The sequence below is a fragment of the Agelaius tricolor genome, unplaced genomic scaffold (assembly GCF_023055355.1).
Source record: "Agelaius tricolor isolate 1412-34295 unplaced genomic scaffold, bAgeTri1.0.p SCAF_8, whole genome shotgun sequence".
In the NCBI taxonomy this organism is placed as follows: Eukaryota; Metazoa; Chordata; class Aves; order Passeriformes; family Icteridae; genus Agelaius; species Agelaius tricolor.
The window spans coordinates 18891066-18958021 of record NW_027269268.1 but is presented as its reverse complement, the minus strand read 5'-3'; the positions used below and the strand labels follow the sequence as shown (position 1 = coordinate 18958021).

At 37.8% G+C, this 66956-nt stretch overlaps 1 protein-coding gene across 1 annotated transcript; it reads right to left on the bottom strand.

The window, feature by feature from the left end:
• Nucleotides 1–11872: 11872 nt before the first annotated feature.
• On the bottom strand, nt 11873–50244 carry TACR3 (tachykinin receptor 3). The gene is made up of 5 exons (XM_071431818.1): nt 49450–50244; nt 36515–36703; nt 34654–34804; nt 17155–17351; nt 11873–14258 (listed from the first exon to the last, which is right to left on the bottom strand). The coding sequence occupies exons 1-5, from the start codon at nt 49923–49925 to the stop codon at nt 13943–13945; spliced, it is 1329 nt and encodes a 442-aa protein (XP_071287919.1). The 5' UTR covers nt 49926–50244; the 3' UTR covers nt 11873–13942.
• Between the last annotated feature and the right edge of the window lie 16712 nt (nt 50245–66956).

Here is a 66956-nt window from a genome sequence, read left to right as displayed (position 1 = left end):
AGTGGAGGGTTTTTTAAAGTAGGTTCACACCATTGAGGAGAACCATATGAGAGACCTGCTGAGATCATCTGAATCAGCCTTTGGGCACCAAATGTCTTATTTTACTGTCTAGCTTATAGGGAGGATAAATTCAGTCTCTTTTTAATCTACTGGGTCTCTGAAGAGGCGCTCTACTGGCTAGGTGAAAAGCAAATACTGCTAGTAAAAATGAGAATACAGTGATGAGAAAGAACTCTAGCTGAACTGTCCTTAGTCTCAAGGGTGTTCCCATTTTCTTTTAGAATCTTCATGATGTGTATTCTTTTGCTTCATGCTCTGCTTGATACAGTTGTGCCTCTGCATTGCTCAGTGTGGTCCAACAGTTTGCTTAGTCTAAATTTCTTTATCACAATAGGATGACTGTCCTGGACACTGCTGGTTTTGTTACTGCTTTTGACAATGGTGGTGTTTGCTGTAGCATTAGCCAATGAATGAATGAGATCAGGGATTCAAGACAAGCTTTCTGTTGCTACAAGTTGTGTTGATCTGATGTTAAGGTAAATACCTAAAGATGGGAAGTTTTCCAGTGGCAGTAACTGAGCAGCAGAACACATTTCTAAGTTCAGTGCTGACTTCTGAATGATACTTTAGCAACAATCAATGAAAGCTTGAAATCTATCACATTAAAAATAAAAGACATCTCAGTGAGTAAACCTAACTACTGTCTGTTTCACCTGTTGCAAAATAATGAGAATAGCTTAATGGCAAATCTAATAATCTGTGACGTGTTTGACTATAAAACTCCCTCATCAGTGTACATAGTTTATTTCTGAATTTGCAGAAGCATCATTCTTTACTTTTAGAAAACCACCAGTTACATGTGTGTGCATTTTATATAGAAATTGAAATGAAACCTAGGGTTTTTCTAGAAATAAAATTAAATAATTGGTATAATATTTGCAGGACATTCTGACTTGTGTTATATTCCACAAAAGTTATGAAACATTTAAGGGTAATAGTTAGCTTCATTTCCCCCAAAAGATTCTGTACAACAACAGATTTGTCTATGAGACTTTGTACTGAAAGCACTGCAAAACTGAATGCATCACAAAGTGTAAATGCATGAGGATGAGGAGGGCATCAGTGTTTGGTTCACTGTTTAGGGAGCACTGCTCTGTGTTACTGCAGTGGTATTTGTCACCCATTCCTGTGCGTTTTAGAGACTCTGCTATGATTTGTGCCCTAGCAGAAAGTCAAGCCCCAGATCAGTGCACAAAATACTTCCTGCTCCATTATTTTCTACCTTTCTTTTACTTGGTACAGACAAGCAAACATAAGCACAGTAATTTAGTATTGGACAAAGAAACTAGAGAGTGCAAGGATCTTTACAAACATATGAGGAGAAAAGTGGAATTAAAAAACAAAGAAGAAAAAAAGAAGAAAACTAAAAGTTGTTCATGAATGAAGGAGAAAATAATACATTACTGAAAACTGAATTTCATTCTTTTAATAAAGGGCTAATGCTAAAAACCCCTGTGAACGTCTCTATAAATATGAGGTGTAATGAAATAGACCAACTGCAAAAGCCAAGGAAGATCTGTGCTTTTCTGAGAAATGTCATGACAGAAAAAAGTCTTTTCTGTTAATTCTAATTCTTTAAAGGATGGTAGGAAAAATATTGTAAAACAGGTTGTAAGAAGTAACTTTTTTTTTTCTAGAAAAGCTATTAGATGAAAAATTTAGACACTTTTTAAAATTGTCTAAAGAAAACCCAGCAGTGGTCATCTTTAATGCATTGAACCATAGGAATTGAACCTCTTGTTCCTATGGAGCCTGACAATGTATTCTTTCCCACAGAGTAATAATTTTGCAGGGACTGATGAAGAGCAGAGGGTGAACAAGATGGTAACAAGAGTGGTTTGTAGCACTCCATCTCACTTACAAGAGTTGTGGTGTCAGATTTTTTGGTCTGTCATCTTGCATGCTTAAACTTACAGATGTCTGTAAAAGTAATGCAGGCCTATGAGGCCTGATGTTCCCTGTGCTACTTTAATCAAATATTATGAGAAACTACTTTACTTGCTAAAATGAAAGTTTTGGTAAAACTTTCAATGGGTGCTACTGAAGTTTCTGGTTGGAAGCCTATGCAACTTCTGCATATGCCTGAGGTGGGTCATTTTAATTAAAGGTTCATTAAGTTTTACCAGTTCCTAAGGGGAAAGGGATTGGCTTTTACCATTTGTTATTAAATTCTGTCCCAAATTTACCAAGCTGAAAACATTTTGGTTGCAAGGGGAAGAAGGACAATGATACTCTAGTTGAGATATCAAGCTGCATGATTTTCTCAGGGAACCCAGCTATGTGCCCAAATACCTACATAGCCACAACCATTTAACTAGTAGTTGAATTGAAGCTCTCTTAAAAACATGACAAAATCTAAGTTTCTGATTCTTTGGAGATATTTTCTTCTCTAAGCTGGTTTGTGATTTGATCCCTGTGGTTTTCTCCCATTCTTTCAGTTGCATTGCAATTGTAAGGTTTTCTGCTACATAAGATTCTCTAATGATAACTTCTTTGGCTTTTGTTTAGTTGTGAGATGATGCCCAGCCCCAGTGGTGACCACTAGCCATAGCAAGGGATAGCTAAGTCTGAATATGTGCTTTCTGTGATGCTTGTTAGAGTAGTATATCCCAGACATATAAGGTGTCAACTAATAACTTTTGGTACATAAGGGAAGTGAGCGATTCCTGTACTTCTTGTTCTTGTAATAACAGGGTGCATGCATTTTGTAAGATGCCCAGGAATAATTTTCAGTGATACTTTTGTTAGCTTTTTTCCTTTGTACCTGTGATTCATCAACTTCAGTCCCTGAGTTGCTCCGAGAATGCGCATCAAACTGTTCTGCTTACAAGTTTCATATTTCTATTAAGAGAACTTTCTGCCTTGTCTTGAATGATTTACTGGTTTCCAGAATTTGTACCTACACACTGGTATGTTATCAACACCTTCCTAGCCATGAATTCAAATCATAGCACTGTGAGGGCAGCTGTGGGGAAAAGTAGCTCCGTTATATTCAGGCGCAATACAATCTCCACCCTTTATTCCCTATGGTTTGCACCAAGCTTATGTTCCACATAATTTAATACACACATATATATACATCAGTTTGTAGTGTTAAATTAGTTGTTTCACTTTGCTTCTTACTGTGTTGTTGTATCGCTTTTATCACATGTTGTGGAGGTTCATTGTGGAAGCTCATTTCTTCCCCTGGAACAAGATGTTCCACTTATGACAGTCATTCAGGCAAGCTATTCCTTAGACTTTAATGCATATTTATAAAAACCTCTCAGTAAGGCCCATTTCTATTTAGATACTTCTGCAGAGTAACAATTGTGTGGATTAGAATAAAGGACAACCAGTTCCCTGAATTCCATTTTCTGACACATGCACCTGAAACTTGTTTCACAGAGGCTAAAGCAACTAAGTTGTGACTTTTGAGTCTCTAGGGGTCATTGAGGTAAAAGCTTGTTTTCTGTGCATTTGCCTCATATTTGCAAAAAAGACATTGGTCTGAAATGTGCTATTTTTCATCTCCATAATGTCACAACTTACAGCATTATAAGATTTAGTATGTGCAGTATGTCTTTGGCAAGATGCTGATCTACTTTAAAAGAATCTCCCTTGATTTTGTCAGGAATCAGAATTTCTCAGTACTTCAGGGAAAGATGCTTTTCTGTAGTATGAAAAGATCTTGCTTGGTGTGAACTAATTGACTTAAATGCAGAACAGAAACTGTGTGATGGTTTAGACCCTTTCTTTCAGGCTTTGGTTTCTCAGTTGAGGAGGAGCTAATGAGTTCCATCCAGTGGTGGGAAATTCTGTTCAGCTGTATTAAGTCCACATCACTCAACTCACTGAGTGCCCTCCCATGTTAGGTGTGGTACCACAGGTACTTTGAGAAGCTCTGTATGTTCTTAATAATACAGAATACTGTAGACAAATTGTAGAATAACCCCTATTAATAGCTTTTAGAATACGTAGAAAAGCAGCTCTTGCTTTTTAATACATTCAATTTTTAAAATTTTGTCTTTTTAAGTGATTTTGCCTATTACAAGTTCTTGCTTTTGTGCAGTTAGGAAGAAGTATTTGCGCTTTTGGAAGATTAGGACTATGGTTGTGTTGCTGTGCAGTCAAGATTTCCATGCATGATGGATTAGTTAAGAACAGAAGGATAAATATTAGGTAGTTTGGAGGAAAAGTCACTTGAGGCAGATCATAAACCCTGTGCCAATAAGGTAAACAAGATCATTAAAAGCTAGTAGTTTCGAGGGACTTAGGATGAAAATAAGACAAAATTCTTCTAGCAGAAGCCAAAGACTGCTGTGCAACCTGTTGCCTCTGTTGGATGTGATCCATGTCCACAGGTAAGGATTTTATTTCACCATCACGGTGCACCTTGCTTTCAAAAGTCATGAGGTTCTGGGAACAGACCCTGCTGTTACATTTCTTATAATGTACTTCTTTACAAACACCCACTGTTGTACAGCAGGAAAGGCTTTTCATCTTACATTCAGGAAATTAAATAATTTTAATAGATTGGTGGAAATACCTAAGGTCTCTTTAATGTTTGGATACTATCAGTGCTTTTTTCCTTTCACTTCCATGAGGGTGAGTCCTGCCTGATGAGCACAGTGGCCCTCTATGACTGAGTGACTATGTCAGTGTACAAGGAGAGGCTACAGATCTCATTTATCTAGACTTTCATAAACATGACATTGTTCCCCACCACATCCTTCTCTCTAAGTTGGAGAGGTGGATTTTATGAGTTGACTGTCAGATGAATCTGAAAGTGGTTGGATGGTCACATCCAGAGGGTAGGGGTCAATGGCTCTGAGTTCCAATGGACATCAGTGACAAGCAATGTCCCTCAGGGGTCTGTATTGTGACCAGAGTTATTTCACATCTTCATTGCTGAAATAGATGAAGGGTTTGAGTGCAGCTTTAGCAAATTTGCAGATGACACCGGCTGAGTGGTGCTGTTGCCACACCTGAAGGATGGGATGCCATCCAGAGGGACCTTGGCAAGCTTAAGAAGTGGGTCAATGGGAATCTCATGTGATTTTAGCAACACCAAGTGTGAGGTGCTGCAGCTGGGTTTGTACAATCCTGGTACCAGCACAGGCTGGGGTGAACAGATCAGAGCAGCCCTGCTGAGAAGGACTTGGGGGTGCTGGTGGGAGACAGGATGGACCAGCAGTGTGAACTTGCAGCCCAGAAAGCCAAACTATTAGATATTAGGAAAAGGTTTTTCACCAGATGGTGACTGGGCACTGGGCTCCCCAGGGAAGTGGTTCCAGCATCAAGCTTAACAGAGTTCAAGAAGTGTTTGGATAATGCTCTCAGGCACCCGGTGTGATTCTTGGGGCTGTCCCGTGCAGGACTAGGAGTGGACTTTGATAAACCTAGCAGGTCTCTTGCAACTCAGTGTATTCTATGATTTCAACAAATCTTGTCATTTATAGGTCTATAATTTTACACTAGTTCTCAGTTTCTGTGTAAATGGATGTGTTAGGTGCAAAGCTAAGAAAAATAATGGTTTTTTTTTTTTCTTTCTACCTGAATGAATACAAATGAAATGTTATAATGAAAATATCTGAGTCAATTTTTCTCAGTTATATCAGAGTGAACCTTGTGTGATTTAATTAACTTTGTTGCATGCAGTTGAAAAGAAGACTGTATTTGGTCCCAAATACTCTCTCTCAGACCATCTTGTGAATTCAATGTTAACCTTGCCAAGAAAGTGAGGTATTGTCCTTTGCTATTGAGAGAACCAGGAGACATTTGAGAGTCTTTCCTAATCAAGTTGACTATTATCATTAGCAAACCTTTTTTCATTTGCCAGTCGTTGTGTTACATGTTCTTTGTGTTACATTTTAATTCTAAGCACATTGAAGCAGTGGTTTTGTTTTCTGCTGAGATACACAGCACAGTGGGTTTTACTCCATAAGAACTTAGTATTATATTACTAATGTAAGAGAAGTAAGTACAGTGCTTATATATTAGGATTATAAAATAAGAATTAATTTTATTGTACTGATATCATGAGACATATACATGCCCTGTCACGGTTTGCAGTGCCACGTTTACCCAGTGCCTTCCTCAGGTACACAGTTTGAGATATATATATATATATACACACAGAACTATTGCTTTTTCATGTTAGAATGGTACAGACATGTTTGTACTTTGTTAGTAAAAGGCCACAGATTATCTGGTGGTGGGAAACTCCAAGTTCCTTTGTCACCTCCTTAGAAGCCTCAAAAGACTTAAAGCCCTTATGCAATTATTAGTTCTCAGGCAAAATTTTTCAGTAGAACAGAAACATGTATTTCAGTCTGAATATCATATTAAATTGACTGGGCAAATGGTCATCCAGATCCCCTCAAAGCTGTATATCAAAATGATACAATTAGCACACTTTATCATATCAACCTCTGACACATCCACATGGATTTATGTTGAAATACTCACCTACCAATAGAAGAAAGTGGAAGATTATTAGCATTTAACTATTTGGTTGTCCCAATGTCTCATTTCTGAATTCCTGTTTAGTATTGGATGTTTATTATAGTACTTAAAAATTATTGCATGGCTCTGAGCTCTGTGAATGGGCCCCAGTACCAGTGCTAAGAGTTCAAGATGTGCTGGGGACTTGCTTAATTCTTTTCTGTAGATGAAACTTGTGGATTTCATTCAGGGCTGTTTTCCTTCCCTGGAGCTTGTGTGTATGTGTGCATTATTTGTTCCAAGACTTTCTGTGAAACACCCACCCTGGTATTTCACCGTGGCAAGCAAGGCAAATTGAATGATTTGGTAGAAAACAATTAGGATTATCACTCCAGGCTCTTTCAGGTATTTAGGTCTATGTTGAGATAAGGTGTGGAGCTCTCTGTGTCAGAACTTGCAGCCATGCTGGGAAATCTGTCAGGTTGCACACAGCCTTAGGGGCTCCATGCACCTCATGGCATTAGGGTCAGGCTTGTCTTGGGTTGAGACAAGGTGAGGCTGCCAGAGATGTTCTTATGGCAATAAGATGGAAGGTGTGTAGAGTGTGTGAGGAGTTCTACCATTTCATTTTTTGAGAGCTTGGCAGATGGTTAGACTGATATATTTTTTTTTTTCCCTTGGTACATGTCAGGATAATAATTGCTTTGGAATGTGGAGGTAGCTATGTGTGCTATGAGTGGGACATGTATGATTAAGGATAGTAGAAATGGTCCAACCAAATGCCAGCATGGGCAAGTTTACCTGTGGTAGTTTGGTCATTTCAAGGTAAATTTTAGCCCCCACAGAGCTCTATGTTCATATATCTGTGCTATTTTTTGTACCTAAGCTCATCTGCTGCTAGCTCTGAAGTATATCTACATCCTATTAGTTTTAGTGTGATTCTATGTCTAACAAGCTATGAAAAGGAGTTTGGGGACCAGGGGCAAGCTGTTTGGCTGCTTTCTCCTTCCTCTGTTAGCAGTGGTCCTGCTACCCCATACACATTAGCCTGACCAGGTGACAGCAATCGCATGACTCAGTAGCCATGAGAGTGCTGTGGTGCAGGGCGTACATAGGATGAGAAGTGAAGATAATGATGCTTCTATGAGAACTTCTTGTCTGCCTTGTTGAAGTTGCCAATCCTCAGGAGAGCTGCTCCAGGTGGGCCACCTAACCTGGCCCATGCCTTCTTGGTGATGCATTTGTTTAAATGTTTTCAAGGTTCCGAACTCAACTGAATGAATGAAGGCTGTGAATATATTAGAACACACTTCTGAATAAAAGGTTACTTTGCCTAGTGTAAGGGTCCTACTGAGTAGAGCTTCAGGTCGAGGCAAAGCTCTACCTTTGATCTTGAAGGTGTTGCTGCCTGTCTTAAGTTCTTCAGTTCTCATACAAGATACAGATTTCAGTATTGCAAACAGTAGAGAGCTGCTGGCTGGACTGCTCAAAGGACTGCTCTGAAGTCCTTTGTTGCTGGAACATATCCCTGTCCTTGGTCAGACCTCCTCTGGCAGAACCTCTGCAAATCTGTAGATGCTGTCCAGGAAGTTTTCCCTTGCATTCAAGAAAGAGCTTGCCTGAAGTTTTTATGCGTGTACTATCTACAGACTTGGTCTGTTACCTTCACTTGCATGTGAATTTGTGGGTAGTGTTGTAGAAGAGCTGCTGAACATTTCAGGTGTTGGCACATTTTTAGGATTTAATTGGTCAATGCCTACTGATTAGATTATTAGTTGGTCGGTTTTGGATTTTTTAAAATCTAAAGCGTGTAAATCCAAGCAAGCTGGGCAACGTGAATTTCCATACTAAGTGTGCTTGGGAAGTACCATTCATGTGAGTGTTCCTGGTGTCCGTTTTTCTGTTTGCATCACAAATATTGCAGTGAAAAACTCCTTGTGAAACTTAGAAATAGTGAATCTAGAGGCTGTTGCAGAGTACTCATAACAAACAGCTTTGGTGTTTTAAAGCTTAACCCTTTGCTTTGGGAAATCTGATGCCAGTTGTAATGCAATATGCATGTTTCAGTTTTATAGATGGGAGAGAAACAATTCAATTAGCCAGTAACTATATCCATGTGATATATGAACTCATCTAAATACAATTTGTATTTTAATACCCACAGCAACTGCTCAGGGACTGATAAAGAATTATCTTTGACTGGTCTCAACAGATCATTTTGATTTATGAATGTAGAACCACTTGAATCTGCTCATGAACAGGAAGACACAAACTGAACTGAATGCATTATTTAATACAGGGAACTCACAAGATATCTGTAAACAGTGGTATGCCCTTAGTAGTATCTCCTGCAACATTTGTAGTACTCTTTGGAGGTATTCTTTAAGAAACAGCTCATAGTATTTAGGACACTAAATTTAAACTCATCTTGAATTGGAGCAAGAAGTTCAGCAGTAAATTTCCACTTGGAATAGGCATTTCAAAAGCCTTGAAATAAATGCGAAAGGAACAAGAGTTTCTCTGAATCCTGTACCCTGGTGGGCACAGCCTGAAATGTTTGGAAATTTATATCAGTGAAATAGGTTCTTCTTCACTGATGTGAAAAAAATTCCCCAGTATTGAAGGACGAACATCCACCTCCAAAATACCTGAATGGTTTTATTTAGATAAGAAAGCACCAACTTCTAAAACATGTTTTGTTCTCCTTTTTATCATCAGTTCCTTCTGTATGTTATTTTTGAAAATACATGTTGGTATTGATCAGAGATCTTCCTCAGTGACACCTTTAGTTACCAGATGTAAAGCAGCTGCAAATAGCTCACTCTGTGCAGGTCTGCCAGTGCCTCCCAACCTTGACAATGTGCTGTAAGTGACCTAGAAGGAAGGCTGTCAAGGGATTCCTGCCAAAGAGATAATCCTAACCCAGTCTGCTGGAAGCATCCTGTCCGAGTACCCTGAGCTTGCTTGGAGATCATTTTTCCTCTCAAGATCATGCTTTTATGTGGAAGACTGCTGCAAATCCTGATTTAGTATTCTGCTGACTATGCCAATTTGTCACAATTGAGTGGTTTAGGTAGTTTAAAGAATCCCTGTCACAGGTATTGAGAAAAGTAAGTTTTAATATAAATGCGTGAAAGTGCAGCCAAGTTCAATGGCAATGTTCACTCTATTATTTACTATGGAAATGAAGCATACAAAGGATTATTGGCTTAAAATCACTAGAATGATTTGCATGGAGACCAGGGATACAAGTGATTAGGGTGCAAAGGGAAGGAAGACCTTCCCATAGAGTCACAAGGTTCAGAGTGGATGCCATTGAAATACTTAACCTTACACCTGATAAATGTTTCATGCTTAAAGGATTTAAGTAGTACGTAATCAATTAACTAATTCAGCATTTATGAAGTAATTCAATAAAATTGACTAAAGTTGCAGTAGTGACTTAATTATCCTTCTGAGATGTCAGTGTTTATGCTATACTTGCTACAGGGTATTTAAATCAATTCACACACATGCATGCACACAGCCACAATGAAGTGTGTACAGAAGTACCTGTGAAAAATTCCCCCTGATTTCAGTCAAATACCCTGTCGAGTGCTTTGGCTTTTCTCAGCGGTTGAGGCTCAAGGAGTGAGACTTTATCTGCCTATGCCCTGTCTTCAGCTTTCTCACAAACATGAAAGTTTGCAAGCTCTGAGAGCCATCCCCCACTCAAGGGGAGATTCTGGTACACTGAAGTCCAGGGAAGCTCAAAGGGCCTCACTTAGGACCTCTGTTTATAGGGTAGTGAGATGTAGTCTGTAAGAGTTCCATCCTCAGATCAGTCATGACTGGAGTTTCCAAAACAATTCCAAATTGTTTCCAATACAATTTCAAGTTGTTTTCAAAACTCCAGCCACAATGGTATTATTCCCCTTGGGTTATGGTTCAGGCAAAGTCCCAAGGCTGTAAGTGGGGGACTAACTGTGCTCTTGTCCTTCATCTCAGGGATGTTCCCAGCTCAACCACTCAAGAGTTGCCATATGATCAAGGGAAGCTTGATCACCCAACTCATCACACAAAGGCCAGTGCCCAGTGGGGATTCCTGAGGTTGTAGAGTGGTTCAAGAAAGAGTGTGGGGGGGAAAATGCACCACCACGAAGACTTGAGACAAGAAATGAGGGGGATTTTTTTATTGTTTAAATAGTCATGTTTAGCTTTTTAAGTTGGTTTGGTTGCGTGGTTTGTTTTTTTGGGGGTTTTTTTTGGGGTTGGTTTTTTTTGTTTGTTTTTTGTTTGTTTTTTGTTTTTTTTTTTTTGTTTGTTTGTTTGGTTTTTTTTTTCAAAGTTTACCCAATGTCAAGGGAATGACAGAGTAAACTGATGCTGATTATTTTGTCTTTGGTGATGTGAAAGTTAAACCTGTTCTCTACCAAGGGAATGTCCTTGCAAAGTGGCTGTTCAGGGAGCAATGATCTCTTCATCACATAAATGTTTGAGGCAGACTCCAGTAGGAGCCTGGGCTGAAGTACTACAACTGTTATACTGAGAAGGACGAATGTGTTTCAGAAGATTTCAGGATCAGAAGACCTTTCCTGATGCTGTTTAATTGTAGCTGTTTTGGAGTGTTATTGTGCCCTTCTTGGTAAGAACCTAGCTCTGTATTGGTCTGTTTTCCTTAACTCACTCCTAGCAAAACTGAAGAGTGTGGGTTGAAGGTTGCAGACATGAGACAGCCACAGTGCTGCACCAGCAATCATGCGTGTGCTCTGTATGCCCACTACTACTTTGAGCAGTCTTATTGACACAAACTGAGGATGATCTGATTTCCTCTGCACTCAGTGAGGGGTGTCAGGAGGCCTGTAAGGAATTTTATAGTGACCAGGCCACTTGCTGAAAATGCTTGTTCAGAAATAGTAATTCGTATGGAAGCTGCTGTCAGTCACAGCTTTTGCTGTGCTAGTTGTTTAACTGTGTAACCCTGCATGTTCTTGGGGGCTGAGACACAGATTGATTTGCACCACATTATCACTGTAATGTTTTGTTAAAGCAATGCTGTGATTACAGGGAGAGATTTCTTAATTTATTATACAGGAATATCCTGTAACTTCAGAAGAACTACAGGAATGGTGAGGGTGTTTTGATACCTCTAGCCCATGAAAATATAGTGATGTTATCAATGGATTAGTTGTCCAGGAGGTCATAGCATAAACACTTAAAGTGAAATTGTTTCACTAGAGGTACAGGTGTGAGGAGGCCACCATTGCTTTCTTGATATTTGTCAATGAAAAATCCTAAATGTTGCATGAAGATGATATTTTATACATGTATGCTGCTGTACTTTTATATAAAACTTTTTAAAATTTATACTCTACATTTAAAAACAACAAATTTATCAACACTGCTCTTGTAATAGCCATTATTAGAAAAGACTGTTTATTTAACAAGTATACATTTTCTCTATGTATGTTTCTCAGAAGTTGTACATGAGCAGACAGAGAACTTCACAGCATGTGTTTGTAGTACATCACCATTAGGTTAATATACTTAGCATAATTTTTTGTTTGTGTGTGACTATCCTGGATCTTTTTTAAAGAGTTGTTAAAAACCTGGGAAGATTTAAAGTTCTTAAAACAGAGTATTTAAAGGGAAAAAATTCACAAGTATTTTATAGGCATTGCATGACACTTGCTGGATTGCTACACACGAAAAAAAGACAAGGAGAAGTGAGAGCATGACAATTACAATGTTGGAAAATACCTGTTTTTTTAGAGAAATAGACTGTTGAAAAGCATGGACCAACATTTAAAAGGGAAGTCATTAATGAATGGATTGTTTCAGTGGATTTTATATCAGGCCATAGATAGAAAAAGTGAGTCTGGAATTGTGATTCATTTTTGTAAGAGTACAATGTTCTGTGATCATATTCTTCAGTTATTCCGTACATGGAGAATTTAATGTATCAGGTTTATGTATCTGAGGATATTTTACCTTAGGATTTTGATTTAGTGATACCACAGTGCACTGCAATCACTATACAAGTACAAGTTAACGCTTAGCAGAACGTAACAATTGACTATGTACATGAATCACAATACACAAATATGATTCTTGTTTTACTGATCTTGTTTGATATGCTCACTGTCACAATGCTGATCATCCCCAGTTGCTGGGAAGGAATGTGGACTAAAGCCAGCTCAAGCCTTTCTCACTTCAAATGTCTCTTTATTAATTGCTCAGCTTTGGTACTGTGTTGGGTTCAGCCAGATACACACTGTCCTGTGCTGGTTTGGCTAACTCAGGAAGACATTCATACTCTTCTTTGTATTTTCATTAACTGACAACAAACATTCATGAAACCAATTTATCCATGCAACTGACACAGTCATTAAACTAAAACTAAGGCTGCTCTCTGGTCCCTTTTTTTGTTACATTCAGCTTCGTCTGCAACAGTGATGGTAAGTGGATTTTGTCTGAATTCAGTGGGAACATGTCTGTGTAAGAATGCCTAGAATGTTTTCAGAGGCAGGCACAGGAGTATTTTTACATGCATCAAGCTATGGAAAATTTGTGAAAAGAGCCCAAATAGGGGTTTTTTTCCCAGTGGAAGTTTGTCGTCATGAGTCTTGTTACTTTATCTTCTGCAGAAAAGAGTCTGTTCCCACAGTGTTATTTTTTTCATATATGAATCTTCAGTTTAAAATCTTTTGGCCTTTCTAAAGTCAATCAGAAAGGTTCTGTTAAGGTCACTGAGACAGACCTTACCCCTAGAACTAAGATACAAAGCTATGAGAGTTTCCTCAAAGCAATATATTCCCCTGGAAATACAATCCCATTAGAATCTAATGTTCACTAATATGCAAACTTTGGTAGAATTAACTTCGTCTCTTAGTCATGTTCTCCGGTTCTTATATATATTTGCAAAATTACTGTTGCAGACAGAGCTGAACTGCACTCACGTGAACTTAATTTTATCTGTTTGTCTGGGAATGGAGCTAAATTGTGAAACAGCTTAATGGACTTGGGGCTCATTAGGTTTTCATTATAAATACATCTTTATAATCAAATATCACGTAATTTTGTTACTGTTGAATTAATACACTTGTAATGGAAAACACAGTACATTTCTGCTTCAATAAGTAAAGGAGCCTGTTACATTTTGGTAAGTCAAACATAAATGCCACTGGTCAGAGACAACTGAAGCAAAGTTTTTAATGCCATTGGTTTATTCTGGATAATCCCTATGAACATTGTTGCGGCTAAGGTGCAACTATGCTTTTGGAGCGAGACATACATATGTCTTCAAATTCCTCTTCCTCTCCAAAGCAAAAAAAAAAGAAGAGATTTCCCAAAAATCTCACAATATTTATAGCTAGGGTTTATTAGTGGAATCTGGTTTGCTTTCCTGTGGTATGGATACTGAGTTCCAAAGTAGGAGAACATTGTCCAGTGTTGCCCTTCTAGCAAAGTGAAATGTTTAGGAATAAACATCTACTGATGTGTGCACTGAACTGATGAGGCTTGAGGCTGTGGAGACAGTCTTGGAATTCCTCTGTGAGCAACCATTGAAGTTCAGGTCCCTTGGAGCTGGTCTTTTCTTGTGGCTGGTGTGCATGCTGTCTCCATCATTGGTGTCCAACACCACGGTCATGCTGGAGTCCATCCTGGACACAGCGTAGAGGCTGCTCTGCCGTGTGGGGTGGAACCTGGCTGCCTTCAGCTCCAGCTCCTCATAGCTGGACACCTCAATGAAGGGGCACCAGCGCAGAGCTCGCTTGAAGCCAGCACGGAACCTAGGAGGAAAGAAGCCTGGTGGAAGCCTGGGCTTGCAAGGCCCCAGGCCTTCATCTGAAAGCACAGAGTGCTGCTAGGGTACTCACTTGGCCAGTTATCCTGCCCCTAGGCCTGGGTGGGCTGAACTCAGTGGGAGTTTCCTTGACTGAAGTCAGAGTAGGACAAAAAAAGATAGTGGTAGCAACTCATTTTGGTTTGATTTTCTATATGCTGTCACTGCATTTTAACAATGGTGTTTTTCTTATAATGAATTTCCTGTCTTTTGCCTCTGCAAAGCAAACAAACACCAACTTTCACAGAACTGTCTTCACAGAAATTGTTTTGATTTGACCTCTAATGAGATCTGCACCTGTATTTTCATCTTCTTTCAGCAAGGAACTTCGTAACTTTTCTGCAAAGTGCCATCCCAATTTCCAAATTTCAATGTCCCTTCCGTGTTTCTCTAACAGGGATGCTTGTATGGGAATGAGTTAATGGCTAATAATTGTTCATGTGAAATATTTGGAAAATAATTTTTAATACGTAAGGGGATCCTAGAAAGTTGAAATCTGAATGTGAGTAATCTATAAACAGGCATTTTGAGGCTTTAGAGCATCAGTGTTTGCAATACTCATACAGAGGCAGGGATTCACCGTAAAGACCATTGTTACATTTTGTGTGTATGCATTTCCAGAATAAAAGCTTAATATATTAATTAGAAAAGCAATTCTCTATGTATCTATGTATAACTGGAAAAAGAACACCTTTTCACCTAGACCTAAAGCTTATATTTCTCCCTTTTCTTGCTCCTCTTGTTTTGTTTAAACAATCAGCTCTCTTGTTTATCCTGTCTGTAAGTTTTTTGGAGCAGTGATTAAACTACCACAGTGATGACTGCAGGTAAAAATTGAGATCAAGTGTTTAGTTAAAGTTAACAGATCTCACAGAAGTGACTTTTCTTTCCTCAAATTTTTAAGTTTGTGATGGAGTTCTCACATGATGACAACTGAGCAGGTAGGTTGCTATTCAGCATTCTCTGTTTACATGCAGTCCATATTTTGGAAAAATACTGAAAGAGCCTCTAATGTAAATGGATTTAGTGACAGGAATTGTAAAACCAAACCATCTTTTAACTGTATTACTTTTCTTGGCATCTTCCATCCTCTTTCTAATTCAGGGCATGTTTTTTCTTCATCTTGAAATAATGCTCTCGTTATCTAGATACGTAATATCCTAATTAGCCTGGAAGATGATGCTGGGGATAGATGTTCTAACTCTGTCTGATACTAGATCCAGCAGAGGCATGAATTGATCTGACTCCCAGCAACAAGCTCTATTTTCCTATTTAATGAAAAGGAAGCAGATATTCTGGTATCTTCATTTCAATATGGAACTTAATTATAAGAGCACGGTCACCAGGACTTCATTCTTGCATCAAATTCTGAATAAGGTGACCTTTAGTATGTCTCAAAATATTAATTTTGCTTTGACTGTATTCTTTAATCCAGACATTTAATTTTGCAGTTTCCAAGTGTCAACATAAGCCACATCAGAGATACTATTTTTTTATAAATACTTTTGTAATTGTGCCATAAAAAGTTTTTGAAGAAAATGGGGTTGGTTTAGAAGTTTTATGGTGGTAACTGAAAAAAATGAGGCCTGATTTTTCCTTGTCTTTGATTTTGCAGACACTGGACACTTAGTGAAATCTGATTTCTGTTGAAATTAATGGAAAATTTGCCATTTGAGTTAGTTTTGTTCTGGCATGCTAAAACTTTACCTTGTCTTTAAACAGTTGTAAATGATGAAAAGCTCATCAAAAGGCAGAAGGTTCTATGAATTTAGTCATTGCCTTGTCTTTTTAAAAGATCATGAATGGAATTGTCGTAAGTTATCCTCATCAAGAAGGATGATGCCAGTGTTTTTGCACCAATAAAAACTTGTTAGGATTTGTTCACTTCATTTTTGATTAGATTCCTTTTGACAAGTACTACATGATCTTTATTTGGGGTTTAGGAATACCGTGCAATATTGCTATAAAGTTTGACAGTAATTAAACTTTGCAGTGGCTGCTAAGTCAAAAGAGATTTAAAATAATATTTAAGATTACTTAATCAATACTGATTTGTACTGACTGACTTTGTGAAGTAATTAATTGTTCCTGGTGTTCTTTATCCAATAACGCTAGAAGAAATACTGGTGAATAGGATGGCCAGGATGTTGTTTGTGTAGATCCTGGTCCTATAAATTGAAATGAAAGATTTGAGTCTATTCTGGAATGCAGCAGTCTCAGGCTAACAGGTGTCTGTAAAATGTCACCAAACTCAATAGGTACAGTGCCTTTGAAATTCAGAGCATAATGTGTTGCTATCAAACACTACTGTAATTTAGTATTAAGTAATGAGAATATAAATATTTGTATAATATTTATCAGCCTATTGCAGATCTTGGAGTGCAGTAGAAATTTAATGCTGAGATCTACAGAACACAGTAAATCACATTTTGTATTGCATTCTTCCAGCAAAATAAAATTGGGTATACAATTGGTGAACATACAGCTTGCACTCTATATCACTAATTACCATCTTTATTTTTATATTTTGCAAACTAAAGCCATTAAAATGCTATAGGTTTTTTTAAAAAAATTTTGGGAGGTCTACATGGAAAGGACTGGTTTCTGAAAACTGCATTTTGCTCTGAAATTTTAAGTAGACCAGAATATTTACTGGAAGTCTGCCTCTGGGTTTGTGGGGCTTCTTTTCAAGTACAAACCTTAAGAAAGGGTTTTTTTTTTCCCATTTTGTTTTTTCCCCACTAACTGGAATCTATTTAAGTGAAAATTCTGTGTCTTTTTTCCATTTAAGCAGTTTATGTTCTTGGTGAAGTTATGCACCTCATTTCATAACCAACTCTTACCTCTTATTAAGACAGCAGTAGATAATGGGATTGTACATTGTAGAGCTCATGGCAAGCCAAAAGCTGGCTAAATAGATTTGCTGAATGTATTTCCACCGGTTTAATTGTTGGTAGATCCCAGTGACTATGAAGTAAATGTGGTAGGGCAGCCAGCAGATGGCAAACGTCAGCACAACCACAATCATCATTTTTACCACCTGAAAGAAGTAATAATGGTATTAAGCCTTTTTAGTTCGGGCTAGCATTTTGACATCCATTAATAATTTTCTTGTAATTAATTTTTAAAGTTAGTCAAAGGAAAGGTGAATATGCTTTTATATAGTTTTTCATTTTAATCTGAGTCTATTATTTTCTTCTTGACTGGAGATCCTCTTTTTCTGAAGAAAAATAGCAAGAAAACCTTTCCTGACGTTATTTGTATTGATTTTTGCAAGTAATGTATTCGGCTATCTAAAATATCACTTCTTTTCTGTACATCTATAAGGTTACAGAATGTTTTATTCAGACACCTCATTTTGGCCTTTATTGACCTTGCTGTCTATTTTTATTGTGCTCTGCAAGTCTATTTCTTGTCCCCAGTTTTTAGATGTGATTTGAATATCTCTAGGTTGTAGGAAATGAGCAACTGCAGCATCCTGTGTAATTTCAGAGCCTAACAATTCCCTTGCCTGGTGATCCTTATTTGTTGTTTTCTGCGGGCATCACAACATCTGTTAGCTGCCATAGTGAGCACAAATTTGTGCTCTGGTGAGCACAGATGAAGAGGGGCTCTGCTTTGTGCTCCAAACACATGAGGAAAACTTGCAACTCATGTAAAATTTTCACTCCCATATTTCTCTTTTCAGCTATGTCAAATACTAGTCCAGCTACCATTTTCAGCACAATGTGTCACATGTTTACACCACAGGTTTTCTTTTTGTAGCTGAAATGGAACTAGACATGGTAGATCCATGCTGGGAAGTCTCTTGTTCATTTGTACTTGTGAATACTGAAGAATAACAGGGATCTCTATGAACAGTTCCTGTATTTTCCTCTGTACAAAGTTCCATTTCATACTGTTTCTAGTTTTACCAAGGGAAAAATACAAAGAGCTGAAATTTGCCATACTTACATGTCTTTGGTTAATGCTTTTATAAAATTCCAACTAACATGATTAAATAATTTTGCATATAAATGTAATGCGAGTTAAGGAGAATACCATAACATCTTCCTATGGGAAGCATAAAGCAATTTTTCATTTAATGCTGGCACCAATTTACAATCTTTCTTGCTGGATGGGACTGTAATGTGCAAGATTTTGCTTATAAGAATGCTTATTGTTATATATATGCACAGATCATCATTTAAAGGCAAAAAAGAGGCATCTGGCTAAATATAAAACATTTATAATAGTTGGTTCTTTTGAAGCACTTTTCATCAGTTAACTATACATCAGCCTGTGAGTAGGAAGATCAGTTTTATGAAGGAAGGCAACACACCAAAACATGGTATCACTTTTACCTTTCACAGGTATGTTTGTGTATCTGCATCTAGGCATATATAGAAGTTTATGGGACTATATATGTGATTTATGGGGTGGGGGGAAAGGGTTATGATTTTATGTGGACAGAAGTTTCGGGACTAAACTATGTATGTGAAGTGATGCATAAAAATGTGTTGTCAAATCAGTCTATCATTAAATGGCATTGCTATTTCATTGCTTTTGACATAACTTCCACTGTTCTGCTGGGGACTTACACCTCTGCCTTGTACACATTGTATAGATAAAAGTCTTAATTCTGTAGTTTTACCATGTTACTTAAACTCCCTGTCATTGATTTACAGGTGCCCTTTGCTTGTTTGTGTTTTTATAGATCTGTCAGGAATGATAAGTGTTACTTCAGCACCTTTCAGGACTTCTGTAATTTCAGAACACTTGAGAGTCTTCTTTATTTTTCTTGATATTTAATTAGCAGGCCTTGCAGTTCCAGCTGTGCATGTGAAATTGTTCCTAGAATTAGTCATCACTGGAATATCATAGGTACTGAATGAAAGGATTTTGTGTCCAAATTTTCAGAGTGTAAATAGGTCAATCTGTATTTACAGTTTACAGTTCATCTGTGCAGTGCTTGAGAGCCAAAACAGTAGGGCATCCCAGCAACAAATGTAGCTTAATCTCGTTGAGCTTAATCTGTGTCACTCATGCCCCAGAGATGCTAGAAATCACAGAATGAGTCCATGTTGCCTGTTTGGCATACTCAATTATGTCAATTTTTTTCCAAAAGAAAGTTGTTTGTCTTTTTTCTGACATCCAAATGCTCATTGTCTAGTTTTCTGTGAGGTATTGAAGGGCAAGGCAAGCAGTGCTTCTAGAGTCTACTTACAGGTCTCCTAAAGCTAATAAACCTTCACAAGCTGTACGAAAACCAGCTTTTAGATTTCAGCTGCTGCACAAATTGACTTTGAAGGAATGAAGTTTCAGTTTAAATTACTATTAAATACAACATTTCAGATTTTCTTCAAGGGACCAGAAATCCCAAACTAACTTTTACCCTGCAAAGAAAATCCAAAATTTTTCTTGTCACAATTTCAGGCAATTCAGTTCTAATTTTGAATGTTTTAAGTTTTGAAATGAAAAATGCCAAATCACCCCCAGAGAACTGCATCTTTCCCTGCAAGGTTACTCTTTGGTTTAAAACAAAATACTCATAGTTTAAAAGAGTGAGATTCGTATAAGGCTTTCTTGCTGCTGTTTCTCTCTGGAAATCCATGATTAAATATTAAGTCATCATCCTTCTGAAAGCAGAAATTTCTGAAGCAAATAGTCAAACTAGATAACAAGCTACAGATGATTTTAGATGGACATTAGTGTTTGATTTAATTTGTGAAGTAACGAGTCACTTGAATGACAGACAGTGAAGCACATTGCATTCTTAATCATTCAGGTTTGCATGTCATTTTAAGTATTTATATAGTACAGTTCACTTATTGACATATTTCCTAGGAGAAGATAAGTGGTATGTTGTAAGTCTGTGTGGGGTAAAATTGTTGGAAACAGAAGGCAATTAAGGTTAAATTTGAAGTCAAATGCAAAAATTGTGAGAGGAATCAAAAAGACCTAGTCTGTTCTCATTTCATCATATAAGAATGACTATGTGTTGGCAAAAATGGAGGGAAAAAAAAGAATCAGGAGAAGGAGGGAGATTATTCCCAATGTCCTTTTCCCTTTCAGAGAGAGGCACACACTGCAAGGCCATACCTTGCATTTTATAGCTGCAGTTCTTGTCTGTAATGTTGGTCTTTCCAGTATAGAGTTTCATTTCTTGATTATATCAATAACTATGAACAGAAAGTGACTTCAAGGTCTTTAAACCCAGGGCACCTTGAGATTACTTGGAATAAATTCTGATGAACAAGTGCCTGTAAACCAACAGAGAAAGTAAATTAAACACGCCCAGTATGAATTTACCACAAAAACTTGATTGTCTTTTCCCAGTACACTGTGGTGTTTCATTAAGAAACCCCAGTGACACTTTACAGGTCCAACTGCAGAATATAAAAGACCTTCAGTTGTTTTTTGACTACTTAAACCTGTGACTGAAAAAAACCCAAAAAACTCTTTTTAATAGGTTTGTTCTGTTTCGCTTTTTGAGATATTAGTGTTTTTCAGTTGCTTTTCCTTCTGTTCTGAGTTGCATTGAATTCATTAGAAAGGTTTTCTCTTGTGCATTAGGAAACATTTCTAAAGCAAGAAAATGACTGAATTCAGTTACTTAGCTTAAAATGTAGCTCTGTTCCTGCCACCATTTCACCATGGAGCTTTCCAAAATGTGAATTGCAGTCAAAATCTTTTATCCCAGTGGCACCATTTTCTTCTGGTGTTCTGTTCAATCTCCCTCTATGTATATTGTGGGCAGCATGACTGGAAGAAAGAGGATTTTTTCCTAGGCAATACTTTTGTTCTAGGCAATACTTTTGTTAAATGAGTTGTACTGAGTCTCCCAGTTGTGCAACCTTCATGCAAGTCTTGAGGCTCGATTTGTAAATGTAAAATCAAAGTATGTATTTTTGTCCATTGGTTTTCATCAACCAGTTCTGCTGATACTGATGCACTGCTGCCTATATCTAAGAAAAACTATGTCTAGAAAAAGTTAATTTATGTGCCTTCTGGTCTTTATCCATTCCCTAAATCCTTTCTGAGTAAGAAGCATTCTTTCATTAATGAATGTAATGAGAAAAAAATGTATATAAAAGAGCTAAACCAATGTAAGTGCATTGGAATTGGAGTTTGCAAGTTTGCCTTTGCTATGAAACATTTGGAACAGTAAAAGTGAAAAGGAACTAATAGAGTCTGCTGCACTTAGAAAAACCAGCAAGTACATTTATTTTTCCATACTGTTTTTATTTTGCATGAAGAATAGCTAGAAGGGTAGTCTGGTTTAAGATGTAGCATTGAGAGCAGCTCTTGAAAGATTGGGAATAACATATACTGTTCTGAGAGACTCAGTTGCTGCTGGAGGAATATAGAAATTCACATTGCAAGGCAATGAATTGCCAGCAATACCTAAGACTTGGACCCTGCAATTGTTTCCTTTTCAATCTTCTCTGCAGCTCCTTATTGCCTTTCTAAGTCATCTTTGATACTGCTGCTTGTACAAGTACAGGAATTTGGCTTTTGATTTCATTTCCACTTATGCCACACAGAACAATTACTTTCAGAACTTTTACTCCTGGGTGTTATGCAGATATGAACAAGAAGCAAATGATTTAAGAACCCATGGAGTGTAAGAATGTCTTTGTTTACCTTCTCCTGGATGTTATTTATTCATGAACACTGCTTAAATGCAGTTCAGAGATAATCCCTGGAATCATAACTTTGGCCCTGTACTCTTGGGAGATGTAAAATACCACACTAACATTTCACAAAGTGTTTCTCCCAGCATGTTAGAATGTAGCCAGTAAATCCACTTCCCAGTCCTGGGGACATACATGGCACTTATGCATGAGGCACCAGAGAGAAAGGAACACCAATATGCCTTTTCTTCTCCATGATGCTTATTTGGTGTAAACTATCTCCCTTCTGCAAGAAATTTAGGATTCAAAAATAATTCTGCTGGCAACAGTACAGAGATGGAGCTGACTTCTGAGGTACCAAGTGCTTTGACTCACTCAGGGATTTTCTGTATTCTTTCAGCCCATAGGAAAGGATGGATTATCAATAATTGAAGGAGATGCACATTTAGGAGGAGAAAGTATGAGAACGCTTGGAAGTCTTTTGGCCAGATAAGGTATTTGCCAATTCCAATGCTCCAGATACTTTTAGTCTTCTGACTTATGTTTTCCATCTGTGTTTCTCAGTTACTTGAAATAAAGAAACTGTTTTTAATTTCAATTTGCATAACCCCTTGTTGCAAACAGAATTCATAACCATTTACTTCTTAGTTAAGCTCAAAAGTTCAAAAATATATTCTTGTCTAGAGTGAAGTAGTTTTTAATTAGTTTGCTTTCTTCCAAATTCCCCAGTGTGGGACTCCCCTCAAACCAAAGCAATTGTGACATTTTTTATGAATGGTCTTAGCTACTGCTGGTTTAAATCATTTTCCCCCAAAGCTTCATAGAACACAGGTTTGACAGTGATTTTGAGTTTCTCTTAGCATGTCAAGAAATATCTGTTCCATTGCAAAGAAGAGGTAAATATTTTGCTCAGAGTTTTATTTTCCTTGAGAATGTGTGATTTTACAAGCATCTGACTGGGGGCAAGGAGGAAAAGTTTCCACAAGTTGTGTTACTTTATCTAAGAAGAGATGTCTCAGTTTCTCACAAGCGATTGTTGGGTGTTAGGCAATATGCTAATGTCTGCTACTCAACCTAAGAGAGATTTCTGTAAGCTAGACAGCAAGTAAAGGTAGGTGGCCTTGTATCGTTGTCTTGGTCTTAAGCATTGAGTGGCATAAGAAGTTTATGTTCTTTAGAAAATGACTCTGAGTGGTTGTTGTGGGATTGGCATTATTGGGTATGATTATCCACCTGAGATCTAGTTCTTGGAAAAAAGTGGAAAAGCTGATTGAATGCTTTTGTGCTTAAGATTCATACCACCACTTATTTTACAATACTTTCCTTCTTTACTGGGAGTGAATGATGGAGCAGAATTCATTTCCATGCCTCCAACCAAATATGCGATTTGATGTGGGGGGAAATAAAATAATCATATCTTCTTTTTTTTTTTTTTGCTAATGGGGTAGTTAATTCTGAAGTCCACTTTGACACAATTCTGAAAGTGTTCTGGAACCTTTAATCCTCATTGTAGGCTCAATGTTTAAATTAATTTTCCATGTAAGACTTCTGAAGGAATGGCACTAGTGAATGTTCTCTTTTGAAAATTATTCTTATGTATTGGACACTGCAATAACCAACTAATGCTATGATGAGTTTTGCCAATGAATTATGCAAAAGTTGCATACCATCCTACTTGTGTTTTACTTTATGTGGGCTCCTTATAATGAAACCTGTCCTCCTGAACCTAAAATGAAATGGGTACCTTTTGTTATCTTCACAATAGGAGCACAGACTCTTGTTTCATATGGAAAGACTACTGTTTGAATTATTTTATTTCCATCTTATTCACCTAGGGTAATTAAATAAGTGATTTATATAATTAGAAGCCATTTGAATGTTTACCATATTTCTCTAGAATTTTGGCACAAGAAAATAATGAGAAGTAATGCAGATTGTTTCCTACATAGTTTGAAAAACCTCTTCTCTTTTCTGTTGATAAGAAAATAACTATGAATTATTCCTGAACTGTACTTATTTAAATTGCCTGGCAAAATTCTGTTACAGAAAAACACAGTTAAAGCTATTTTTCAGTTGCCATCCTAATTATGCATTTGCAATGGTAATAGCATCTTCTCTTTCCAAGTCTGAAGAAAAAACTTTTATTAGCACCTAAGAAAAAAAAGGGCAAAAAATTTTAATATTGTTCCCCAGTCCATTTTCATTTAAATTGACTTCAAATGAAACTGGTAATGTCAGTGATATTGAGGTTTATATTTTGAATTTCATGCACCTAGTTTATTTTTGTCATTCTTCAAATGACTGTACAAGGTTGTGAATTTATTAGAAGTAGACTTGTAACTCCATACAGAATATTTTGGAAATACTTGGTCAATAAAATGTGGTACGTGCTCTGGTCAATTATTGATGAAAAGTATCAGGAGTGTCATTATCTTGACAAGCATTTATTTTGGTATAGACAAGCAGTCTTTCAAGTATTAAAGTATCCACATGCTTGGCCATAGTGGTCAACACATTGGTCATTATTGCACTGGTTTGATACTCCTGTGGTATCCCAATTTGTGGAATAAAGTATAAGCTGACCCATGCCAGGGTGGCTGAAACTGTTTCCTAGGAAACCTGCTTTAAAACCTAGGGAAATAAATTACTTCTATCCACCCCAGAAAATGAGTAATTAAATAAAGATGCTTTGAATAGGTTACAGTACAGAATTGTTAATTCTAAAGAATTATATTCTTGAGTTAAAGGATTAGATTTGTTTGGAGAAGGCATTAATAGACATAACATAGACACCCCTCTGTGTGGAGGTGTGTAGATTTCTGCTTTAACTCAGGAAAAACCTGTGCTGAAGTTACGCTTTGTTTTGACATGAAGAGCATCCTGTAATGAATGCCAAAGTGTGTGGGTGTAGTACTGGAACTGCAGTTATGTTCTGCTGAATATACAGGTCTTGGCTCTGCAGTCCTCCAAAATGAGTGATCTGCATCAGATTTCCTGGGCTTTCCACCACACAGATGCTTGGCAGTGTTCTGGAAAGCTCAGCAGACTGAAAACTCATGCTAAAATTAATTTGTTCATGACTTCCCTACAGGGATTTGATGAGGAAGTGGCTTCTTGTGCACTCTCTGCATATGTGTGTGTATATATATGTGTGTGTGTATATATATATATTCACAAATGTGTTTTTATGCACCCATGTACACACAGGAATATTCATGTGATCATAATTTAGCATATGTAATGGGATAACTTTGACTGCAGATTAGATGATACAACAAAAGACCTTTTGAAGTTTCCAAGGTTTGTTTATATGCTGGTGAAAAAATTTACGTATAACTTGAAGAACACACTTTGTCCTGAATGTGGGATTTTAAGGTTATTGGTATGGAGGGTCAGGTCCCAAACTTGAACTTGGGGAGAACTGCAAAGAAGAAGTTAAGTCTATCTTAAAAAACCCAATTCCATCATTTGAAAGATGAAGATCATAATCTCCATGTTGAAAATCTGAATGTTGAAAAAGAGATACTTGGCTTTCATTTCTCTTTCTTGTAGGTATCTTGGTTTTATTATTAACAAACATGTATAGTTGAATTCAGCAATGCATTTGAAAACACACTGAGCTCACTGACATTGGAGTGAAGCACTCCAATGAATTTTTTTTGTCTGTTAACCCAGTGTTACTTCCATTCTTAAATATATGAGGCACTAGTAAGCAGAAATTTTTGCCCTAGGACTGTGCCTAGACTTTATAGTTCACATAAATTTTCTGCCAATAGTGATGGAAAATATAAAACTAATGAGAAACATCGCAGCAACTGTAAGTGCACAATTCTGAGCCTAATCACTGACCATGCAGAACCAGTCTCTTAAATCTGCCCCTGACCTGGAGATGTTGCCAGCTGTTCTATAAAAAAAGTATTGACTAGAAAACTTTGTCAGTAAATATGTAAACTGGCAAGGCTTATGCACAGTATAAAGCCATTTTTAGTGTTTACTCTGCTTTTACTTCTCTGTGATTGCTGCTTGAAGCATGGACGATGGGTGTGGAAAGATGTGTTTGTTCACAGGTCTTAGCTGAGTTTTAGGACCTTGAGGCAATGAATGGAAGCTGATACTGCTGCTGAGTGTTCTGTAGCTATTTGGAGATAGAGAGCAGAGAAGAGCAATAATTCCAATAATTTTGTTATATTTCACTGTGTCAGTCATGCTCAGAGAATGATCAGGAGGATGTCTGACTTTATTTCTCCCTCAGTAGGAAATCTTGTTCAAAGTTATGGGCAGATCATTAAAAAGAGAACAAATTGCTAGGAAAAAAAAAACTCGAAAAGGAGAACAGGTGAATCCTTTTTTTTCTGAAATTCTAAGACCATAAAACAGCACTGTAAAAAATATTTTGTGTTTAACCTGCAATGACAGTAATTCTCCTCTACCTCATGCCCCAATTTTTCCCTAGGCAATTTCTAAGCATTTGAAGAGTGAGACTGTGAAATAGAAATTATGATTCACAACATTAATAATTACTTTGCTCATTCCCTACATTTTCAGTGGGTTTTCAGTCCATATACTTGGTAATAGAAAGAGTTTACAGAACTTTTTAAAACTTAAAACCAAAGATTATTGATTATTTTCCTCATCCTAATGCAAAAAAGGATGCCTCATTGTGTGTATGTGTTTAGGGAGGGGGTCATACATTGTAATTAATGTGATGACTGTGCAAGAACTTAATTGTAAATGAAGAGCCTAAATCAGGCTTTAATGTTAGTATTCTGTATTCTTGTGGAGATTTTTGATAGCTATGGGAATATATTACTGATCAAAATAGTAACAGCTATCTTACTCTGCAAGTATTTTCACCAGAAAGATATTAATGTGATTTTCTGACCCTCACCCTTTTCAAGTTTTTCTTAAACTTAGAGAAAATAAGCTTTAAAAAAAGTCCTATTCTGCAAACTTTTGACTGCAATAGAATTACTTGCAAATAGAGACTTTGACTTTACTGTTAATAGCAATCTGGTGAGTCTGGCAGGGTATTTATCTTTATGATTATGGAACAACTCCTCGAAATGTTGGTGGAACAATAACATTTGCAGTTGTGTTCAATAACCTTGTTAATGACCAGTGCTGGCTCACACCTGCAGAGCCATGGAGAAGGGCAGCAGGCAGGATAAGCATCTGTGCTCTGTAGGAAGCATGTCACATCTCCTCGTGTAGCTTAGTCCATCTACATGGTTACAAACCCAATTTTAGGCATGTGTAGCACTTTGTGAAGTCAGGCTTAGCTTCTTTAGGATTGGTTTGCATCTACTGTATTAAGAAGGCTATTTCATACTTCCTGTGAATAGTCAGAGTTAAGGATATCATAGTGAGAGGTGCCCTGAAGCAGAATGAGAGGAAACCTGTCTTAATTATTAATGTTTATAAGTAATTTTACACCTGTTACATTTCACTACTGAGCTTGATTTGGGAAACACTTTCCACTGGAAAGGTAGTTGAGAGAAAAAAATAATTATTGAAAGTATTTCATACTAATCTCTCTCTGATCTGGGGTATATTCTCTAAGTATCAATCTTGAGATCTACCTAATTTAATGTATTAGGAGTTTTGTACAGCAAAATAAAGGCATGCCAGATAAATTTGATGACAAGACACTTCTGAGCAACTGTGCTGCTGCAGAAGTGAGAAGGAACTGTGAGGTGGAAGAACTGTGGGAGCAGAAATGAAGTTTCACTGTGCTGTTCATATACTTTGTATGGTACCAGTAGTGATTGTGTCCCTAGGTGGGGTGGTGGCAGTGACAGATATCACAGAGCAGATAGGAACTGCAGGACTGGTACTGTGCTAGTTTTGATGGGTTGTTTTACACTGTACTTTCACAGCTATGATCATACTCAGGAAAATTCTGGGATTTGCTCAATTAAGGACCGATAAAATTATCTGCTGTGAATTTGTTTGCCTGTTGTGAACAAAAGAGGAGGAGACAAATGTTATTGACTCATTATAGCAAGACCAAGTCATCCATTTCATGAAAGGAAAAAAATGAAATATTAGGATGTTCCAGATGAGGCATTCTCAGTAGAGAACAGGGAGTTACCCCTGTGCACGACCGTGGTGACACTACATTGCTGGCATTCATTGTCTGGTTTTGGTCACTTGTTGCATAAAGATGTTGTATAAAAGAAGATCAGATGCACTAGTTTCATTTATGTAACAAATGTAAACAAAGACTGAGAGAAGAAATGGACGTAAAAACATCTGTAAACATGACACCAGTGAGGGATGTTAAGTAATTAATTAAACTAACTGAAAATAACGGCATAGAGCTGTCTATAAAGAAATTTAGCCTGGAAAACTGAACTCTATGGTTCGTGAGATTTTTACAAGATGGAGGTTTAAGATGATATCAAAGGATTTCTCTAAGAGTTGTTTGTGGTGACAGGCCTGAGGGCTGGTTCCTGTTCTGTTTTCATTTAATGTTTTACCATTGAAAGAACACAAACTGATGCTCAGTGAATAAGTGGAGAAAGCTCTGGACAGCACAGTTCGACATCTTCCAGTGTCTGGCAAACAAGGGATGAATTTGTTTCCTAAAGAGCCTTTAAAACCATCTGAGAATTCCTTCTTCCTGTTTTCTTTTTCCTTATGTTAAGTAAGAAATGTGACATTGTCAAACACAAAACTTTCCATGACTCATTGATATGAAAATCTTCAAAAACATTTAATTTTGAGAGTAGCTTCACAAAATCTGATATACATGACTACGTGATTATAACCTCAGAGGAGACTGATTTAAAAGTATGAAATCATAAAGTCAGACTAATCACCTCAGAAACTTTTTGGTCACTTTGTATTTTGCTTAGGGGAAACAATGTATGAGCATAAGCTGCCACTTTGGTATTTTTGTTACACCCTCAGTTGCCTGAGGAATTAATTAGGGACATTTCTATGTAAGGACTGCAGTCTTTAAAAAGCATCTCTGTTTCTATTGACTGTTGGTTGATAACAGAGCAGTGGAGTGCCCAGAAGTGGTGCTAGCTGGGGCGAGTTGTTCTTCAACCTCATATTACTAAGCTTTTTTTCTTTTTGAACGTGCTGAACAATGATTGCTAAATTTGTCAATGTGGCTGCATTCAAGTACACCTGTGGCTTTCAATCACGATAGAGCTTTGGCCAGCAAGGTGATCACAGTGCATCAGCATTTTGGATAAATGATAATTTAACTGTAGCTGTATGAAATTTCAGCTAGTCAAGCCATACAGCCACTCACACATTACAATATAAGCCATAGTGCTATGACTGTTAGATCAGTGAGATCACCTCTTCTTAAAATAGCATTTATTTCTCCAGCTTAATCTTCTATGTTAGCTCTCTTCTAGTATTTATTTAGTCTGTTTTGTACTTTCTGCAAAGTCAAAGAGAAGACACATTTACAGAAGATGTGTATCGATGGACCAAAAAATTATACAGCCCCCTATTTTTGGCAGGAGATGCACAGTATTCCTGGCCAGTTGAGCTTCTGCACCTCATTACCCCACAACAGGATGGGTAGGTTGTTTCACATATCAGTCCCAGAAATGTAAGATCAGCTAAAGGGAAGAGGTGTGTCTGACCACCATGGCCGTCATTCCTGCCTGGGTGCACAAGCACAAATGAATCTTCAAAGTGGAAACACTCGTGTCCCATGAATGAATAAATGATGAGGAAGGCACCATGGCAATGTAAGTTCTCTTCAGCAGACTGCTGTTGCATGGCAGGTTTGGGTGATCTGTAGTCCTAGACTGTATGTAGGGTGAAGATGCCTTCACTGTACATGCAGGGTGTTCTAGGATTTGCTTCTCTTTGCACACCTAAACATCATGTCTAGTGAATATTTTGACATATGTGCAGCCTTGGTAAACCATTACCTGAAAAAAGACCATAAAATTGTGTTTCTTACTGTCTGACTTTTAAAAACTAGTCACAGGTGATGTTTCAGTGTATATAAGGGCATCAGCTGTCAAGATTGGGCTTTCCCTTGGAATCTGTAGTACAAATTTGTGTAGAGTAGTTGTCTGCAGAGGGGGATTTAATTGAATTTAGGATAATCAAGTTATATTTACTTCCTGCTGTATTAAACTTCTATTTCCTATGTCATTTTGAAAATGGCATATAAATATAAGGTAGTGGAGACTACAGTGCTGGTTCCCATGCTGGGATAAGCCAGAAGATGGGTTGCTTAAATAACTGGTTTTAAATAACTGACTGAAGATTTTAAACTTACCATGTCTTTATGCAGTCCCATGAGGAAGCAATTACTTTCCAACCTTGAAGGAGTTTGAACAAATATGTAGGATAAAAGTGAAGTTTCAAGATGGGGTAGGAAGTCACGTGCAAGACAAACCATTGGACCCAGAGTATCAAAACATTTTGTTTCACATGGCTGGATGCAAACTTTCACAAAAGGTTTTATGAATGGAGCAATATCTAACCCTAGTCTGTCTGTCTAGGCTTAGTGGTTGCTTGTTAACTAGAAGGATCTCTGATTTTAGAGTTAATTATTGGCTATCATCTGATCTGTGAGTTCATAGTGTAATATTTCATTACCAATTTATTTTGAATAAGCTTTATATTATGAGTAGAGTCTTGTTTTTTCAAATCTGTCAGCCCATAATTAATTCAGTATTTCAAGAGTTTTGATGCCGTACTGCAATGTTTTAGGCTTTGACTTCTTGTTTTTTTTTTTTTTCCTTTTCTCTTTTTTCCTGCCTCTTCTCCACAATAAATTACTCCATAGAGAAGCAATTAATCTTCTTTTTTTCTGGTCTGACCTGTTTGGCTACCTTTTACTGCCAGCAAAAGTATCATTATTTCTAACTAGGTCTTCTCTTTGTAAAGTGTGGTATAAAATACATATTAATGTGTTTTCATGTAATTTATTCATATGTGATAAGGAAATAAAAAAGGAAAACCTGCATTTTTAGTGGCACTGAAAGCCAGTGAGAAGTCAGGAGTATTTTTATGGCTACACTTCTATGTAAAAACAGGAGCATAAAGACATAGGACAGTTCCTTCTGAATCAGACAGCTGCACATCTATCCTACTGTTCTGTCTCAGAGGCAGTAGAAGGTGCTGTTTACCCCATGAACCTGGCAATTTTCCATCTTCTAGTTTCCCGATACTGTCCCAGCACCCAGGATTGTATTAAAGAGGAGTGCATCTCTGATCCATCCTTTCAGTATCTACTTGGACATTAGGGAGAAATTTTGGACATCAGGAAGGATTTCTTCATTGAGAGGGTTGTCAGCCATTGGAAAAGGCTGCCCAGGGATGTGGTGGAGTCACTATATCTGAGAGTGTTTAAGAAATGAATGGACATGGCACTTAGTGCTGTGGTCTGGTTGACAGTGGAGACCAGTCAGAGGCTGGACTCGTTGATCTTGGAGGTTTTTTCCAGCCTTTTCCAACTCTATGATTTATGAATTTATTGCTTGTAATTTTTCTAAAACCTTTCTGAAATCTGTGAGATCATAAGCATCTGGCAGGAGAACCTCTCAGATGCCCTTTAATGACTTTTAAATTACTCTTTCTTAAAGTGCTCTCTCTTCTACCAGCCTTGTGCTCCTCTCCTATTAGTTCTTGCATTTCAGGATTTGGTGACCAACAGTTCTTCAGTCACTTTATCCACTACGTTTATGTTTCTCTAAACGCTGACATCTTGTCCCTTGGCCTCCTCATCTCCAAACTAAAAAGTGCAGGCCATTTTAATCACTTAATAAGTCCTTTGATAATTTTTAGCTGCCCTTCCTTGGACTTTCTCTAAATCTATGAAAAGGAGGGGAAACAAAAATGAACAAACCAGAGAAATATGTGTGAAGTGTTCATATAGGAGTTCTCTCAGAGGCTGTGAAAAGCAAGCATATGGGACTTTTTTCTCATTTTATATTCAAAGTTGAGAAAAAGAAATACATTGAAACAATGTGTCTTTTAATCAATCTTCATTGCTGAAATAAATTGAGATGACACCTCAAGCTGTGTTAGGAGAAGCAGAAAATGCAGAAGTATAAGTGTGGAGGAATGAAAATTACTGAAAAAGATGCCTGGTGACATAATATCACAAAGTAACAGTCATAAGTAAAAGGAGAACAGTAAAGGAAATACAAAAGTTAAGGAGAGCATTTTCTGCTGCTCTGTATTCTTCCCATTGTGGCCTGACAATAGCATCTTCTGAGATAAGCGTTCTTTTTTCAGCAAACTGTTGTATCAGAATTGTACCTCTTGATAAAAACAATACTAAATGATTTTACTTGCAGTACATAATTATTCCTTCTTATGGTTTAAGTAAAACTGAAAGAATGATTGGAACTTTTAGATAGCAAAAGCAGGGTGTGGAGACGACATCTGAGAGCAAGGATTTGCAGAAAAGAACAGAAAAGAACAATAAAGAACATTTTGGCCTAGCAAATCTTATAGTAATATTATGAGACACTTGTACAAACTTGTTATGTGTGACACCATTGAGACTATAATTCCATATTATGAAAATAGGAATTGCAGGAGAAGAGATGATGTTCAGCTGGACATTAGTCAGTCTCATGCCAGGAGCTTTAAGAAGGGATAATGGCTGCAAAGTCCCCGCATGTAGCAAATGTTCAGAAGTTCAAAAGACTGATACCAGGCAGATTTGAATGGGACAGTCCCTGAGATATTTGAGCTGTGTGTCAAGGGAAAAAAAAAAAAAAAGGGTTTTGTAGTTTCATCCAGTCCTGAATTTCTAAATATTTGGTCTTTGACCTTACAGATACTAAGCACGACTGTGTTGTCCAGCCTACAGTGTGCAGTGTGAAATTCTTTGAATCCTTCATCCCTTAATGATGCTTTCAGGATTGCCCAATCATATATATGAAGTGATGAGACTATCTGCTGAAGTACTAACAACTTTGTCAAGTTGTTCAAATCTTTTGCTGGCAAACATTGTTTCTTTTAAAGGTCTTGCATGAACTGTTCACTACCTTCTTAATATTAAATACTATTTCAAACAACCCTAATCAGACACCTTTGTGTGCTGTAACATTGCCTGATATGAAACAGTCAGCATTTTATATTTCTCCTTCATTATAAGTGCATAGATTTTCCATATGTCTTGATACCTATACACTAAATAGCAAGAGAAGCAGATTATTTCTTTGCCTGAAAGGGGCAAAGCACTAGCTCTGTTATGAGAGGCAGGCTGAGTTATGGCTTTATTTGGATTCCAGTCTGTTAGTTCCTCTCCATGAATAACCAATTATGATTCATCTTTCCAAATACCAGTTATTTCATAAATCCTGTTGGAGAGCACAGCAGTGTAGCTAAAGTGCTGTCATGGAGCTCTACCCATAAAGTCACTGATGCAGTTATAATATATCTGCACATAATTTAATTCCCTTGTTGCATGTCTTGAAGGTATGCATCTCTGTACTCTCACATTTAAAATCCTTTAATTAGGGATGTTTTTCCTTGTCTCTTGTATATATTTAGAATTCTAAACAGGTGCTGTTTTTAAGGTATTCAAGGGATTTAATTGGGCTCTCTGTTTCATATAGTAAAAGCCGGATTTGGTCTTCAGAGACCTCTAGTTTCTATGTCACAAGATGATTATTTTACTTAGTCATTATGATAACAGGTCCTGAAGTTCTGGCATGTCCTGGTTCTGCAATAATTTAATAATTTCCCTTCCACATTTGCTTTTGCAAGATGTGTCTGTTACAGAAAGTGATTTCTGCAGTGTCCTGAAAGAAATGAAAATGTTAGTGTTCTCCAGAATTTGAAGGAGATCTTGTGTTCTCTCAGGACCCAATATGCCCCACTCTGCTGTTGCTGCAGCCCGGTAGCATATTCCACTGTATTCCACTGTTCAAACATATAGCAACAGGAAGCAAACTGAGCAACTGAAAATGTGCTCAACATTGTGAATTAGAAATTTGTATTAGGGTACCATTTTTTCAAGTCTGAAAGGTTAAATACATTTTAGTATAAAAAATTGTGTCAGAAATAAAAATGTAGAAGGCTGTCTTACTAAATAAGAAAAGTTAGGTTAAGAAAAAGAATGTTGTAGGAAAGAAACCTTCATTGCATTGCAACATTAGGAAAACTGAACTGGAGATAGTCAAATAGTTCATAAGCAATCTCAAGTCTAGTTAGTTTAAGCAATACCTACAGTGAAAGGGATTGAAAGAAAATATCTGGGAAAACTTGTTTGCATTTCTCACAATAAAGTTATTGTTTAAAAATCTGATTTATATATTATAAGCAGGCTGATCAGTTCTTATCTCAAATATGCATGGACCTTAATCACCTGAAAGTTATAGCAAGATTCACTTTTGTTTCAGTAGGATAATAATCTTACCTAACAAGAGCTAATGGTTTGCTAGCCCATTGTTCAAAAGTCAGTATCTTAACTCTCTGAAGGCTAAACTTTTTTGCCTTAGCTTCCAGATAGCAGACACAGTGTGTGCTGCTACATGTGGAGTAAGAAGTTAAAACCCAAATGTTTCCTTTATTTAATGACAAACATTAATGTTATGAAAAGAACAGCCAGTAAACAGAGAAGACAACTTGTCAAACTTAATCAAATTTTGTATTGAAGCTGATCTCTCATTACTGCTATTTCAAGTGATTTGGTGTTTCTGAAAGAATTTACTGTGATATGTTGCAACACAATTGCAGATGATTTTATAAGTATTCACTTAGTGGGATTTACTGGAACAGTACCTTTCTCTTAGCTTTGAGCTGCTCATGATATTTGTTGGACGTGTCGCCTGGTATTTCTCCTCCCCAGAGGGTAATTCCCACCATGGAATAAGTGATGCCCATGACGAGCAGTGGGAAGCAGTAGACCAGCACAATCACAATAACATGATACCTGCAATGAAAAGATATTAAGGTGGTAAGTGCCTTCAGAGGAGCTATACCAATGGAATGGGCTGCTAGAAGTCAAGACTTCTATTTTAGCACAAAGCATGTTTTATATTAACTGGCTAGTTCTTGGTGTTTTCACTGTCTTTTTGAAAGTCTGGAATTGCACTGCAAATTTATGTACATTTAAATGCATGTGCTCTAATGCTGAGCTTGCACTAGTATATTATGAGTGACTCTATAGTTATTGTGATTAGTGACTACAGAATAAGGTGGGTTTGTCCATAACTAGCTGAGTTGATTTAATTGCACAACCAAGTATCATGAGGGAAAGCTAGGCATTTGGCGCTCTAGTCTGGACCATAAAACAAAGAGGAAAGTAAGTATTTTAGTGATAGATTGATGCAAAAACCCTGATAAGAGTCCTATCACCCACTGTTCTTCAAATGGCAGATCTGTTGCACACAGACAACATAAATCTGCAGCCTGTGTGCAATATAGTCACCACTGCTGATGTCAGCACTGGGAAAACAAAGAACATTTCTTTTGCCTCGTGCTAGTTCCTGGTTAAATGTCAACTTCAGATGAAATCCTACTGAATGATAAGTGAAGGATCCCCAACTGTCACTGAGAGTGACCCTCCTGCCCTAAAGAGAAATGTCTGTGAATGGCTCCTAAAGTGATAAAAATTATATGTGACTAAGACGTCTTTCACCTGCCTCATAAAGAGCAAAAGGTCAAATTTGATTCCAGATAGTTACACAGACTTTCAGCCTTGAATGCAATGTTTTTCTTAAATGTCAGTGATGACATGAAAGGACAGATGCCTAAGTAGCCACTTATTCCTAATTCTACCAGAGGGACAAATAGGATATATTTAATTTAATTGACTGATATTCTCACTTTCAGAAAGTGGAACCAGTTACAGGTTATCCAGTTTTCTCTTTTGGACTAATATCTGACATAAGTAACAGAATGAAGTGGCAAAATCCAGCCCTCCCATGAAGAAATCTAGAGAAAAAAACTGTTTAGGGCCTTCTCATTCTCTACAATTACCTGAAAGGAGATTGTAGTGAGGTGGATGTTTGTCTCTTCTCCCTAGTTACAAGAGAAGAAATAGCTTCAGGCTGTGCCAGGGAAGGTTTAGACTGAATATTAGGAAAATTTTATTCATGAGAAGGGTTGTCAATCATTGGTACAGGCTGCCCAGAGAATCAATTGATTCCCCATCCCTGGGTTTACTGAAAACCTGTGAATGTGGCACTGAGGGACATGAACTAGTGGTGGACTTGGTAGTGTAGAGTCAGTGGCTGGACTTGATGACCTTAGAAGTCTTTTCCAACCTAAATGATTCTAAGGAGAGACTAGAAAGCCTTTTTTTTCCTGGTTAGGATAAAGAGGAAGCTTGCTTTGAATTGCATGTTATGTTTCCAGTTCTGACCATCTCTGTCTGTATAGAAGTAGTGCTCTTATGTGCAGCAATAACGGTAAAAGTGCAGCACAGGAGGGAGAACACTCAGATGTGGAAGAGAATAAATTTGTTCTGTTTATCACACATAATGCTTTATCATCCGTAGAAAACTGGCTCTGAATTTCTCAGTGATCAAAGCTGTTAGTTATTCTGTGTGTAGAGTATCTGCACAATGCCAGAGATTTTGCCAAGTCCATTGCAAGTCTCAACACCACCATGCACAAGTTTAAAAGAACAAAAGCTTACGTAAAATGCTGTTTTGGACCACCTGGCCATGCTACATAGCAAAGAGTTCTCCCAGGCATCACCTTGGTTATGGAGTATAGGCACTGGGGAAAGGCCAACAGGAATGCCAAAATCCATATGCTCCCAATGACCACCTTCGTAGCAGTTGCAGAGAGCCTAGGTTTCAAGGGATCAATAATGGCCATATATCTGTAAAAGAAAGCAAAAACCCCTGTGTAAGAACTCTTCAGAGATTCACATGCATCTAGAATCAGCCAAAGCTTAGGGTAAAAGTGGAGATAGTTGTCTTCCTGCAATTCTGATGTCACTGTGCTCTTTGTGTGGTTCTGCTTCAGTGAGGGCAGCACTGAAAGGAGAAGCAGGTTCGTTGGATATTATTTTGCAGCCATGGGACACCCAGTTAATCATATGTACTATCAGTAGAGAAACTATTTTGCAAAAAGTTAGACAATACTGTTACTGTACAGCCTGATGGAAAAGCACAATGCAGCTGAATCCTCTGTTACTCTGCTAGGTCATACAACATTTATTTCTTATACAAAATTTTACAGCCAAGCTGTCAGGATTATTTGTCATCTGTCCCAAAGCTACAGGAACCTGATAAGTCCACATGCATTTATTTCAGTACAGGGAGATTGACTTCAGATTGTCTGCCAAAGAACACCAGAGATTGTGTTCTGATTCATACAGAGAACTGAGAGAAGAGCCAGTTTAGAACTGGTAAAAGCATTAAGGGAAATAGATGCATAAAGCAAGAAAACATCTCATTTGCCTTCTCAGTTCCCATGCTCCCAGGAAGGATAGCATTCTTTGTCCTGGCCCATAATTGTATTGGCAATTCAGGTATGCTGGTAACCTTAGGAGAACATGCAAAAAAAGAATCAAAATGTTTAAGTAATTACAATTAAAAGTTTAGAAAAAAAATCAATGAGAAAAAGCATCTAAACCGACAGTAATAGAAAAACAAGTCTTGTTTTCTGTTTTTTGATCTGTTACAGATGCAAGGGAGACACAAAATTTGTATCAGTCATTTTTTGATGAATATCTTGTGTTTGCTGCAATTGAAAGACTCATACTCATTTCAAATAAATGGAGTAATATATTTTAATTGTTACGGTACACATCTAGGTTCTTGGCAGACTTGTCCAAGGTCTTTACGTACAGACATTAGCCATGAGTCAATAACAATAATATTTATAAGATAATGCTCCTGATAAGAATTTGTGCAAAAATATTTTACATCCATATTTATGTGCTGTAGTACACAAATTTCACTCAAGATAGTCTTATTTTTTTGGAAATTTTATCTTTGACAGATGAGTAATTACAGAACAGATATTTGTTTTAGCAAAGCTAACTCCATTTATAGTTAATGATAAAATATGTGATAAATCCAACATTGGTCATAATAGTGCTATGCCTTTTCTAGTAGATATAACTGCCCTAGTATCTTAAAACATCTAAGTGCTGTCAGAAACAGGGAGTGATCTAAAACAGCTTCAGTTCTGAATCTTCAATTTCCATATCTGGAATTTCAAGCTTGGTAATGTTTTGGTTTTACTGCACTTTGATACTTTTTCTCTGTAGGGTAATAGTTAGTTCCCCTCTCTTTCATGTGCCTTAGCTTTTTATTTCAGCTAAACTGGTGCATTTGGTATTACATAGTATGAAATAGTTTTGCGTGCTGGGTGTCTTCTGTTTCTTGAGAACGGCAGTTGGATTGTTTCCCTCTTCTACCTAGTTCCTTTCTCCTCTGAAGAGTAAGTACCACTTGGTAAAGAAGTCAGGTTTGTAGTCATGAGCCCTGTCTTTCAAATTGAGCTGGCTTTTGTGTGGACTGCCAAGCACTGTCCAAATATTTGAAAATCTTTACTTATAGTAAGTGATAAGCTGTAAGCAAATAATAATTTTCACATGCTTGTGAGACTCTTGAGGCATCTCCTTCTAGCCTGGAATCATTCCTTCAAATTGCTAGTTTTCTTCAGATTGCACATTGCTATTATTTTATGTGCTATTGTCAGATTTCTATTACATTCACATTATTCTTATTCCCAGTTATATTAATCTTACTCCCAATAGATACCAACAGTAGTTCTTGTTGCCTAAGATAAAATTTGGTTGTTTTATCTCCCTGTCTGCCCTTTAAAGACATGGATTGTTTGGGTGAAGTGACTCATACAGCTGTACTGATGGAAATTTTAACAACTGGCTGGCTGAGTAAAATAAGTCAAAGGCCAAGGATCAGATGAAAAGCATGCTATTTATCTTTAGAGTTCAAATTTGAATGATAAGCCAACTGCCTAGCTATTGCACAAGATTGATTACAAATATGTAGCAGGCAGTCATTCTAAGAAGCAAAATGGAAAGGAAGTAGGGGAACTTTGACTATTCCCTCAATAATAGCTTTGTGCTGGATAGATTTAGTGGAGAGTATTGACAGCTCTGTTACAGAGCCTTTGATAACAAATTTAAGTTATTCTACTTTGAAAGTACGCTAACAATTACAGTGTGTTCTGTAAGTGTAAGTTCTCTAAGTGGCTTTTCTTAGAAAATTGCTTCATTAACATAGTGAGATACTGCTTTATAACTGCAATTATTACATTCACTCAGATTTGTCATGCATGTTTGGTAGCATTTTCCTAGGGAACCATCATTGCCACAAGTAAAGTAGAAAATGTGGATTGAGCCTTCATTGAAGGTCAAGAACTACCTCCACGTTTGAACAGAATCTGGATGTTATCTCTGTAGCCAAAAGAAGCCTTGAAAAGAAGTGAGTTCTTCCTGCACTGTTAGCTGTCATTTGCAAAGGAGGCACACAAGCTCCTGCTTATGATTTTGTTTGCTGTAAATGTTATCTTGCCATTACAGGTATCTAAGGGTAGTTTGTCTATCTCTTTAGGCTCAATCTGAAGTAGCGGTCACTAAATTTTTGGTTTGCTCTCACTTTTGATCTCTCTCCATTCAGCAAGGGTGCTTCCAGCAGGAATGAAAGCTGCTGCTAGCACAGGCTAGAGGTTCCATGCTTAGGTGTTGCTCAGAAAATCAGTGAGGTAAAGAGGCTAAGGATAGGATAATGGGTATGTATAATAAGCATATTGCCCCTAAATATTATAATTGCTCTGTATGATATCCTTACATCTATTAAGGATGGAAAAATGCCAGTTACGAGGGGGAAGAGTAGACATGCTATCTGAATTGTGCAGTGAATGGTGCTGAACATGGTGTAGAAATATAGGAAATGTTTGAATAGGCCAGGAGTGAAAGGGAGAATGATGAGATATATAGGATCTAGCAAAAGAACTGAGACTAGGGAGCAGTTTGTTGAATGAAAAAAATAGGAGTGAAAAGAGAAAAATGAGAAACTAGTAGGAGAAGCAAAGAAAGGAGAATTGTAGAATAACAGCATATAGAAATTGTGTTGAGAGAGGAGAGAATAAGAAAGGAAACTGGGGGTCATGTAAGAGCAAAAGACATGACAGAAATCAGCCCTAGCGTAGCAGAGATTCCAAGTTAAGTGGATGTGGTATAAAACCAGAACATTTTGGCAGGGTGGCTTGGTGACAAGCCCTTCTGCCTCTGCAGCTGTATGGGAGAGATCTCCCAGAGAGTTTTTCTCTCTGTAATCAGCCAACTATAAACAACATGCAAGGTGAACAGCAGGACTTCTTGGGTGCTCCAATGTTATCTGTCTTACAGACTGTTCTGCTACTCCACGGTTCTTTCAAGTAGTCTGAGCTTCATCATAGAATCATACAATAAGCTGAGTTGAAAGCAACTCATGAGAGTCATTGAGTCCAACTCCTTACCCTGCACAGGACCATCCCCAAGAATCACACCGTGTGCCTGAGGGCGTTATCCAGCTGAGACAGGCTGTGCTGTGCCCACTTCCCTGGCGAGCCTGTTCCAGTGCCCAAGCACCCTCACAGTGAAGAACCTTTTCCTGATACCTGAGCTAAACCTCTCCTGACTCAGCTTCATGCTATTCCTCCAGGTCCTGTCACTGGTCAGGAGGGTGAACAAATCACTGCCTGTCCTTCTGCTTTCCCTTGTGAGGATGCTAAAGACTGCAGTGAGGTCTTCCCTCAGTTTCCTCCTCTCTAGGCTGAGCAATCCCAATGACCTCAGCCCCTCCTCATAAGACTTCCCCTCCAGACCCTTCTCCAGCCTTGTGGTCCTCCTGTAGATGCTCTCTAGATAGATTAATGCCTTTACGTTATAGCACCCAAAATTTATGCAGTTTTTCTGAAGCCAGTGACAAATGCAGAAGCCCTCATAGGTTCACCATATTCTGTGATATTTATACGCAGACCTTGTACCTCTCCACACCTCCTCTCCAGGGACAATAAAAGATGGCAGGCATTTGAGCTGAAGAAGGATTTCTAATGGCTACAAGCAACTGAAGCCTTGTTACACCACTGAAAAGCATTCTGGAGCCACACAGACATTTTTTCAGTGGGGTGCTGTGACAATTTGTTTGCAGTCTTTGGACAGTTACTGTTCAGTCTGTCACCAGGCTTGAGCAGTGTGGTTCCCTGCTGAATAAAGGACTCTGAACTCCCACTGAGGTGGTTTGATTTAAAGATGGGACTTATAATGATTTCTCACTCCAGTGGGAGCTGCTGATAGTGCCACAGATAGCTTATTCTACACAACAAAGTGGGGATATAAAATATACATCGCTGAAAGGAATGAACTCATAATGCTCATTTATTATGACAAGCAAAAATTATTATTACCCCACCCAACAAAACATTTATACTTGGAAAATAATTATAAGATGGAATATGCATATTTAGAAATGCAGGGATGGAAATGTGTACAGGTAGAATTCAAGCCAGCACTTCCAAGAATGTGGATTGCTCAACAACTGCACCATGTTCTTCCGTGTATGACTCCAAAGCATTTTAGATAGCACTTTAGTTTCATATGCACATCATTAGCATAGGATTTTTTTTTTGTGGCCATATGACATCCCACTGTCATCACTTCTTTTACACCTTTATCTTGTGTTAATCTTTGTCCCTAATTGATTACTACTGAAGTCAGCAAGAGTCTTTCCACTGAGTTTAATGAGAAATCATTCAGGCTGCATGATACAATGGCTGGTGCATCATGGTGTACTTGCTGCTGCACTCTTTTCGTAGCTGTCAGAACAGATCCAGTTCCCTTCTGAACTGCTCTGTTTGTCTAGAGTCTACAATTTAGACTCTTCTTTTCTTGTGTCTTGGGTTCACCAAATCAAGAAAATCTGTTTTCTCTGAAACAAAAATAGAGAGTCTTCTTTTGAATAACATTGATAAACTCTTTGAGCCAGTAGTTTTAATGGCAGCATAATCGTGTATCTCTCTTAGTTTTCCAGTAACATGAGCCAAATAGCTGCTAAATACTATAAAAGCTTGAGAAGTTTGTGGATTATGGTCCCAACAATAGAAAAGATAAAAAATAAACCTAATTTGTCTTTTTGTAAAATGGCTTAGACTGGCTAATACAGCCAGGAAGACCTTTTGTCTTTAACACATCATTTAGAAAATTGTGGCAAAAATACACAAGATGTTATTAAAAGAAAATGATGTTCAAAATTGGATCCTGCAAATGCCCATTTGGAGACCCAGCTGGAAGCCTTTAATCATCCTAATTGATTTGTTTCACCTGTTTACAATGTGTTTATAAACTCACATGGGGCAAAATGTAATCATCCCAGATTGTAACAAGAAATTGGAACTTGACAAAGGAAGAGACTGAGAGAAAAATCATAATGCTTGCATGTAAGGGACTTGTCAACAGGACACAGCAGAGCATGCTTCTTTCATGAATACTCAGAGGCTGTTATTCCCTCAAGACAGAAGCTGATCTTGGGACTTTCTATTTAGAATCAACTGGTATTTAAAAACCTTAAGGAATTTGCTGTGATTCCCTGCCCTTGTTTAGAACATTGGTGTGGAAAATCCTACAAAATGTAAGCTATATAGAGTAGACTAAAGGTGATGGAACGAACTGCGATTTTATAGGCATTTTTTGTATGATGAAAACAAAATCTTTAACTTTTGTATTCTTTAATCTCTATCTGCTACCTACTAGAGCAAGGCTCCTTCTTTTCTTGTGTGACTGGTTTGTATTCATTTATTTAGTCTGACTTTCTCTGCAGGAAGAGTGGCTGTGGGCATTTCTGTAGGACTATAACTGACTGTTGAGACAGACTGGTTTTGGTGCCCTGAAGGGCCTGTTGTGCAGTGTTCACCTTAAAACTAATGCCATAAAGGAGGTGTGTGACAACATGACAGATAAACACATGGTACATTTGAGAGATCAATATCCCAGGAGTATAATTTGGCCTTGATTTACCCAGAGGAATGTGTGTTGCTCTGGGTGGATGCCTATTTGTGCTTTGAGCAGGGGGGAAACACTGAAGTTTTTCTGAAATCAGAACTAACTTCCGATGCCTTCCTTACAAGCACCTCTTAACTAAAACCTAAAACCAGTAATAGTCAAAGTTTTCAGCATGGCTGAAAACACTCTCATAAACAGTGCATTCTACTTGAGGAGGATCTGGTAACTGTCAATGGGCTAGATTTTTATAAGTATGTAATTGATTTAATACAATGTATTCTATATCTATGAATATTGATAGAAAAGGCCTGTCTCATAAAATGACAGACTGACTTCCCCTGACAGAAAGGTTTCTGTTTCTCCTTTTCTTTTAATATCATCTGTGTAGGCTATTGAGGACCAGTATCACTGCAAGGTCTGTAGAAACAGCTCCAGCTGCATAACCACTGTTAATTACATTTCTTCCACTTCATCTAGATGGGTTCCTTCTTGTTTCTGCAGCTATCTTGAAATAATTTTATTTTAGGGAAACACAGGTATGTGAATGATACAGCTTTATTTCCTGGTTGGTAAATTAGTCAGAAAAACATGTGTTTAGGCAACAATATTTAAGAAAATCAACAAATAAACAAAACAAACTGCTCTCCCCCAAAAATTCATCACCCCAACCCTTGACTAGCTTTTAAAAGTACCACAGGCCACATTGCATAGTAAAACACAGAGCATATTTTAATAGTTTTCATTAAATTATAAGTAAGAGTATGTATTTAAGGCTAAGACTGTCTAAAATGAACTTCTTGTTTGAACATAAGGTTAAAACTTAGTGGATATTTTCTCTCTAGAACAAGAATTCTGGGGACTTGTTGCTGTTGTAAATGTTGCTTATATTTCTCAAGATATTGGTGTATCAACCTCTTTTTTTACAGCACCTTTTGAAAACAGCTTATTAAATAGAATATTTACTCAGTACAAAACAAAAAGGAAAAAATAACTGTTATGCCTGTATTTTTTTTTTCCAGACTGCCCCAGTATGTTTTTAATAATTTAATTCTGACATGAATTTTGACCAAAACTGGAAAAAAGTCCTGTCTTTTTGCCCAATCACTATGAAATTGTACCTTTGCCAGAAAAAGTTTGTTTTTCCTAGGCCTCTGCATGCTGAATCCTGTTGCCATTGCTTCAAAGTGTTCTGCAGAAACTATCTCACCTCTTTACTAAGAGAGAAAGAATTGTCAAGTCCAAAAAAATATTTTTAGACCCCCAGGTGATAGAGAGTCCTTTGTGTTTCAGCTCTTGATATTTGAACCCTTAATGCCCTCCTATTGAACTTTCTCTCCAGTTCTGAGAATTTGTAGTTTTCAGAGGGCAGCCTAGATACTGGAACCCATAAATGAGATGTGCTTCATCTTCAAATACTCTTTGAGGAAGACAGAGAAATGGGGAAGGGGTTTTCTCTTTGAATTCTATAATTTGGCAAAGTAAGAATAGAAATAATAGTGATAATTTCTAAAGCATATCTTGCATTTTTTGCCCTTTGTGATGTGCAGTGACCAAGGCTAATTCCTGAAGTTGTGATTTTGAAGTCATACATCAGTTTGAAAAAACATTGTGTTGCACTTTAGTGTTGTAGTAGAGATGGCAGGTAGTTTTTTCTGTAGTTATGTGGCACCAGGGGCTTTAGAAAAAGCCAGCTAACAGTAAAGTGGCATCTTATGGAAAAAGATAGAAGCACTATCAATTCCTTATGGTGAAAGCATTCTCCGGTATGAGTGGGAGGTCTCTAGCCTGTGAAGCACAAGAAACTTGAAAAAACCTCCATCTCATTTTTTGTTTTTCTTGTTCTCATGCTCATCTCTCTCTCACAAGTCTTCAGTGCAAGTTCTCAGTTCTTTTTAAATGAAAACCATTTATTTTGAGACATCTAAATCTGAGGGATAGGGAATGAGAAAGGGGCAAAAGGCTGCAGTTCTGTTTGAGCAGAGCTCTGTGCCAGGTGTGACAGCTGGGCAGTGCAGGTTTCCTTCTGTCACTGCTTCAGCCTCCTCCATTCACCAGTGAGCCAAGCACAAAACACTTGGTGCCAGGCTCACACTCAAGGTGGCAAATACCAAAAGATCCTTCATGTGTATCTCCTGCTGACACTGCTGCCATATCATCACAGCACAGGGTCATGCCCTGTGCACTCCGTGTCTTAAACTGCCAGAAATGTTTGAGATCATTTCTATACATACACATTTCCCTGTACTTTATTATTTCTGAGCACACAAGGCAGGTAAGAGGTACTTAATAACAGTCAGATAATAGATGGTTTGGAAGGACTATCAGTTTAAAATGCTTATGGTGCATGAAGGCCTTGAGCAATTTGTCCCAGGAATGAGAAATCAGGCAGAGTGTGATACCAAAATGTACTCTACTGGAAAGATAAGACATTTTTGTGCCAACTGCCTACTTCAGAATTTCAGTAACATTAATTTATAGGGCATGTTGGTACTATTTTGTGACAATAATAGCTGCTCTTACAGAATACATCTGGAGAGATTGAAGAGCCTAAGTGATATTTTCAGGATGTGAGTGTATATATATGATGAGTTTGGGTTTTATTTTATGAGGTGAATCCTTTGTTTGTCTCATGTCCATCTTCTGTTACAAGCTCGTATCATTACTTTTGCTGAAGTCTGAGTATATAGAGGGATTATTAACAGCCATCAGTAACTGAAAAATGTCACAGGAAAAAAGAAAACTGACACCGTATATGTGTGCTTCTGTAGATATATTAAAAGTGAGAAAATGAGGTAGTAAACTAGAATGACAGGTATTGAATAAGGACATACATATGCTTGCTAGAAACTAGGTAATACTCAGGTTCATAAAAAAGAGAGAAGACTGTGCAAGCGGAGACATAAAATTGAATATTAAATATAAAGTCAAGTAAAATGAAACAAATGTTTTTTTGCCTTCAAAGACCAAAAACTTTCAGGTGTACTAGAAAGAAAATAAATGGTAAGATATGAATAGGATAAGCAACTACTCACCATTGCTATTAGAATACTTTTAAGTCATGAGGAGTTGCTTTTACGAAGAGTTAAATTCATTGACATGTGAAAATCATTATGGAATTGCAGAGAGAAAAGTAACTGAGAAAGTAATACAGTAAGTGTGCTAAAACCAGAGGAAAATACGTAGTACTAAGTGCTCTAATGAAGCCATGTTATTTTGTGCTATATTGCTGCATCCCCATACTTCCACTGTAATCATCAAGCATCTGCAGAGAATTTTTAGGCCTACCCACAAAACAGGTTGTATAAGGAAGCAATCTCTGGACTCAAAAGTAAGTGCTGGCATACCTGAGCCACCTTCTTTGCATGCTAAGATCTTGTAGAAAAAGACAGCAGATCTTCAGTGCTAGGTGGCCTAAATTCTGCATAATTCACTGTCATTAGTATGTCCAAGAGCTGTACTGCAGTCATACACTGTATTGCCATGATCACAGATAGAATTTGGGATCATGGATGGACCCTTTAGGATCATGCACTGGTGAGTGACAAGGGTGTATTGGCTCCAGAATTATCTCCTATTCAGTTTATCTTGGACTATTCACCAGTTTATCCCCATAACATAGCTAAAGAAAATGTTGCACTGGAAGGAATGGAACTGTGCAGTGCGAGCTACAGAAGAATGCAGGAATGAATGCCTGCAGCACAGCGTAAAATCCCTGCTGCTTCTGGTGCCTGAAACAACTTGGTTTGAGCTACCTGTGCCATCTCTGCAGTAGACTGCAAACAGCCTGCTGGAAAAGAGGGAGAAAGCAGGGAAAAAAACCCACTAGGAAGGGATGGTCAGAAGTGTGAATAAAGCCACATGAATTTGAGTCTGTGTTCAAGGACCAGGATCCTCAGTCTTGGATACTTTAATCATCAGCCTCAGATGCAGCTCACCCCCACTGCAGGAAGTGCATAGTTCACAAAACTCTGTGTCAGCCCAGTAATCTCACAATTCACACATCTTAGAATGTCCTACAGAACCAGATGTGAAAGGAAACTTGTACTGCCCATGACCTCTGCTCAGAGATGTCCAGGTTCACAGTCACACATTTACACTCTATGAACATTTGGACACTTGGATGCTCTAAAGCAACCAGTGGAGCATATCATAACATACTTTTTAGTGAGTTACTACCCATGACCTTTAGTATTTTGAGATGGTAACAATTTCTAAAGGAAAATCATCTGATCCCATCATTTCAGTTCCCTTAGCAGCTTTATCCAGATTGGTAGCTTTTGTTGTTTTAAATTTTTATTTAAAAGAATGTGTAAGGATGAGTTTACTGGGTTAAAATGGCTGAACTTTTATGAAAGGCAAACGGGAAACAAAAGTTTTAAAAGGCATCCATCCCTGGAATAGGGCAGTCTGTACATCCAAGGACATTCCTTAGGATCTGTTTTGACCCTTAGGTTTCCTCTGCTTGGCAGAATTGCTTTGCAGAGATAGCCAGGGAATATTTAAAGGCACTGAATGCATCAGGTGTGATTTGGTATAAAAGGAATAGTAGTGAGAATAGGGAAGGAGGGATAGACTGCTCTTCTGTTTGTTTTACATGATGCTGCTTGGTACTACAGAGAGTTCCCCTAAACACAACTATGCCATTGTTCATTGAGAAGATTTTCATTTGCCTTTGGAGGCAGGTGAACTTGGAGGATGTAATATGGGATGCAAATAGTGATTTCTTCAGGGGATTTTCTGACAAGAACTAGATCAGAGTGAATAACAGTAGCTATTTACTCACCTCTGACCACCAACATTTTGCACTGCTACACCAAGGAAAACATTTCCAATAGATGTATCTGTCCATTGCACTTTAGTCAGTGTGGAGCAGAGCTATTTTCTCTCACTCTGGAAATGCATTTGGATTCCTAAGGAACTGTATTCACTTTTGTTCCCAATTTCCTAACATAAATTTAGGAACTACCAAAGTAGTAAGTACTGCATCTCTGTGGATAATTTTGTCAGGAAAAAATGAAATAAAACATTACTCAGAGCGTTCCTGTAACTGCTCAACTAATGACTTAATGAGCTGCAGCAGTAACTATTCAATATGCAGCTCTAACTGTTAAATACTTCAACTAAAGCCCTTTTGTTTCTGAAAACCTCAAGCTAGATAAGAATCTTAAGCGAAACTCAAAAAGACAATGAAAGAAATCTTTGCCTGGTCAAAGGTAGTAGCACTGGTGTTATACAATCTTCTCAATTTTTAATGGGGATTAACATTTGAGAAGATAAATCACTAGCAGGAGGAAAGTGTACTGATTTCTTCACGTCTTCTCCCATCCTCAGAGCAGAAAAGTACAAGAGTTGCCAAGAATCTAATTTGCTCTTTCCTTTCTAGCTTTACAGAACCGAAATGCATTTAGCTGAGAGTGCCCCTGCAAATTTTATATTAGTAGGGCAAACAGAAAAGTATTATTATGAACTTGACCACAAGTACAAAAGGCACAACGTTTCCCAATCTTTGTACCTGGAAATGAGAAATAACATTTCAAAAAGTGGATTGAACCTTATAAAACCTTAACTGCCATCACTTGGAAATACTGCAGTTCTGATAAGTCAATTCAGAAAATATGTATAATGTGATTTGAATATGTAGGAGTTCAGTGAATAATCTCAGTGCATTGCTAAGAGGAGTAAAAGACCAGAAATACAAATCAATCTGTTAAAAAAAAAAAACCAAAACACAAAAAACCCAGTAAGTTATCTCCCCAGCACAGCAAATGTGAAAACAATAATAAAGAAACATTTCCCAGGGGAGACTCAGAGCACTCTCTGAGAAACAGAGTCCATCAATGCATCTGTGTAGGAAGCTGGCAACTACATCTTCCCTCTGCTGCATGGACATTACAACTGTCTTATTCCATTATTGTCAGGACTACAAAGGTAAAGTTTTTCCCAGACTTTTTTTTGTTTGAGAGTCACAAAGCTTTATTTTGCTTCAAGAAATCAGAAAAAACCTGAGCACTTTGAAACGATGTTCTTACCAGACCTCTAGATATGCACAGATGGTAATGTAAATAGTCTCATTAGTTAAAATCAGCAGGAACAAAGCATCTCAGAGCTGACTGTGAGAAAAGCTATTAAAAATGGGATCTGAAGTGATTTCTGAAGAGGAGGCAAATGCCTCTGCCATCTGCAGAAATACAGAAAAGAGGGAAATTTGAAATCCTCTCCCTTTACACACAGACACTCTGCAACTCCTTATCAGTATATATTAGATGCCTGGCTGAGAGACAGACTGTTTTCACAGTGGGAAGCAAAACCCTGAGTTGCTGTTACAGAATAAGTATTGAAAGATGGAGCACAGCTGAAGTCAAACAGAGAGAGGAAATTTTGGTGTAAAAGAAAGCAGAAGAATAAAAACAATGGAAGACTGAAGAAAAAAGACCAAGGACCAGGAGGAAAAGTGTGTTAGGGAGAGATCCTAAAGAAGCACACAGGAGCACAATGAATGAACTATTGAGATCTTTGCCTCTCATCACTATGATTGTTATCTCTGCATTTTTATTTTGGCAGAGAATCTGATCTCAGTCTCTCACCCCTACACTTTTCTCTTGTCTCACCTGTCCACAGCGATGGCTGTCATGGAGTAGATGCTGGCGAAGACAGCTGTGATTGGGAAGAAGTTGTGGAAGCGGCAGTAAGCCTCTCCAAAGTACCACTCGCTGTGCAGTGCGTAGATGAAGTTGATGAGAGTATTGAAAGCAGCCATGGAGGCATCAGAGAAGGCCAGATTCACCAGGAAGTAATTTGTCACCGTCCTCATGCGCTTGTGAGCCAGAATAATCCAGATGACAATAAGATTCCCAAAAACGGCCACTGCCACCACGCCACCGTAAGCCAGAGACCACAGGGCAATGCGCCAGGAAGGTTGCACGAACTGATTGGAGAAGTTGCCTGCTGAGGAGGCTACAGGAGCAGAAGCATTTGCAGCTGGTGCTTCCAGAGCCTGTCCCCAGGGATCACCTGCTTCAACAAGGCTCACGTTCCACCTGCTGCTCGTGCTCATGTTCCACTTGGCTGTGGGGACTGAAGTCATCTTGGGTGTTTCTCTCCTCTCTTCCAGGAATGATGTAGCTCTCCCACCTCCCTATCCCAACCCCCCGAAATCCCCACCAACAGATAAGAAGAGGGAAGGAAGAGGAGGGGAAGTAAGGTAGCACAGCAGGTACTGGAAAGGAGAGCTCTGTCAGAAAAAATCTTTGGCTATGCTGTTCAAACTGTTAGAAATGCTCTAACAGACAAGTCAGGAGAGCTACCTCGGAGTAGAACAGCAGCCTGTTTCTCCTCTGTACAGCGTCTTGCTTTTGATTTTGCTCAAGGAGAAGGGGACTGGGAGCCAAAGCACATTTTATAGGCTTGTGAGTTCCCAGCGTCACGAAGGGAGTGGAGCGATAAGCTCCATCGGCTGGTAAGCTAACAGCTCCTTCCCTCTGCTCTCCCTCCCCTTGTATGTCATTCGTTGCCAGCAGCAGGCACTTTCAGGAGCTGTGGAAAGCATCACAGGGAAAATGAATTCTCATCTCGTTTATGTTGAGAGATTTGTTTTATATTGTCTTTCTTTAAGTTTCATTATTGTGCATCCTTTTTTAAATAGTCTATTTGCCCTGTGTTTGCAGGGCTAATCAGCTGGCTTAGTTGAAATTCCCAGGACTGAGGCTGCCTTTTTTATTAAAGCTCTTTCCAGATGAATTTATTCCAGATCAATTCAGACCTCCTTTTTTGCTGCTCTCTTTTTATTTAGTACACACTTTCCTTGAAACCATTCTGTAACTTACAGATTTAGAATAGTGACTCTTTCAGACAAACAAATACATTCTGCTGCTCTCTAATTTCACTTTTCATTCTGTAATATGTAATTGATATCAAGAAATATTTATAAGCTATTTGCATGTTCAGCAGTTACTGATTTTTATTGAAACAGTATGCAACCCATAGGTGTCCCTAGTTATGGGTAAAATATTAGGGGTTTGTTTTCTTTGTGTCTTTGAAAAAAAAACTTCTTGTCCCTGATTTGCATGTATTTCATGCTTAGTACTATTATTATTTTGAGCAACCAATATTTTGATATGCAGTGATTTCTATAGCTGTATAAAAGGGTAAATGAGGAAATTTAACACCCAATGTTTTCAAATCCAAAATCAGTTTTCTTGCTAATATGTTAACAACAACTGGCATTAGGAATGCATGTTTTATGCAAGGATTGATTGCAAGGGACTTCAACTAACAAACCTTTGTTATTCAATAGGCTGCAGTCTTGAGGGAGAAAATGTGTTTTAGTGCCAATCTTTCATGTTTCAACAATTTAGAGCTGCTACTTGTCATCAGCAGAGGTTTCAATTGTATCACAGCAGTGGGAGCTATTCAATGTCCCTATCAGCAATGACACATTCAGTACTTTTTTAAACAAAAGCTTCAAACAAAAATCAAATACTCCTGTGTACCACTTCCTCCCTGATGTATTTACCCAGTGGAAGCAGTGCCTGCATTTTAATTGTCAGGTTTTCACTGCAGTTTTAATTTGAATGAATGTAATTGTGGCTGTTTCTGTATGAGCTTTTACCAACTTATCCCAGCCCTTATGTGAGCAGCTGCCCACATCAGGCTTAAAAGCTTTGCAGAAAACCACAGAAGCTCTGTTGTAAATCACCTGGTGCTACAGCCTGTCTAAAACCTACCCATGCACTGCAGATGCTTGTAACAGGAAAGTCACTGCAGTTAATCCCACAGTTCCATTTTGAATTCTAAATCTTCCAGCTGCCTCTTCTTTCTTCCTCTCCCTGGAGGCGAGCCTGAAGAAAGGCATGGTAGACAATCTCTGTGAGTTTGAGAGATGAAAACATTCAATTGCTGGTTCCAAAGAGTGAGGAACAATGGACTGACTAGTTACAGCAGAAAGTTGGACACTCAGCTCTTGATTCCAGCAGCTTCACTCAAGATTTTCACATGGCTGTAAGCCAGAGAGCACAACCCAGCCCTGTGCCCAGTGCCATTCCACCTTTATGCCCAAACTAAGAACTCCGGACTTTATCCTTTTACTAAGCTGATGTGTTTTTCACATTTGTACACCAGTTGCACAAGTGCCCCACATTCTTCTGTTGCTTCCATCCATCTCTCCCAACCTCAGCTCTATTACTCCTTTCCCTTTATTTTAGCAGAGACAGGATCTTATTTCTAGCACACAGTACTGACAAGTGTGCAGTAGAGTGTGAACTTACAGGAACAGAATCCTGTGGGGCACTGTGGTAATTTCCTCTGTACGGGGAGATAAAGGATCTGTGTTTGCACCACTTGCTGTAGTTCATGGAATCCCATTCTGGTCATGTTTGTAAATTCTGTCTCAGGTTTCCATGAAAAATGTGCAATATCCAGTAGTGCTGCAAACTAGGGACTGGATTTTGACTTTGAAAGAAGAAGTCTAATTTCTTGTTCTGGAATGAAGCTTGTTCTAGCTTTGCTGTGAAAAATTGCTGGCCATTGCACTCCAAGTGTTCAGGAGAGACGATTCCCATGTCTTTCCCTAATCATCTATGGTCCCCCCAAGGGAATTTGTTCTCAATGCATTCCCAGTCACAATGTGAGAAGACAGTACAAGGTAACATCCCCTTATTCTAGCAGAGCTATAGGTAAACCGAGTCCTTGAGACTTACTTTAAACACAAATCAGGAAGCTTTTTGTAATCTGTGTTTGTGAAATGTCAGCCAGGCCCCCAACACAGGAGTGCCAGCTTTGCGGTGTAGAAATCAGTCTCATTGATTCTGTCTTCCTCTTCAGAGGTATGCTGAGAAAATAAGTCTTCCCTGTAGGGAAATTTTTATATACTATGCTCCTCCCCATTCCCTCTCCCCCATAAATGAGAAGAAAAACTGTGGGGTACCATTAGCATAAAAGGGCAACCTAGATTTTTTAATTAGTCATTTGCTCAGTAAGATGGATGTGATCAGTCTGCAGCATGTATCTGAAACTGGCAGAAGAGGTGGCTGAATATCTGGACTTGTTTTGTTTTGAGAAGTGGAAAACTGAACAGCACAGGACAAATGTTGGGCAGCTGGATCAGTCTCCCGTGGGGAATATTTATGACTCCTTTTGGAGATGACTAAATATTTGCTAGAATAAATTCTCTGTGTTCTGGTTTTCATTCTTACTGAAACCACAGAGAAATAATTGGAGCAAAACCAGATTTTCCTACATCCAAAGGGCTACAGCAAAAAATAGGGTGATCTGCCTTGCTGACCTTTTACTAAACTAAATAAGAAGAGATGTTGGGCAGCTAGTCATTAATTGGATCTTATATATGGAGGCAATTCACATATATAGTGATGTCAGCTGTGCTTCTCCATCAAAATTTGTATCGGTTACACATGTACTGATTGAAGTTTAGTCAGCTGGAGGCCATCAGCATTGAGTTTCTCAAAAAAGTTCCACAGCAACTTTGGTGAAAACATTTGTGTTAATAACTTCTGAGTAGCATAATCTACCTGACTGGGATGCACCTTATGCAAAGGAGTAGTACAAAAGACAAGGATCTGTGCTTTCTCTCAGTCTCTCATAGACAATAGAGGGTAACTGTGCTGGTGTTTTCTTCCAGAACTGTTACAGATATTTGATATCTTATGTTAACTTTTGGCCATTCCAGTTTATGCCTATTTGCAGTTGGAATGTTTAATTTTCCGCTCTGTAAAGCTACTCAATTTTAGAGTGACTTTCTTCTGGCCATCTGCTATCTCCTATTTCCTGATGGTCATTTGCTCCTTTGCTTTTCCACTGACTGCTACTTTGTGCCTGTGTCAAAGCATGTTGTACTTTTAAACTGTGGTTAAACTTGTCACTATTAGCAGCTCCCCATTCCCAGCTTCACAGAAACACTAGGAAATCGATAAGAAATATCCAATGTGTGAACAGAAAAGTAGCTGTGATTGTCTCTACTTCTTCCTTTGTGTTATATAGTTTGAAGCTGTTTTTTCACAGTTCCAGCTTAGCTGGCTCCTACTTATCCAAGGCAGAAGCTTAGCTCCTGACTTAGCATCTTGACTAGAAGGTAGATTTAGAAGTTATTCTTAGTTGTTTATGAGATTATGATTTAATTTTCTACAGGTCTTCTGATGTGCTTGAAGTTTTGTTTGAAATTTTTCTTCCACTAAATTTTTCTGTGTGCTGTGAGTGAGAGAGAGAATATCATCATCATTGCACAAATAGGGATTTGTGGTAAAACAGCAGCCTGCACAGTATCTCTGTTTAGCAGAAGTGATAATGGCATCATTAAGATGTTTTACAAGGCCTGTCCTCTGTCCTTTCTTTTGAATATAGAAGAGAGGGCATTGTGAAGTTTGCTTTTGGTTTTGGATTTGCTGGTTTGATTAGGCTTAGCCTAATTACCTCTTTCTCTGCCTCCTTCCTCCAGTGCCCCGCTGGAAGAAATGATCCTTCAGCAGGAGCAGTTTTTATTCTTCAGATTTGATAGCTCCTGTTCATCAGTCAGACATGAAAAGGTTTAGCTGGGGCAGCAGAATTTATGCAATTTAAGGATGCTCAGCACTGCCCTATTTATCATGGCTGTGTGTTTGCATTGTGCTGCTCTCATGACAGCACCAAACCACCTAGATCTTTTTTCTAAACAGTTTGCTTTTATTTGTGTAGCTTAAAACATAAGTGGAAAACTTAATAATTCTTTGATAAAACTTGAAAACTTCTGATAATTGTTTATGAATGCAAAAGTGTTATTCCTGTCACCAACTGCAAGTGACTCAGTAGGATATTTAGCAGCTTCACAAGCATTCAAGTAAGGATGTTGCAGCACAGGGGAAAGACCAAAACCAGAAATATAGTGTGTGGCACTTCATCATGGCTAGAGGGGGCCAGAGGGTGAGGAAAATCAGAGCCAAATAAATTATTAGAGACAAGTTTTCTTCTGGAATATGATGCTGAGATGCAACTTTGCTGAACTATTTTTAGAATAAAGTAAAACTCAATATGTCTAGAGATGAGTTATGAGAAACAAAAAGTAAATAGAAATGAAGACTATTATGAATTTCAGGTAGTACTCACAAATTATTTTGTAGGAGAAAATTTTTTTCTTCCTCAGTGAAAGATTTCTTCAGCCATTGAGAGTTTGATCTTCTGATCCTCCTGAAAGGCTAAACAGATGTGTTTTCCATTGTCTTCAGCATAGCTTATCTCTCTATTCTTTAGCTGCTACACATAGGACGCGACTTAAGGTGCTAAATTGCTGGCACAGTAAGGTGCCTGTGCCAAAATGTAATTTGTAGGGCACAGTGTTTCTGTGAAAAGTCATTCTTATTCATTTGCTTTCCTGGTCAGCTAGGGCTTTGAGATGAAAATACATTATACAAAGTGTGATACTAGCAATTTTTGGGAAGAAACGAAGTGGATTGATTCAAGTGGTTCTTCTACCTGACAGCAGTATATCTGGAGAGGAGGTAAAGGCAAAGTGAAATGGACCATGGTGTAATTAACATTTTCTTAGGTTATTGTGATTAGTCTTCTTTCCTGCTATTATTTTCCTCTCTACATTCTTTGTGACAGTTCTTGACACAAATTAATGGGCAACCTTCACTGATACTTTTTCCCCTCCTAGCTGCTGTACATTCTCTATTTTCTCTAGTGGGAGACAATTTATTTGCAATTGTAAATCCAGGCACCTCTTCCTTTTCTTCTTTCTCCAGCCTCTCAAGTGCCTGTCTAATGTCATAGGTGAGATGAACTGACTTCTGTGTGTGCACTGAATACATGTTTGCCCATATTCTTCTCTTCGTTCAAATTGCTTTAATAACTTTTTTAGAAGTTACATTTAATGACAGAATTATATATTGGATCTTGTAGGTTCAGAACCTACAGCCTTGAAATTAATGGGTAGCTGCTGTAGCCACCTGAAATTGCAAGGCCACTGAAGTCAATTGAAAGGACACCTACTGGCAAAAAAAACATTTCCTCTGTCTCCTACAGGGCTCTTTCCAGCAATTTGTTTCCTTACAAACATCCAAATTAAGGGGGATTTTACTGGTGACTTTTCTCACTCTTGAAGCTACTTACTCAGTTATATACATATATTGCGTATAATCAACACACATATTGCTTATAATTTACATACAAACTCTTACATAATAAAATGTGTGTTTTAAGGTCTGGAGCAAGTTGAAAAGGCATGAATGGAACTTCAGTAATTCAGTGCTGAGTAATATCAGAAAATAAGATTTTCGGATAGCTTTACCCATGTTATTTATAGACCATCAGTGACACATCTGTGTTTCACTGTTACCTGAAAAGTGAAACAGATAGGCTTTTTGACTTGTTTTTTTAATAACAGGAGATATCATCTTACCATTGTGGTATCAAGAGAATATTCTGTAATTTTTTTTTCCTTAACTAAAATAAATATTTTTATGGATTGATCTTTATATAAAGCACTACAGGAAATCCACAGATTTAAAATACTATGTGGACAGTATTTCTAAAAAATAAAATATCAGCTCATCTACTTTAGAAAACAAATTGAAATGTTTGTATAGAACTGTGTTCTGTCAGCATAGAAATATTTGGTTGCTCTTTGTTATTCAAGAGAAAAAAGGAAAAACAGTACAAATTTACACATGATGTTACTATGTTTTTATAACTTTTGACCAAAAATTATTTTACATTCTAAGTGCTAGAGCAGGATCAGAGTAAAGGGAATTTTGTAATTGCTTGTGTAGTGGGCACATGATAATTTAGAAAAACTGTGTCTGCCAATGTGTAATAAATACAGGAGAGAACCTTTGGCAACATAGGAAACTTTTGTCTTGAAATATATCTATTTTGCATGGGAAGTAAAGGATAAAATGAAAATATTCTCAGCTATTCTCTCAAATGTGCAGTACCACTTATGTTCTCTTCTACATTTTGTCATTTGATTTGTGCCCTGCCTTTTTTAGAATCCAGGTTTTTCATCTGAGATAAAAGTGGAAAGGAGGATCTGAACTTGGCTTTTCCACGTTTTGAACCACTGTTGTGGCCTAAATGGTGACAATGTCTTGTCATATCTTGTGCATTTGCCTGTGTGACTGTCAGTGGAAAAGAAATTACTGTCAAAACTGATGCACAAGGATTATGTTATTCCTATGACATTTTATCACACACCTTCTATTTCTAAACTTAGAGTTTCTTAAGCCAAAAGTTCTGCTAGTTAGTTGATGTTCACTTAAATAATTCATTTATTTGTCCAAAATCCCATGTTAATCATCTATGTAAACTTTTATGGAGCCTATTACTGAAATTGTTGTGTCTTAAGAACTAGTATTTTTTACTGGAAGTTTATTTGTTGCCAAATGTATTTTTTTTTTCTTCTCCCTAATATTAAAGTTGTTTCCCTGTTATGTGACCTTTCTTCTTCCTTTGAAATTGGAATGAAAGGAAAAGCAACTACTTCCATATCAGAGAAATTCAATTTGAGGCTTCAAGAAGTCAGTCTCTTGCACCTTTTCTGCAAACCACTGCACATCCTGTTTCTGCTATGACATATATTTACAAAGGAATTCCTATTAATTTGATTTTCTATATTCATGTTGAAAGAGATTATTTAAGTGAGAACAAGAGTTCAAGTGACCTAACCTTTCTCAATAATTCAGCAAGTTCCAGAGGTATTGTAAGGTATCAGAAAGGAAGGCAATTAATTTTCTGAGGTGAAATGACTTAGGCTAATTTATTTTTTGTGGATGACATATATCACTAGATGAATTTTGAAGAAGCAGTAGCAAAGAGGGAGGGACAGGCATGAAAACAAAATGTAGTAACTAAATATAATTTGTAAAGAATGCATCTTATTAATTTGGCTCTAAGAATTAGCATTCAGATTTGGTGACTAATGACTTTTGAACATCATAGAAGGTACTTAAATTTTTGTCATCATGTTCTTTTAAGATTATTTTTATTAATTTTCAAGTAATGGGCCCCTTCTGATCCTCATTGCTGGTTTTAGAACAAAACCACAACTTTTATGTGGAAATGATTAAAAAGCCAGTAGATAGCCTTGCTGCTGCTTTCCTGATGCCAGATTCAAGGCAGGTGGGTTGACAGTGTGTCATTGTGTTAACAGTGATGGTATTTGATCCTCTGGCATTTTAATTTACCATATTAATCTGGCAACAACAATGTTCTCCTTAAAGAATACCATTCCTTTAGGGTTGGCAACAGGTAGCAGTATCTTGCTAAAAATACTTCCTAGCTTTACTGGATTTCTTTTAAGATGAAGATGAACATCTTTCCTGTCTAGGTAAACAGGAAAGGAGGAGGCTCACAGCCTGAATTTTTCACACATTTGCACACCCCTGTTCACATAAACAAATACAGACAAGGATGTTTTGAAGATAATTTCTGTGTCTTATGGTTGAATAAGATGTTTGACTCCAACAAGTGACAAATGAAAATGAGTTCTGTGGAATTATAAACTTACAAACTAAGCTTCACTGTAGAAAAACACATGCAACTACCCTTGCCTGATTCAATGTCTCTTAAAAGAGAGTAGCTGATAAACAGACTATAAAAGGAGATCAGGGAACTGGAATTGTAAAAATTAAAATGTAAGTCTTCCTTACCTTTCCTGAGGCAGACAGAAAAAAAATCTTTTGATTGAATCCCTTACATTTCCTTCAGGCTATTGTCGGAAAATAATTTGTTCTCATGTAGCAAGCACTGGGGATTGAAGCTATTTTATAAATCTTTTGCTCTTTTAAAACCAGATGGTGGGTGTTGATAAAATGTGTGTTGTCTCCCTAAATTGTTCATATAATCTAATTTTATTGAGTAGAATTTGTAGTGGTAGGAATTATGTGTAGAGGTAGCATTTGTAGGCTGGAGAAACTAATATCTTGTGTCTGACTTCATGTATTCAGGGTTTTATCTAATGGATTTATTTCCAGATTTATCTGGTGGAGAAAGGGCCCTCCATCTCTCCTGCTGTAGAGCACACATTTTCTTTTATGGATGATAAAGATAGGGAAATCTCGGGCTGGCATACAAATTCCAGCATTGCCCTAATGAAATACTGCTGTCTTAGGAAGATGAACTAATGTTCCCTGCTGCAAAGCAGTGTTTTTCCTTCATGTTCTTCTTCCTTACTGAGTTAGTGTGTGGGATACCCAAGAAGGAAAAGCAAGGGACAATTGGAGTCTGAACCTGTGGAAGCAGACAATGACAGCTACTAAAACCAATTTACATTCACTACAAAAAGAGAAAACTGGAGAGAGAGAATCCAAAGAAAGGACTAAAGGGTAAAAGAAAAATCACTGAATAGCAGATCGGAATAGGTGATTGGAAAAAAAGCATTGAAGATAATTGGAAACTGAACCAAATTGTTTGGGGAATGAGGGAGAGGAGGAAAGACTGAAACACTGCTTTTGTCTGTGGTTATATTAAGGCTTGTATAATGATGAATTTTGACAGGCATCCATAATGATGGATGCAGTTTTATCTGTCAATACAGAGCAGCCTTGTTTAGGCCCCTGTCTTTCAGTGGCAGAATTTTATTCATCCTCTATTACCACAGAGTCCAGATGCTTCTCATGTCTCCAGACTTCAAATGAAAGTATTTGACTTGCAGACAGTGGAAATTGTTTCCTTTGTGAAATACTGCAAAGCATTCTGCATGGGGGTGGGTTTTTTATTGTTTGGTTTTTATTTTTTATTGAAATCTAAACTTTTGAGACTTTTCACTTGGGGAAAAAAAAAATCTCCAGTTCTGTGTTGATATTTTTATTTTGATTCAGGCTAAAATACATATTGGAATTTCTCATGGCTGTACATTGGAGGCTGGTTTTTTGGTTTTTTTTTTTGCATAGCATCCAGCTTGTGGCATCTCTTTACAAGCAGCCCAAACTCATGATGTCAGGACATTGTGTTTTGATAATATGGGCATTAAAAAAGGATTTTCTTTATCCAGTTGCAACTCCCTCATCACAACTGCCATTAATCTGCAGCAATCAACTGTGTTTTTCACTGCTGTCACCTCTTGTTTGAAAAGAACAAACTGTTCTTTTTGTAAAGCAAAGTGCAACCTGGCATTGCAGGTTTATATGACTGACAAATTCATGTTGATATGCTAATCAATGTATGTTGTCACCTTTGTGCCGAGCTCTTTCCTGTCACTATGGCTCTTTGTCCCACAGGCTTTGTTTTTTTGCAAGATGCTTTGCCAATGCAATTAATCATCTAATCCAGGAAATCTTCTCCTGGCATGGAAAACTGACATCATCTTTTCTGCTGTATATACTCTGCATCTTTTGTCTATGGTGGAATCTTAGATACATCTACAGTGTATTTTATCATTATAAATTGTTACCAGCCCCAGCTCCAAATCCCATGCAAAGGTACTACTACATATATATATATATATATATATATATATATATATATATATATATATATATATATATATATATGTATGTATGTATGTATATGTATATATATATGTGTATATGTGTATATATATGTATATAGTACATATATATATATATATATATGCTTTTCTATAAGAATTGTCCAGTGGAAATCTCTCCTTCAATCCTATGATGTTAAGTCTTGAAAAGCACATGTTTAGATAATTCTAAAATCTATACATAGTATTTCCTGGTTGGCACGGAATGTATGATACTAGATTTAGAGATAAAATCCTTCAATTTTTAAAAGAAAGGAAGCTCAGTGAAGTAAATTACTCTCGTGGATTTCTGCTGCAATGAAAATGTTATTGAATAGTAGCCACAGAGGGTTTCAAATAGAGTGATGATGCTGCTGTTTTTTTTTATCCAATAAAAGATGCCTCAATAGTTCCAGATAAGTACAGATCAGACTCTTGAAAGGTGGGCTTTTGGGTGAAGAGCTGGCCACCAGGTCTTTTCCAGTACAAAGATGGGTAAAGCTGTTTGCCAGTTTGCCTTTCTAATTTTGCTCTGTGGTGTCCTGGGAACTTACTGAGGAGATCAGATTTGGGGTACCATTCTTAATAGTCATAATGAGACCTAGCAAAAGTGGTTTTATTTATGCTTTTGTTAGATCCAAAAGTAAGTAATATCCAGCCCCAAAAAGGTATTGCATCTTGTCTCTTAAATTTGTAGCCTGATAATTTCTTTGGACTCTTCCTAATACTGTTGTTTATAAAACTGAAGAAATAAGCATTCTTTATATTCTCCAAACCCTGTTAAGATGTATTAGTTTTGTTTCTCTTGCAAGCAGAGGATTTATAATATTTTTAAACCTCCCCAATTGTAAACTACACAATAAGTCTCATTCTGTTAAATATTGTTGCCTTTCTCTGCAAATCTTGTCATTACCTGTATCTTTTTTTTGAATGTTTATAGTTGTATATAGCTGCATCTGTATATGTATATATGTATATATATTAATAGAGCAGTATAATTGTGTTTTGTTCTTTATACCCTTTCTGGTAGTTAATATGAAGAGGTAATATATGAATTAACATGAATAGTTAATATGTGAGTTTTGGTTGCTACAAGCCAATACTTTCTAAGAGTCAAGCAGCCGTTTAAAGCCTACGTGGTGGGCCCATAGGCAGAGGGAAAAACTCTTTATTCTGTGCAAGTTTTTATTGACTCTTTTGGTAGTAAAGGTTTGCTCTATACATGCTGTGTTGTTATTTACAGGATTTAAAATTTCTTCCACTAAAATAATATTAAAAAAGTCTTGCAGAAGGCAATTTGAAGAAGTGCAAATATACCCTGAGAAAGCAGAAGCCAAATCAGAAGGATTTTCACTGGACCGCCTTTGCCTTCCAAGATCAGAATCCTAACTTCTGGATTCTTGGTATCATTGTTCTTGTGTTAGGGAATTGTGAAGGATGGGTGGCCAGAGAAAGAGAGAGAGTAAGAGAGAATAGGAGTCTGGCTGTAGAAATCTTTGAAGGAGCCATCCCTTGGGAGAATTCATAGATTAGGATAAATGAGACACAGGAATTGCCCTGGTAGAAGAAGGCTGGGGTGCTGTCAACTAATTTCTTTTAGAATTATCTATGTATCAGCTAATGAAATAAGAAAGGGCAGGGTTTTGTTGTATGATGAGTTGGCCATTTATAACTGAGGCAGTAACGACTTCACCTGTTTGTATTTTCTTGGATTATGAAGAGAAAATATAGGCATTCCTGTAAGACTTCAAAAAAAAAATGAACATCACTAGATTTTTAAAACCTGTAAAATATCACTTCCTAGTACAGGCCACCGAGTTTTTACAATATTTTTTTATAAAAATAAGAGGATTTCTTCTAAATCCTGTAAGATTTTTCCAGTTGGGATGAATTTTTAAATTAGGTTCTTAGTAGGCTTTAGCTGGTGATTTTAGCAGTACCTTTCAGTATTACAGAAAGCACAAAATGTAGAAGAAAACTGCTGAATAATCATAGAATGGCTTGGGTTGGAAGGAATATTAAAAGTCATCTAGTACTAACCTCTCACCATAGGCAGGGACACCTTCTACTTGACCAGATTGCTCAAAGCCCCATCCAGCCTGGCCTTGAATACAGCCATGCGCGGGGTATCTGTAGCTTTTTTGGGCAACCTTTTTTTTGGTTCCAGTTCATCACCCTCACATTAAAAGGTTTCCTAATATCCAATCTAAACCTACCCTCTTAGTTTGAAGGCATTCCCTCTTATCCTATCACTACATGATCTTGTTAGAAGTCCCTCTCAAGCTTTCCTGTAAACCCCTTTTAAGTACTTGAAGGCTGCTATAAGGTGTCCCTGGAGCCTTCTCCAGACTGAACAACCCCAACTCTCAGCCTTTTGTTGGTAGTTTAAAGTTTCTGGAGGATGATCATCATGAGTAAAATGCATAATTCCTCTATAAGGAATATGCATTATGGGAGATGAAAAGCAAGCAACAGCTTTAAGTGATAAGTCTCCAAACTGGTAGAACTATGGATTAGAAATTGATAAATGTACTCTTTATTTGGCAAAATCAACACAGAAAAAAAAGAGGAGAATATACAGTTAGTCCCTCATTAATTATGACGTAGGAGGTCAGAAGTGGTGTTTCCCATCAGGGCTCAGTATTTGGGCCGGTCTTATTTAATATCTTTATTGCAAAACTGGATGAGAGGGTTGAGCGCACCCCAACCGAGTTTGTAGACAATGCTAGGTTGGGTAGGAATGTTGATCTGCTGGAGGGTAGGAAGTTCTGCAGAGGAATCAGGGCAGGCTGGATCAGTGGGCCAAGGCCAGTTGTATGAGGTTCAACAAGGCCAAGTGCTGAGTCCTGCCCTTGGGTCACAGCAGCCCCAGGCAGTGCCACAGGCAGGGACAGAGTGGCTGGGAAGCTGCCCAGTGGAAAAGGACCTGGGGGTGCTGGTGACAGCGGCTGAACGTGGGCCAGGGTGTGCCCAGGGGGCCAAGAAGGCCAAGGGCATCCTGGCCTGTGTCTGTGGCCAGAAGGATGAGGAAGCCACATTTCAAATTCTATGTTCAGTTCTGAGCCCCTCACTGCAAGAAGGACATTGAAGTGCTGGAGCGTGTCCAGCAGGCATGCTGGAGGGCAACAGAGCTGGGGAGGGTCTGGAGCACAAGTTCTATGAGGAGCAGCTGAGGGAGCTAGAGGTGTGTTTAGCCTGGAGAAACGGAAGCTTAGGCAGAGGGAACCTTCTTACCACTCTACAACTGCCTGAAAGAGGTTGTAGATAGGTGGGGGTCACCATCTTCCCCCAAGTAACAGGCAATTTGACAAGAGGGCACGGCCTCAACTTGAGCAATGGGAGGTTTAGGTTTGATATTAAGAAAAATTTCTTCAAGCATTAGAACAGGTTTCCCAGAGAAGTGGTGGAATCACCAACTGCTAACTCTGGAGGTATTTGCAAGACGAGTAGATTTGGCTTTTGGTGACATGGCTTAGTGGTACTTGGTAAATAGTTGGACTTGATATTAGAGGTATTTTCCAACTTTTTGATTCTATGACAATCAGGCTGATTGATTAATTTCATATTTTAATCTGCCTTGTATCTGAAAAACAAAGTCTGTGCCAGAAACACATTGACTGTGTAACTGTCTTGGGATAAGAATCTAACTGTGTAATTCTCTTGGGATAAGAATCTAAGAATTACACTGACAAGAGAAAACTGAAGAGAGACTAAATGACAAGGGGAAAAAATAGCATTTGCTTCAGAAGGGCAGGAGGCTGTTTACATTTATGTCTGTCATACCTAATTCTTAAAGGTCAATACAGTTTCTTTTTAAGAAAACAATCAATCAAGTAATACAGCAATAAGACATCAAACACTGTAAAAAATATATGCTGTCATTGAAGAAGAATGCTGACATTTCGCAAGAGATGTTGGGGGAGTCAATGGAAAACACTGAAGAGGGGAAATTATGTATTTTCAAACATTAATAAGAGTTAGTGATATTTTCAGGAGAGTGACAGTATTTGCAGTTCAGTAATGGCATTCATTTCAGGCCTTTGGATCTGAATTTTGATTTAGAGCAGCTGAAGTGAGCCCTATATCAGCCCTTTATCAGTGGAAGCTAACAAAACTCTGTAAGAAACTGCTCAGGAGGTCTTGTTTCTAGATGAGCCTGAAACTAACAAAATCATTAGCAGTTATTCAGCAGTTATTATTAATCTCGAAAGCATCTAAATTGAGGTACAGGCACTTCTTGGAAGAGAGTACTGCATTTTTGGCAGTTGATGAAATGTTCTGGTTTTGTTAGTCTGTTTTTACCCCTTGGGAAAACACACCCTAGTAATTCCTTTCAAAGTCTCTGATATCTATGAATAAATTGGCCAGCCTGGGAGTGTTCCCCATTGCTCTTACAGTGACTTGTGTGTGGCACTTCCTTGCTGAAGGCAGCACTTCCAGCTCCTTCCAGACACCTCTAAGATTGGTGCTAATGAGAGAGAAGGAGAGCTGAGGAAATGCAAAGGTGCTAGGCTTGAGGAAGAAACAGCTGATGGATGTATAGAAGCACAAAGGACAGAGCTCACTGTGTGGCTGCTGTCCACTAAAGCAAGTCTCTGAAAAAGTAGCAGAATTAATTTCAAAGAAGGACCTTCCACCACCAAACTCTTACTAATAATAGTCAAACTTTTATTAAATGTTAGTCAAGCTACTTATTCTCTTTTGTAAAACTGGCAGTACTTTTTTTCTCTAAATATGAGTATTTTGAAAATAGCTGCCTGAGAGCAGTGAGAAACATAGAGCAGAAACATCCTATTTTGTTTTTAATGAAGTTTACCATGGTGTCTAAATGGCTGTGCTTGGACACGTATAGGCCATTTAGGACAGCAACAGCATTCTGAATGAAGCCACCTTTCACAAAGTCACCCATTGCTTGTCCTTTGATGCTGTTTAAATGCAACAACTCTGGCTCATAGGAAGATATTTTGAAAAGGGGTAAGGCAGACTGTCTTTTAAATGGTTCACTTCTGCAGCTGAAGTAGAAAAAGAAACTTGTAAACAGTGATTCACAGTAATTATCTGAATGGTTTTCCAGCAGAGATTTATGTTAGAAATATGTGAAAGTCAAAGCATGAAAAAGGTTAAAGAAAATACCTCTAGGTTGTGTTCTTCAGTCATTTATCTAATAATCACTTCCTTTGAATGCTTGTTTTGTAACGTAAATGACTAATGTTTATAAAGCTTTTTGGGAAATATGAATATAAACAGTGTGCAAGTACTCACTGTTATTATTACACATGAATCATTGCATTAACAAAAGCAATGACTTGTCTCAGGCATGGAGCCAATCCCTCTCACACTGGGTTTGATAGGATGCATCTTACGATTCAATGAGGATCAATTTGGCAAGGTTCAGTCCATTTCACTGCTCCTCATTTCATCCCAATCCATTTCATTTTAGTCACTTTGTTTCAGAACCCACATTTAATGTTTGATTAAAAAAACACTGCTTTAAACAAGCTTTTTTAAGGTGTTGCATTCTGGCTGCAATGACATCCCTTGTGTTTGTTCTACCAAAACTAGCAGAGTGCCTCTCTGACTTTACCAGTCTGTTATGTGTATTAACTTTTTATGGAGGCTAGATATCACTGTGCTATTCCTGCTATTCCACTGTAAATTCCTTCTTCCTCTGTAATTTTCTTAGTAGGCATTATTTTTCCTGTATAGATATGCCATCAGTCAGCTGTCTCTTAATCCCAGCATTTTTATCATTCATATACAGGAAAGTTTAGTGGTGTTAATTCAGCCCTTTGTCAAAACCACGCCAAAGGGTTGTGAGCTAGATGTGTGCTTCAAGAGCATGAGGTGTCTTTTGCCCTCATGGTGTTACCTTACAAAAGTATTAAGAATACTCAGCTGCCTGTTTTACTCAAGTAAAACAAAATCAGTGAGCACCCAGAGCCTTTTTGTGAAACTTGTGGGACTGAGCAGGAGATTCAGGCATGTGGCACAGAGAGCTGTGGGCTGAGCAAAGAGTCTTTGTGTGCACATGGGAACATTTGCCTTGCTTGTCTGAAGATACTTACCTGAGATGTTTTGTCATGTAGAGTGTTTAAGTCTGTCCCTTCCTCACATTTCTTGTACCATTGTTGCCTGGAACAGCCCCATGTTAGAAAACAATGGAGAGACCATACAGAAACATCTGCTTGGAAAACTGAGACCTAGGCTGGTGGCAATGGTGATAGAAATTTTATTTTAATTTTTGTTGTACAGTTCATTTCTCTCTCCTTAGGCCCCTCTTCCCATCTCTGTGCATGACAAGAAAGGCATAAAATTCCCATTATGAGATCCATACGGTATCTGAATGCACTTCTATTTCTATTGTTTGTGAAGCCTAGTTTTTACTTCAGTTTGCTCTAAACAAAGATCATGGAAGAACACTAAACCCCCTTAACTTCTGGACCATAAAAAGCTTGACACTGAATATGTAGGGCTTTACATTTTCTTAAATGAAAATATCAGGAAATTAAAGTAAAACCTCTTTTAAGTGTGAATTTTTTAAAGTTATAATAATTTCTTATAGACTAAAAAAATTTGCATTTAAAGAATTTTTCCATTTTTTTAGAATACAGAATATTTCAACATTTTTGGAAAGAAGTATCTTTTCTGGAATAGCACCATGTATGT

Bases quoted from the DNA above. Each gene is read 5' to 3' on its own strand.
- TACR3 (XM_071431818.1), bottom strand. From the start codon at position 49,925: ATGACTTCAGTCCCCACAGCCAAGTGGAACATGAGCACGAGCAGCAGG. The intron at 36,704-49,449 runs GTGAGACAAGAG...TTTCTTTTACAG, and splicing joins ACAGCCATCGCTGTGGACAG to ATATATGGCCATTATTGATC. The intron at 14,259-17,154 runs GTAAGAGTTGGT...CTTTCCTCCTAG, and splicing joins TACTGCTGTCTTAATAAGAG to GTTCCGTGCTGGCTTCAAGC.